The sequence below is a fragment of the Mercenaria mercenaria genome, chromosome 15, assembly GCF_021730395.1.
Source record: "Mercenaria mercenaria strain notata chromosome 15, MADL_Memer_1, whole genome shotgun sequence".
NCBI lineage: Eukaryota > Metazoa > Mollusca > Bivalvia > Venerida > Veneridae > Mercenaria > Mercenaria mercenaria.
In genome coordinates this window covers 72640933-72713021 of record NC_069375.1, presented here as the reverse complement: position 1 = coordinate 72713021, position 72089 = coordinate 72640933, and the positions used below count along the sequence as shown (strand labels likewise).

The 72089-nt window shown below is 35.5% G+C and overlaps 1 protein-coding gene and 2 long non-coding RNA genes across 8 annotated transcripts; 2 read left to right on the top strand and 1 right to left on the bottom strand.

Moving 5' to 3' along the window:
* Nucleotides 1-3807: 3807 nt before the first annotated feature.
* LOC128548868 (uncharacterized) lies at nt 3808-5972 on the top strand. The gene is made up of 3 exons (XR_008367267.1): nt 3808-4355; nt 4916-4996; nt 5409-5972. It is a non-coding gene; the product is annotated as an uncharacterized LOC128548868 (long non-coding RNA).
* Nucleotides 5973-6004: 32 nt separating this feature from the next.
* LOC128548825 (guanine nucleotide exchange factor subunit RIC1-like) lies at nt 6005-10082 on the bottom strand. The gene is made up of 3 exons (XM_053524328.1): nt 10079-10082; nt 6742-6782; nt 6005-6601 (listed from the first exon to the last, which is right to left on the bottom strand). Exons 1-3 carry the CDS (start codon nt 10080-10082, stop codon nt 6005-6007), a joined length of 642 nt encoding a protein of 213 aa, XP_053380303.1.
* A 4978-nt stretch (nt 10083-15060) lies between these two features.
* LOC123558353 (uncharacterized) lies at nt 15061-67231 on the top strand. 6 transcript variants are annotated; one of them, XR_008367511.1, is made up of 13 exons: nt 15061-15214; nt 24788-24915; nt 25586-25697; nt 26110-26232; nt 28762-28899; nt 32497-32639; nt 33281-33429; nt 48201-48295; nt 53503-53653; nt 54575-55577; nt 55919-56035; nt 59651-59761; nt 61952-67231. It is a non-coding gene; the product is annotated as an uncharacterized LOC123558353 (long non-coding RNA). The 6 variants fall into 6 exon arrangements; XR_008367512.1 differs by having other exon boundaries at nt 32497-32632; nt 54575-54710; nt 61952-67230; XR_008367507.1 differs by having other exon boundaries at nt 54575-54710; nt 61952-67230.
* Nucleotides 67232-72089: the final 4858 nt, after the last annotated feature.

Below are 72089 nucleotides of genomic sequence, written 5' to 3'. Positions count from 1 at the left end.
TTTACCATTTAAAACAATGTTTCGAATACACTATATCAATTTCTTAGGCCTATGCGACGCATATTTTAATACCCCACCCCCCCCCCCCCCCCACCCCCACCCCATCCACTGGGGAATATACTTATCTATATTGTTCTATTCTAGATTGGGGAAATGCCATCGGTGATAGTGCTACAATATCTCTACTAGACTGAAAAGAATGCAAAGTGCAGATCCAAAAAGCGGTACTTCTCTTGACTGACTGGAAAAATGTCACAGAGCTAGGACCAGTGTCGTTTGACAGAATGGTTACAGAATCCTCGATTGATACCATGGATTGATAGGTAGGTGCTAATTTAAAAACTTAATCGACTATTGTTTTCTAGTGTCAGTTTTAAAGCACATCTTTGAATGATCTTAAAGAGCATTCTTCTAAGAGCATTTGTGGTTAAAACGTGCATTTATAAAACCTTCTGAAATTGTAACAAAACCCGTTTTGTGATCTCCACCTTCTCTCAGTGCGTGTAATCATGCTATAACATACTAGCTATAAGTTGGCAGGAGTGTGGTGGAAGTTCGGTTGGTGTGGAGGGCGTACCTGACCCCAAGTGTGTGTGGCAAAAAGTAAATAATTAAGGAGTACTAATATCTCTGCATTAAATGCCGTGTCGTCGTAAGATAATATTATTATAAACACATAGTAATACCAAACCTTGGTCAAATTCTTTTGGTTACTAATTAATAACATTGTCCAAAAAGTTTTGGAGAACACAATATACGAAATGCACTGGTACCTAGTCCAATTGAAATGCCACTGGTACCTAGTCCAGTTGAAAAAACCCGTAGTGATCGGAATTAAGACCTGCCGTCAATTGTCGTATTTATCACATGACTGGGTCAACAGTACTTATAAAATAGACTGGCCCGTTTTATAGGCTGGTCGGGCTTCAGTTATGTTATAGTACATGCATTTGCCATCAAAATATTTCTATAATATGCTTCTTTCCCTTCAGTTTGGATCATTCCATGTTTACAAATACGTTTATTTATTTTATGGACTGTACACCGTGGTCATATTCTAATTATTCCGAAACAATATTCTTTTTTTTTTCAAATTGACTTTGAGTCTGTGTAGAGTATCGGAGAATATAAAAATAACGTGAAATGTCATATTCAGATTAAAAGAATACACAATGCAAATTTTACAACAACAAAAAAAAAAAGAATGTATCAAAATTATTTGTTTAACATGTTTATAGCGCTGCTGAGTACTGACGTCTCTTCTCTAATGATGCGAGTGTATCCGTTAGGACAACAGATGAGTACCACGAGAAAACGAAGAGTATTAAAGAGTCCAAACACTTTCATCATGTTCCGAAGAATCTTGCAAACTGATTGTAAGAGTCCTTCCAACACATGTGGGCGTACATTTATGGAATTGACATAAACAAGGTACAGTATATACAGACTTTCTATGATTCAAGAGCGTTTAGTCACAAATTTAACTATAGTAATGCATCCGAACTGACAATCAGAAATTTCCGTGAGATACGTTATTCTCCGTGCGTGATTTCGGAATACTTCTGCCATGATTGTACACCCGAACTGACAATCGGGGTCGTTATAGTAGATATGTGTACAAGGTTCAGGTTTTACAATTTTGTTAAAACTGAAGAAAGTAGTCCAACATCGGAAACTGCACATCCGAACAAATTTGTTTTACACACTTGTAAAAAAATCTGTTAGCCAATCAAATTGAAAGAAACGTTCCAAAAAAGAAACAAATACTGATAATACATCACTGAACGTAAATCATCGAATGTCATTATTTGATCATTCAACAAGATTCAGAAGGCATATTATATTTTAATCACTGCTTTTAGCGTACATTTATTTTTTTGCATCAGTATAATCTGTTTTCGTATAAAATATAAATTGTGCCTAAAACTTTTATGAGTGATTTCATAAAAATCATGTCTTCGTTTCTTTTTTCATTGGTCGGACTTCTTAACGATATGTTATGCAAATAGGTAGCAAAAGGAGCAGTATTCGAGAAAAAGGTAGCATTAGAAGTAATATTTGACATAATTGGTAACACTATATTCAGTATTCGACATAAATTGATAGCACTAATAGCAGTGTCTGGTAAGAATGTAAGCAGTATTCTGCATATTTTGCAGTATTTCACATAAATTGGAAACAATTTAAACAGTATTCAACAAAAATAGGTAACACCATTTACAAACTTCGACATAAATGGATAAAACTGTAAGTAGTAATCGATATAAATGGGCGAGGACGACAGAAATGAGGAACAGTATAAGTGATATTCAAAATACTATTATAATAGGGAACACTTTGTCTATATTCTTAAATTATGAGCGTATCAAAAATTGAAGAGGACAAAACATTTATGTTGAATAATACCATGTGCCTGTGGCCGGATTCGAACCACATCGCGCGGATGGAAGGCCAATGCTCAAATCCCCGAGTCAAAGATTCAACACCCCTATCGCAGTTGTCAGAGATGTTTTTTTTTAATTCAAAAGCATGAGCGATTTAAACACTTCCATTCTTCAATGAAGTCATAATCTTTGATGGCGTGTTAGCCATTTTGGCATAAAAAGTGCTATTTTAGGTCCGAGATAAAGTCCGTATCCCGGACAAGTAATAGAAGAGGATAGAATTTTAATGACAAAGAATCGCCTGTGGTGGGATTCAAACCCGGGTCTCATGAGTGGAAGTCCAGTGCTCTCACCACTAAGCTGAAACGTTGACACTCTGATGCAGTTGTCGAAGATTGTATTTTCCTAAATTTAACAAGCTATACATTAGCAGTCGTAACAATAATTCATTGCACTTTAAACTTTCTAACTGTAAATGATACTATCAAATGTTATTATATAATAGCATTTTATAAGGTTTTCATAATTTCACGACTGCCATTTAAAAAGCAGTCGCCGCCTTTATTGTATGATAATGACATAAGTTGAATATAGGACTACTCACTCTCTGAACAGCTTCAAGTGGTTGATTTTGTTTGAACTTGATAATATTCCCTCGATTTGAAGACCGATGGCGGTTCTCCAGAGGAAAACCCCGGGAGTCCCTCCTGACAGATTATGAATAAAACTACTCTCAGAAATACGAGATAAATGGCAATAATTACTTTCAATCTCGAGTTCTGAATACTGCGTTTCCATACCATTTTTATAGTCAACAAAGCAGTTTCCAGTCACTTTGAAATTCTTATTTTCTTTCATTTTGTAGATTTATTTCATTCAGTGGTCCAGGCCTTGACAGATGTGTCAATCTATTCCGCCGTTTATGTTTACACATCACAGAAGTACTAAAAACGAAGAAACAAGCGCAACATGTTTTAACTATGATTATTTCGTTACAATCATTAATTAGCAAACAATGGAGTATTATTTCTTTGTGTTAGATGTAACATCACACCGACAAAATAATAGGTCATGACATTTGACGACTTTCAAGGCAAACCTTTCATAATTGTTACTCGTATACCACTAAAAATAAATAATTTCCTTTTTAGGATACCTCCCAGTTTTTAAACAACGCATGCGCCCCCTCGTGACACATTGATATCTCCGGGCCACTGGCGCCAGATCAGAAAGCGCCAGTGCTCCGGGCGATATACTGACAGCACTCTTGTATTGCACGTGGATCCTTGAAGATTGTGACAGGAAATAACGTAATGGATGTACTAGGTTTAAAGTTTTAATGCTTGATTTAGATTTGAATGTATACCTGCTTTGTTTTATTTTAGGTAAAGATGATATACATGTATTTGGTTGTTATCTCAGAGACTAAAAATGCACGGGAAAATCGTTCTACTTTGTACGTGCCCCTGGTTAATGTGATGTAAACATGATAGCGATATACGTACTGAAAGAAACTGATATATACATACCTAGAATGTTCAAAAGGATTCATGGATGAAATATAAGTGACAGTTACTCAGAAGGGGATAAATATAGAATTTAAGAATTGAATCCGTCCTAAAAGGGTTACTATATAAATAACATATTGCAGTGAGTGTGTTATACGTATATATACATACCTAGAATGTTCAAAAGGATTCATGGATGAAATATAAGTGACAGTTACTCAGAAGAGGGTAAATATAGAATTTAAGAATTGAATCCGTCCTAAAAGCCTTACTATATGAATAACATATTGCAGTGAGTGTGTTATACGTATGTATACGTATTCTTACAATTAGCTAATACTAATCTATTTTAAGCCGACCATTCTGAAGTAGTTCTACAACTTGTGTTAATCACTCTCGACACACAATTCCTAATGGAAGAGAAGCCCCTCTGCATGTTGAACGCCAAGCAAGGAAGCTATTGGTACCATTTTTCATGTATTTTTATGAAGTGTCCGGGGATCTTTCACACGACCTCCGACACTCGAAGCTGAAACTCTACCACTAGGTTATCGAGGCGGTTATTAGGCATTCTTCGGTTATAGATGTAGGTCAACACCCACGTGGTTTTCCATAAACACGGATAATGCTTAAATTACAAACAGAGAATTCATAATTTCCTTTAACGCGAGACTTGATACGCATGGTGTAAGTTTATGTGCGCACTTTGTAAGGTCCTGTGCGCACTGGTGACTGAAATAATTTTCCTGAAGTTATTTAGCCTCTGACTGTACCATGGCGGTGTTGAATTGCGTTACTTTTATTATTTCTTTTGTCTTTGTTATCTATCGTTTTTCTTTGTCCCTGTATATTGTGTAAATGTCAGTCATAAACTATAGAAGGGTTTAGTTTCCTGAAGGCGGCGGCTTTGGATCATTCTTTCTAACTGATGAATCTTGTAACTGTTAAAATATTTTTATGAAATGTTTTATGATATTTAGATATGTGACATTAGATTATGAAATCTAAATTCATTTCATTCAGGTTCAGATGTAAAAAGGCGAATTTGCACCAAAAATTGCAAGCCTTCTCCTGGGCACAGTCGCACAACGTCAGCCGATACAAGTAAGTATATGTCGTCTGCTTGTTGAACGCTTCCGTAAAGCAGTCGTTTAAAAACTGTATATATATTCTTTCATGTTTTTAGAATAGAGACCAGTGTTTTATTCTCTTATCCTATGATATTTGTTAACCAGTCTGTATTCTGGTCCTATGTTTTGTTTTAAAGAGATAACTCTTGAGGTTGTTTAAATTTTGTATAATTATGTCCACTTTCTTCAGAGCTCAGATGATATTTGCTGATATGGTATAAACGAGAAAAATAGAAATTAAGAAAAATATCTTTTCATTTTAAGTAAAAAAAAACACATTTTAAGTAAAAAAAACAACACAATACCTAATCGGTAGCCAGCTTACTAGCTGGCGAACATATGCCGTTTTGAAAACCTAATGTATGAATTCCTCCATCAAATTTCAGATGTAACGTGAATGCCACAGCCCATTTCTGGCGGAACTAACATGTTATCTTGGGAAACATCGGACGGTGTCATCAGCGTTTCAAGATGAACAACAGATGATTATTAAAGAATTAAAGACCTCCTCCCGTCCTACCTTTAACCTTAAATTGTCACTGAAAAAGCATGAAAATCCTGACTATGAACAGTGCCGCCTGTCAAAATAGAGCCTATTTTATATTAAATTCTATATAAAATACCTTTGGTTTTGTGTGCAGAAGTGTGGCACGTGGCCGTTAACTGTTACCTATTGTAATCATGGGTTGCATACACACAATAGAATTTGAATAGCCGCGGAGCAGATCTTTAAAGCAATACCGATTACATTATATTACATTGAACGAAAAATGATTAAGAACCCGTGATAACGGTCATAGAAGTCAGACACCTTACCACAACTCCGCTGTGTAATTGGTTAACTATATAGGTTTTTTAATAATGTAGATATTTTCAGGAAACAAATATTGCGTAAACTAACGAAAACACCCACAAATATTGGCGAATATTAATTAGTGCAAGGCCAATACTTACGGACAATACACAGAGCAATATTATTTGTTTAGTTGATATCTACAGATACTGACGGTGTACTGACGGTGTGCTGACGGTGTACTGACGATGTACCGATGGTGTGTACTGACGGTGTGCTGACGGTGTACTGACTGTGTACTGACGGTGTGCTGACGGTACGGTGTGCTGACGGTACGGTGTGCTGACGGTGCGCTGATGGTGTGTACTGACGGTGTGCTGACGGTGTACTGACGGTGAGCTGATGGTGTACTGATGGTGTGTACTGACGGTGTGCTGACAGTGTGCTGACGGTGTACTGACTGACGATGTACTGACGGTGTGCTGACGGTGTACTGACGATGTACTGACGGTGTGCTGATGGTGTACTGATGGTGTGTACTGACGGTGTGCTGACGGTGTACTGACGATGTACTGACGGTGTGCTGATGGTGTGCTGACTGTGTGCTGACGGTGTGCTGACGGTGTGCTGACGGTGTGCTGACGGTGTGCTGACGGTGTGCTGACGGTGTACTGACTGTGTGTTGACGGTGTGCTGACGGTGTACTGACTGTGGGTTGACGGTGTGCTGACGGTGTACGGTGTACTGACGGTGTACTGACGGTATATCGAACGGGTTTATATTGGGCTGTATGGCATAAAAAAAATTATAAACCGCTCCAAATTACATAAAACGGTTTCATGATGCATTAGACGGCGTCAAGTTGTCATGAATCGTTTCATTTTACAATGCATGTACTCATGTTTCGTTTAACGGTTTCCGAGTACCTTGGACTGCATGACATCAAGTTTTTTACCGTTACGTCGCTCTGAATTACACAAAGCGTTTTATTATATACCTAAATAAATTCTGTAAAAAATCGGCCTGTATTTAACAATTAAATATGAACAGATAGACAAAAATTCCGTATTGTACCTTTAAAATTCCGTATTGTACCTTCCGTATTGTATGCTGCCGGACTATTTTCATAAATATGCACGATCTGACACATTTCTATAAATAACGCACATAAAAACTTCATTTAGTTCCATTTAATATCGATAAACTTTAAGATTTCATTCAAGAATGAAACAAGAATCAAATGGCGCCTCGTGAGATCCGATCTGGCAAAATCCACTCGAGCCGAATACTGCATCCCAGATCAAGCTACTGTTATAATAATAACCCTATTATATGCACTTAACGGCGTCAATAAAATCTGTAAAAGGCGTCAATAAAACCTGTTTTAAAGGTTTCAAATTCTTTACTAATGTTTTAAAAACAGGTAATTTCTCAGTCTGTGCTATACTAGCAGGCAACTTATTCCATAGGGAAATACCGGAAAATATAGGACTTTAACCCAAAACCTTTTATTATTATTATTATATACCACATTTATATAGCACTCTTTTCATATAAAAATACGTTCAAAAGTGCTTTACATAAAAAGATTTATATAATGTTCAATAAAAAAAAAAAAAAAAAAAAAAAAAAAAAAAAACTATTATAGAAGAAATTAAAATTATATTACGGTAATAAGATACCAAGCATTTTAAATTGGAAGGTAGGCAGATCAAAACATGAAACAAAAAAAACAATATCATAAAACATTAACTGACCTATCAAAGACACAGGTCAGAGCAGAATAGAACAGAAGATATCTTACATTTTGAACAGACAGAATTAAACGGTATGATGTCTGCGATAATGCATCACAGCATGCAAACCGTCCCGGATGATTGGGTCAATCCCCACCTAAACGGTCCGGAGAACATCCATGATACATCCCACAGAAAAAAAAAAAAAAAAAAAAAAAAAAAAAAAAAAAAAAAAAAAAAAAAAACACCGCCAACATTATTCTGTCACACTGGAGTTCTTAATTAAAGTAATTAATTGGCCGGCAAAGTACCTACATTATAAATCAAGTAATCATGAGATGTTAGTTGCCAAAGAATTGTATGAAATAATGCGTCTTTAGCGCTTTTTTGAAACTTTGCACGGTCTGCACTCTCTTATGCCAGATGGGAGGGCATTCCATAACCTCGCAGCAGCTGTCTGAAAGCTCCTTTCACCAAATCGTATTGTTCGACATTTGGGCACCACTAGTTTTAATGCATTATTCTGCGATCTCAGATTTCTGGATGGTGTATATATTTCTAGCATGTTCGCTACATAAGCTGGTGATTGATCTTTGAGTGCCTTATATGTATGTGTTATAATTTTGTATTCTACCCTACATTGCACAGGAAGCCAATGGAGTTCACGCAGAACAGACCTTTGACCTTTGGAACAGCAAAAGCACCTTTGTGACTTAACCCTGTCCTATATGAATGCACAGTATCCTGTAGGATGCATTAGACGGCGTCAAGTTGTTATGAATCGTTTCATTTTACAATGCATATACTCATGTTTCGTTTAACGGTTTTACCTTGGACTACATGGCATCAAGTTTTTATACCGTTACGTCGGTCTCAATTACACAAAGCGTTAAATGCACTTAACGGCGTCAATGCAATCTGTAAACAGATCCTTTGGAAGCAGAGAATGCAACCAAGAAAAAAGTTTGAGTTTGTTCATGAGAGGTAATGAAATGTGGAACACCTCTCACGCCCCCTAGCACTGGCTTAAACGCTATTTTATGACACATATGTTGAATGTTGAATGAACCAGAATATATAGCAACACTGTTTTTTTATAAATCATTTCTTTTTACACTGCATGTACTCCTGTTGTGTTACACGGCTTCACCTTGAGCTACATGGTATCATGTTTCGTCGGATGATGTCAAATTTCGGTGCATCGCAACATTTTTGTTTTTTAATGCATCGATCGTTTCATGTTTAAATGAGAGACATGAAAGTTTTGTTTTAAAGGTTTCAAAATCCAAAGCGTTGAATTCAAATTTATTGGACAGGATGGCTTTTAGACAAGACGGCGTTGAAATGCACTGCACTGTCTGACTTGAATGGATGATATATTTACTAAGTAAGCTGCCACCCATATTAAAACCTCTTCAAAAGATTGGTTTTCCCATAGATTTGTCTGTTTCGGGTTTAATGCCGTTTTTTCCCATCAGTATTTCAGTTATGTAACGGCGGGCAGTTAACCTAACCAGTGTTCCTGGATTCTGTACCAGTACAAACCTGTTCTCCGCATGTAACTACCAACTTCCCCACAGGGATCAGAGGTGGCGGACGACTGATTTCAAACACAATGTATTTTACCAAATCGTCACGGAGATCATACGCCCCTCGCGTGTGATCTAACGCACAACCCCGCGATCTGTAAATCTGAGTTAAGCGGGCGGAGCCCAGTTGAATGAAAAAAATAACAGGTAGGCCAATCATTGACTTTCAAACTGGTCTGTCAGAAAATCAAGCAAGATGACCTCAACTTTAATGTGATCATTAATGATGTTTGTAAAAGAAGTAAAAAAATACCCAGCTATTTATTTTTGAAGCTGCAGTTCTATAAATGATGATCTAGTCGTGGTTCTCTGTGTGGTATGATTCAGATTAAGACACTACATAGCTTTCGCAGGTGTGGTGGTTCCAACGCCGCGGCGGTGGATGATTCGTCGCAGGTGCAGTGGTTCCAACGCCGCGGTGGTGGAGGATTCGTTGCAGGTGCAGTGGTTCCAACGCCGCGGCGGTGGAGGATTCGTCGCAGAAGCGGTGAATAAATATGGTCGAGTGAATGTGTTTCCACTGTCATCGGTAAGATTCCTAATGAGTTTATTTTAATTTTTCATGTTTGGCTGGAAACAACAAGTGAGACAGGAGCCCACATATATTATCTTCCAGCCACAAACACTTGTTCATAACAGTTACGTAAATATGACACTATCAAACAACAGCATTTTCCTTGTGAACAGGGAATTTTTAATGAAGATACACAAGATAATCGACCAAAAAAGATTCCAACGCAGTGGGCGGTGGATACAATTGCAACGCATTATGATGTGTCCGATTCCTTTAATATCATGTTCTGGGATTGTAACTCAATTAAAGTGCACTTTTCTCGGGATATGACTTGGTTATGACCATTACATCACTCTGACACTAGATAGTCATACCAACCCGACGTTTAGAAGTAGTATAATTATGTTATTACACGACAACTTACCCATAGTTTGTGCTGTATGACCCGTGCTTACTGGTTGAATATGTTAACAATTTAAATATTATACTGTGCAGTGTAACAGTTAAGTTTTCAGGGTGAGTTCGAATATTACCCCATCATTTTGTTTGAACTGTGTGTTGTCTAAACTGATTTTTGTTCTTTAAATTTTGTATCCATGCAATACTGTGGGAGCTTATTAACATGTTTATGCTTTCGTCATGGATGAAACTGTAGCACAAGAAATAAACAGAATGAAGGACATTCGATCTCTATGTGTATTCAGATGAACAGTTTTTTACAAGATAGTTTATTTAGGCAAAATCTTACAATATGCTTATTGCAGAACATGGAATATAACATTGTAATACGATGGTAAGAAAACAAAGTTTTAAAAAAGTCAATATATTATGACAGTATGAAAATAATGAGTAGCAGGACATTCGCATGAAGTAAATAATGTAAGCATGGCAATAATAATTCAAAATACTTTAAGCATGGGCTAGCACACGGGTTTTACATAGTTTTTGAGCAGCCATGTGTAACGCTGTGCGTGTTTCACGTAAAATTTCTGTGGGGAATATTTTAGCTCAAGTTCAGCTTTTTTATTAAGTGTTTATTATTTGTTTAGCTTAAGTCCGCTTAATTGAGGGAATTAGCAAAATCCAGATTCTGTTTCTTCTTTTATTCAGTTTTCAACAACAATATATGGATGTCCACATAACAACAATAATTTCTAAACACACGACAGCATTAATTAAAACTTTGTAATTATCTAGTCGGATATCTCGACATGAAACACAGAAGTATATGTCCTTCTTATTTCCTAGGTAAAACTCTTCTTATTTCTGTTATCGTTGATATTTTATCAGGTTCATGACAACAATAAAATTAACCAATGATATTGCAGGAAACCTACATGTCCCCTAGCAACAAATCTCGCATACCGCGATACCTAGTGATATTTCACGTGATTTCACGTGGCCAGGGACCTTTGTCCTTGCGTGTCAAAAGATTATTATCTCATAAACAGATATTAAGATTATATAATAAAATGCAATAAGACTATTAACAGACGTATAATAGCAATTAGTTTGACACTGCAAGATCTTATTAATGCTTAGTAAGACATAAAACATTTTTAAAATGACAGCATGTAAATTCTTTTTATTCTTTTAAAATTATTGACAAAGTTCGAGTTTTTACATATACAACCATTTTTAAACATTTTAAAACAAATTATTCGACCGTTGTTAAACACTTATGTCACTGCATGACACATGGATACTTGACAGTCGTTTCGCTTAAACGTCCTTTTTCATTAACACGATTGCCGAAACGCTAAACATTTCTTATCAACATATTCTTATTTACTGTAAATAGGCCTAATACATGAACAACGTTTTATTATAGAATTGAAAATACTTTTCACAACGTGTTCCAAAACCGAGGCCGAATTACTAATATAAAAATGCTTAGTAATAACAGCTTTCTGTTTTAATCTACGTGAAATTTCTTTCCGTCATACGAGAGCTGCTCATATATTTTGGGACATGTGTATAAACATACAATCTACAGCAATATAATACATGCATGTTTTATTATAAAACATGGTGTATAGGTTACTCTTGGTATAGTTTTCAACAGTTAGAAAAGGGAATGCAAATGAACAGAAAATTATGACTAAACATCGAGTTTTTACTGCTGGCATGTGTAAAAATGATGCAATGGTCAAACCAAAGTCAAATTCCCTGGAAAAGTACAGTTTAGGTAAGTAAAAAGGCCAAAATTTTCACTAACGGAATCGAACACACCGTAATTACTTATATTTGCGTTGCAACTGTATCCACCACCTCTGCGTTGGAATCATTTTTGGTAGATTATTTAATATTCCTGCATTGACAATTCGGCGATTACGAGGAAATAGTTGTTGTCTGATAGTATCATACTTACGCTATAATGCAAAGATAATCAGGGGTCGTTTTATGCAGAATACTTCAATATTAATCTGGTACCGGACACGTTAATATTTTCCATACACTGACGCCTGAATTTCATATCGGGTGCGTGACTTAATTCAGAGAGTGATGTTGGACTATTTGTTTTTATTTAGTTCAGTATTGCCAATCTTATTCAAGCTATTGAACATATTTATGATATTTACATAATATTCATACCTGTAGATGCGTATGTTCTTCAGCGAAAGATTATTGCGCTCCTAAAGTCGCGCAATATTTCCGCTGAAGAACTCGTGCATATTTCCTGATACAAAGCTAATAAGTAATAACCTATAAAAATTCTTCAGAAAACGACAGCCCCTCATCAAACTGTACAGAAGTGTTTACATTATTGGCAAGGAAGCTATCAGACCTTAAAAACTACCAAAGTCCTAACAATTTTTAAAGTGTTAATAAGTTTGAAAAATGCTCCAAAAGGCCGGACATGAACATATACTTGAAGATTGGACATTTTAAAATGTTTAAATTGTTAAACGTTACCTACATTTCTGTAAGTTTACGTAATTTTAGGCCTACTAAGTTTTTAGAAGCCAGATAAAATCTCTGCGGGACTTCCGTAGCCGAGTGGTTAAGGTCGCTGATTACAAATCACTTGCCCCTTATCCATGTGCGTTCGAGCCTCAACCGGGGCGTTGAACTCTTTATGTTAGGAAGCCATCCAGCTGGCTTACGGAAAGCCAGTCGTTCTACCAAGGTGCCCGCTCGATCGTGAAATAATGCACGGAGGGGCACCTGGGGTCTTCCTCCACCATAAAGCTGGATAGTCGCCATATGATCTATAATTGTGTCGGTGCGACGTTAGATCCAAACAAATAAATAGATAGATAAAATTTCTTACTTGTATTGCATCAGAATTGACGGAACATATCTTAGTATCAAATATTATGAATTATCTAGACAATAAAACTTGCTTAACCCCTTCCAACATGGTTTCCGATCAAAACATAGTTGTGAATCCCAGCTAATTGCTTTTAGTCAAGAAATCTTTGATAACCTTGAAGCTGGTAAACAAACAGATCTCATTGTAATGGATTTTAGTAAAGCGTTTGATAAAGTGGACCACAATGTTCCAGTATATAAGCTACTTAAATTAGGCATTGACAAAAAAAAACTGTCATGTGGATTAAATCTTTTCTTCAAAAACGTACACAAACTGTAGTTGTAGAAGGCCACCAATCAGATGTTCTACCTGTAATGTCAGGGGTACCCCAAGGGTCTGTCCTTGGGCCTTGCCTTTTCCTAACCTATATCAATGACCTGCCAGAATCACTTAAAAGCAGTGTAAGATTTTTTGCTGATGACACAGTAGTTTACCTTACTATAAATACCATGCATGATTGTGAGACTCTCCAGCAGGACCTACACAAATTAGAACTGTGGGAAAAGACCTGGTCCATGGAGTTTAATCCTGATAAGTGCGAAGTGATTAGAATTTCAAAAAAGAGAAAAACCACCACTTTTCCCTGTAAGTTACATAACCATGAATTAAAAACTACCAAAAATGCTAAGTACTTAGGTGTAACCATCAGTGAGGACTTTAGTTGGAAGCCTCACATACAAAATGTATCAAACAAGGCAAACAATACCCTAAAATACATAAAAAGAAATGTTCAGACTAAAAATGTCAAAATTAAAGAAACTGCGTATAAAACATATGTTCGCCCCCAACTGGAATATTGCTCAACTGTTTGGATCCATGGCAAAAAATCTAACCTATGAAATTGAAAGAGTGCTGAGGGCTGCAGCTAGGTACGTTCTCAACAATTATGACTTTACATCAAGTGTCACTGAAATGTTATCTGTACTAAAATGGCAAACTTTAGAAACAAGGAAAAATTTCACATCACAAATTATGCTGTATAAAATCTATCACTCAATTGTCTGTGTAGATCACAAGTACCTAATAGAATCTAGGAACTTTAACTTTCATGTTCCTTTCTCCCGCACACAGTATCACATGAATTCATTTTTTCCTAGAACAATTAGACTCTGGAACATCCTACCATATAATGTAAAACCCAGTGCTACTCTAAACGAGTTCAGGAGTAGCCTGGAAGTATTGATGTTCTAACCTAAAATCTTTAACCATAACTTATACGTAATATAGTAGTACTGATTTTAATACTGCACACTAATTTTGTGTTTCCAATAGCGGCTCAGTCAACAAAATGTCCCCCAGACAGTCGCCTCCCAGTCATAGTCAGTTATTGACTGTTGGGAGTAACATGTAGATGTAGATGTAGAAATTTCTGCTGATACAAAATACAAGATACAAGAGATACAAGAAGATTTATTTAACGTCGGATAAGTATAAAACATATAACACTAGCTTAAAGCTATTTTCCGACAAACACTTGTAAATAAGCCCAACACAAGTAAAACAGCTGTAATAAAAAGCATACTACATGTTAAAGCACATTAAGACAAATAAAGCAACTGATAAACAATCACAAATTATCACATACATGTTACAGCATATTAAAACAAAAAGCACATAGGTACTAGCAAATAAAAGGAAAAGGAAAGCAATTTACCACATACAGATTAGAACACATTTAAAGCAACATAAAAAAGATTAGCTGACACTACACAAAAATTACTAAGAAGAGTCACATTTTACAACAGGCATTTAAAACTACTTAAAACAGCTGAGGAAAACATTTGCATCACCAGCATGTAGCATTCTGTAACTAAAACTAAAAAAAAAAGAAAACAAAGGGTTACACACACAGAACTAGAAGTTACATTTAAAACCATTGGTATTATACAATACCTATACATGCATTACAGATGACAAAGCAAGCAAACTACAAAAAAAAAACAACAGAAAAACAAACAAAAAAAAAACAACAAAAAAACCTAAGACACACAGGGGAAGCAAATAAAGCAATAACTAAAAACACATGGTCAAAGTGACTGCTAAGGTAAGACATGCCCGTATAATGATACAAAGCCGCACGTTAAACCGACATAAACAATCGACGCATGCGCAGAAATGGAATGTTCGAAATTTGGAAAGGAAAATTTGTATAGGAGAACAAATTAGCGAAAATAAGTCATTCCACGTGATGACAGTCACTATCAGCGGTCTAAATCAAAAGGGAATAATGAAAACTTACTTCAGGTATAACTAATCTCGAGGCCTGACGGTTCGTAGCAAGGTGGTTAAGCCTTAAGTTTGCTGCACTGGCACTTGGAACCGCAAACTTAGCTTTGAGTGGCATGAAGAATTCAATGCCAAGAGCAAGACTTGAACCAACATCACTAAGAGGAAAGTGATTTCAAGTTGAATTAAAATTCAAGTCAAGTCAGCAACCCACTGGCACTATTTTCATAAATATGTGCATTATTTTTCAATTTATAAAGAAGGAAGTGGCTATTCTTACGGTCCCGTACAGTTGGTTCGCCAGTTCCGACGGACATTTTATAACAATGCGCGTAAATTAAAGAGAGCGATTTGCACTGTAAATATTACAATACATATTAATTAGGTGTTAAGTCCTTTATTAAAATCAATATTTATTTATTGTCAAATATATCGGTATTTACAAAAAAACAGACGAAGTTACTTGCAGCCGATTTATCCGGTTCCGTTGTGTGTTCGCCGGTTCCGTCGTATTTTTATACTTCCGTGTAAATTAAGCGAGGGGCACCCGAAGGGAAACTTACAAATTATTTAAGATAGCTCAACACTCTTAAGTGTTCAGAAGTGCAAAATACAAATCAAAAGTACACATCAAAATATATATGAAAGCCTGTTCTGTTATTATCATCTTGGAAAAAACAACCCCACAGAAAGTTGTTTGAGATGACAATAAAAATTGTAAGAATATGCAGTAAGACTATATTATTAGATAAAAGCAACAATGAAACTTTGTGAAAGGTAGGTTTGTAATATATCTAATACAAATATGTATGAAGATAATGCTGCTTTGCTTTAGTATGGATGCCAGCTATTAAAGGGTTCACATCAAGCATGCATGGAAGACCAAGCTCAATAAAGACTGTCAGCTGAATCTTAAAATTTTAAACACTTCAATTCCTGTTTATCAGTTCAAATGTGAATTTTAATATATTAAAAAGGATATGGTGGCTTTGTCAGTAAAAAGAAATCCAATGAGAAGCAACAGTCATGCCAGAGCTTTCATCCATGGTCTATGAAATGCTAATTGAAGTATGTTTCATAATAAACCAGACACTCATGAAAAATGGGGGCTATGAAGATGGCCATGGCTTAGTCTGCTGTTTTTGGAATCTGAGGATGCAATGTTTTATGTATTTCAAGAATAAAAACCACTTGTTTTACATGTGTATGCCTTTATTTCATACATATCATTTACAGCAAAACATGTTTAAAATTCTACCTGTGACAGTGTCATTTACATAAAGCAAAGTTGGTATAAATTATATAGCATGAATAATGTAGTGTGAAACAAACTTTGGCTAGAATGTCATCACAAATGGAAATAACACAATCTAAATGGAAATCCCTATATGGTAATATATAAAATGGAGAAATAACGTGTAACAAATATAATGTCATTTTTTCTTTCTTTCAAGAAAACATTGAAATACAGGTCCTTGACAATTTATATTTTCTACTGATACTTCATCATTTAGACCTAGTCTTCTCAGAAATCTCAAATCATGGAATTCTATATCCTTGGATGCTATAGTTACAAAACTACCATCATGAAATTTATTAATATATAACTTAAAAAACAATACTGATAGCCTCCCAATGTGATTTTCTTTATCACTTTTAATGGCTTCTTTTGTGTAGCTTTAATAATGATACTCTGTGCAGACCAGTGTAGAGGGGGAGGGTTCTGCTGCAATTGGACATGACATCTAAAACAAACTAAAAATATTGCAAATGTGTTACATTATGCCTATAGCAGCATAGCAAATATATGTCAGTTGATAATTACAATTTTAACATTTGTAAATACTGCACAGGCAGACAAACAGACAAGCTTGAAAGCAGACTGGCTCATTAGAATTTAATTCAAGAAGGCAAGTGAATGTTTTTAACATATGCTTTGCAAAGAATAATGGAATCAGCCGTTTTTTGATACCCCCTCTGGATACCTCTTCCATATTGCATTTCATCAACACATCCGTCGGAACTGGAGAAAAGAGATACGTTGTAAAATACACATGTTTAGTAACTTCTGAAGATTTTTTTACAAGATTTTTTTCTGTGTTAAATAGAGACAAAATAAAAGTACAATTTGATAAAAAAAAGAAATGGAATTTGTTTCTTACAAAAAATAACTGCTTCGTATAAAATTTTCTTTCAAAACGCGTCACTTGGACACCGTCAATTTACACACATTTGGCGCAATATAATTCATATTTTGTTTAACTTTAAAACAACTCCGAGAGATGAAATTTCTAGGAATAGTTACTTGTTAATTGAGGATAATAAAGCAATAGTTTGATCATTGATATCTTATTGTTTACTCGATATTAATTCCGAATTCTTCGGAACCGGCGAAACGTCGGAACCGGCGAACCAACTGTAGGAATAGCCTCGCAGGCTATTCTTACGGCTCTCCCGTAAGAATAGTGAAAAGCCCGCAGGTGTCTATTTCTACGGCTTTCCCGTATGAATTATGAAAAGTCTGCAGGTGGTCATTGATTTCCCCTATTATAACACATTTTTGTTACATTTATTGCTTCCATTTGTTACATGGCAGTGGCTAGGTAGCCGGTTCTGGCTACCTAGACCTTTAGTCTAAGTAGCCGGTTCCAGCTACCTAGACCAAAAGTCTAGGTAGCCAGCTCTATATAAACATCGTATATAAAAATGTAAGTAAAGGTAGCCGGCTTTAATATACTGTATCTATAAAGGGTTATAAGGATCATTATATTAGTTAAATTAAGTACATTTCTTGTGATTTATTATTTGTGTTAAATATCTGTTTATTTTGCCGTATTTACGCACTTATCATATCGGCGGACATTTTGTTATATTAAAATGTACTCAATACATATTCGAGATACAGTGATTCAATTTTAAAAGAAAACAAAACAAACAGTTAAGAAAAGATAAAACAAAGAGCATCATCGTACATTAAATGATGCGGCTCTACTAAACATAACAGCATTTGATCATTTCGTATGCCCTTTTAAGTGAAATTTTTAAGTAATCATCACTTTCGCACTTCTATGTGCGTCTTTACTTAATTAACTAATAACTTATTAATTTCTTGCCGATTTGTCTATAAGTCAATGATCTTGATTGGTTCTAATTGTTTGTTTGAACATTTATTCTAAGGTAGCGTGATAAATATGATATGTAAAATTACATATACATATCAAAAGACTAAATTCTATGAGAATCGCCGACAATTGAAATCATCTATCATTTTTTTCCCAATTTATAATAAACTACAAAAATTCAATAAAATTTTCCTTTTAATTTATAAACATTATTAACGATGACGATAATGATACTTTGATATGATTTGACAAATTGTTGATAACATAACATAATATCGGCCAATATGATATGAGTGCGTAAATACGGCGAAATAAACAGGTAAATCACAAATTTTTAGTAAATAGTAAGTCACAAAAATGTAATTTATTTAACATTTATTATGATCCTTTATAACAAAGATTATTAAAGCAGGCTACCTTGACTTCCGTGTTCATATATGATATGTATAACAGTATATGTATAGAACCGGCTACCTAGCCACTGCCTTGTTACATAAACAAACGTTTTTAAAACAACAAATTTATTGTAAGTGTAAATTATTTTTTACTGAAATTTGTCTTCTTAATAAAGGGGAGAACGATTGTTGGTTGTACAGATATAGATGTAAATACATACGTTATTGATATTCATTATTGAAACACTTAAAATATTGACAAAGTGTTTTCAAGTAAACCAGTTAGAGATCTCGAATTATTGATCTATGTTTTGTGTATATACATGCAAAGTTTTCACAACAGTACAAATCTCTTTAATACCACTCTAAACATGTTTATCACACATCAGCTTGACTAGACAAGCTTACTGTCGCTGAGTGGCAGCTTTTTAATTTCTGACTTTTGCAGCCACCGCAGTTTGACCGTCACAATATAAAACAAACTGTATACGTCGGATTAGTTCGACTACAGCTTGACATAACAAGATTCAAGATAATTTATTTAGGCAAAAAGATACAATATGTTCATTGCCTAACATGGAATATAACATTGTAATATGACAATCAGACCTGACATTTTATTTGTAAAACAATGACCAAATGTGGTGTCATTTCTGAAATTGTTTGAAAATATATAACAGTTGAATGACTTCAGTACAATGTACAGTCAGGGGTGTAACTGTCCTATTTCAGTTACATTTTCAAGCATTTTATAACCTGTATTAGTTATACTCTTTTAGTCTGATCATGACCTGATGAGCATAATGGGATGTTAAGAGTTTTATAGCTTTAAAACCATTTGCGTAAGACTTTATCAGCCTTGCGTAAAAAAATTAACTACACAGCTGGAAAGATAAAGGCCAAGAATTCAGGAAATGATTGCATTAGTCACATTCAAAATGAAGAATTGACACAGGAGGGCTTTGTAATATTTTATGATAACTGAAACAAGTTATGAAAGTAAACGCAATAACTTAAATGGGTTATAAACTGTGATAACTTGAAACAGTTACACCCCTGACTGATGTATTGTAATACAAAACTGCCATACATGTAGGAATAGACACCTGCGGGCTCTTCACTATTCTTACAGGAGAGCCGTAAGAATAGCCTGCGAGGCTATTCCTACGGGACCGTAAGAATAGCCACTTCCTTTCTGTTTTGTTAAGTTTTCTTGTTAAGTTATTTCTGTTTTGTTACGTTTCCTTTCCTTAAGTTTTGTTTTTACAAAAAAGTTATTTGTTTTATACAGACGAGTCATTAACTCTTATCCTGCATTACAGCAACAATTTCTAACCAGTGCAAATCATTACTAACCTGCAACAACATGTCCGATACTGTTAAATTTTAGACTCTAAATTTTAAATTAATCTTTCCGGTGAAAACAGTACTGTACATTTTCTGAATGATAGACAAATTTGATAAGCTGAAGTAAGGTAAGGGCTCATGTTGCTTCCAACAATTCCAGAAATAAACTTAAGTATAAAACGTATTTCAATATTGTTTGCTTACTGTTACCATCTTTTAAGCACCAAAGGCTCAAAGTGAGCTTTTGTGATTGTTTTGTCCGTCGTGTGTCCCTCCACAATTTCTAAACACAGTCTTGTTTAGAACTACTGTCCTCATTTATACAAAACTTCACAGAGGCCCCTTTCAACATTGCCAAAAAATTTAAAATACAGATTTCTGCCCATATATTGTAACGATTACTGAATGCATAAAGGGAACCTAGCTTTTCACCAAAGGTGATTTATTGTGCCTATATTACTTCCCTTTATGCATTCAGTAATCGTTACAATATAACTTGTGCTTCAGTTAAATCACGCCGACCATTTTTTTAAGGATATTTCTTGTTTGCTTAGAGTATAATTATAGACTTTTTTTTTTAAATTTCCACCACATTCTTCATTATTCATAGCTCTATCATTGATTTACAGTTATCCTTCGATCATCTGTTTTGACGCTCATGAGTTTTGACGCCCTTATTTATTTTGTTGTCAAATAGGTATATGTGACCTTTTATGATGCCAAATTACACACGTTTGCAAAGCGGACTTCTGGTACGATTCCTGGTTATGTTTCAGTACGGGATTCGTCTGAATTTTTTTAGCTAGTGTATTTTTATGTCTTTTTAATAATGCAAAAATCTCAAATCCTTTAAAAACCTAATTCTTACATGAGCAACTGGTCAGGAATTCAGATCTTGGTTTTCTCTTTCCCTCAGCTATTGTCAAAGTCACAAGACAGTTCTTTGGCTGAAATTTTGAATAAATTTTAGATTTTTCACTCTCCTGTAGGCTATACACCTTGTATCATTTGAAAACATTAAATTAATTGAATTAAATATGGTTTTGCTGCTCTTTGTCAAATCTTGTTGTAAATAAAGAAGGTCATGTTTCTAATAGGTTTTCACTGAAAGTACCGAAGTTAGAGCTGTTAGAAAGGGTTATATATTTTTGTGTCCTCACTGTTTTGATAATGAATGACTGCTATTAACAATATGTAAAGTGAATAAAAAAGATCACATTTTACAAAGAAATAGTAAAAAAAGTCACTTAAAAAGATTAATATTAATTTGTTTGTTGTCCTTTTAACATGTTTAAGTTTCAGGTCTCGACTGCATTCACATAGAATTATACCAGCCAAATATGATTTTGGCCATATAGGCTCCAGAAAAGTGAAGTTTTGGTTACATGTAAGAGAGCCAGCCAATCAAAAGGCTTCATTTCTCATGAGCCTTAAAAATATGGATGCCTCGATGGTCAGTCAGCAATAATACAAATATTGACACCTTTTTGCCCACAAAATTCACAAAACAGGAATAAAATAAAGGGAGACATGCCATAGTTTATAACAACACTATTTATTTGTTTAATTTATCTATATTACTAATGAAATACATGTTAGACTGCTTAAATTATAATCATTAATCCAAATCGTGCACTGCAGTTTTCTTGTCGCTATCAAGCCAGGTACGACGCTTAGGGTTATGATGAAAAATAAAAACGATACTTAGTCTTATTCTATATAACATTTAAACATCAACTAGAACATGCAAAGATGGTAAGAAAGTAATTTATATATATATATATTTTCATAGTCCGCGATCAGCGTCAAGAAACAGAAACACTTTTAGGCGATTCATACTTACTGACAAGAACATTATAGTTTTATATAGTGATGAAATGAGGGAGACCGTATTGTGCACTATAGTTATCCTTGAAAAATGAAGCATCTTACCTTTACATCGTCATTTTTATATCCGTGTTTTTTTACATCTATTTAAATGTACTACATAAAACAGACAAGCAAAATGTGTTATTCTCTTGTCTATAAATAAATCCTCAGAAACGAAATAAAAAGAAGAAAAAAAAAACACACACACAAGCATAATATTAAAATAATATTCTCCTCAATTGCTCAGCATTTGCATTGTCTTCTCTACGTTGTAAGTTACCATGAAATAAATGATAATGCGACAAGAAAACTTTAGTTATTACTGTACTTATAAGGAAACGAAAAGAAAAATATGACATTCCTGACGACAGCGACAAGAAAATGGGCAACAAATCGTCTGCTTTGCTTTTAACAGATTATCAAAGAAAACAGTTCTGTTTTGTTTACTGATTCAACTGATGAACGACAGTAACGAAGAAAATATGACAAGAAAATGTAAATTTACAATGCGAGCCAGTCCCGAGAGCGACAAGAAAAGTATTTTTTAGAAGTTATGAAATCTTAAAAATCATCCTTTATCAATTGAAATATTATTACAAGTGAATAGAAAAGTTTAAATAAAACTAAACCTTGTTGACGCTTCGTATTGCAGTGCAGGTTCGAAAGCGACAAGAAAACTTCCGTGCACATTTTAATTGATTCTAGAGAATAATTCTGTGTTTTAATGTTTTAAACATGTTTTTTTTTTTGTTTTTTTTTTGTTTTTTGTTTCAATGAAAAAAATGTCTTTAATGCCATTCATAAATATCACCATGATTATCATTTATTTTAAAAATCCTTAGAATGAAAATAAATCTCCTTGACGCTTTTTATCGCAAAGCCGATCAGGTAGCGTCAAGATTTGACTATGTATTAGCCATATAACGACAAAATGTTATTTTTTGAAGTCCGATGTCTTAAAGTCATTTATATAAATTATATATATATATTTCAAAGCTATTGAATATAAATTAAGCATAGATATTAGAGATAAATCTTCTTGACGAAAGCGACAAGAAAAACAGCCGAGCACGATCTGATTCGAGAATATAATTAAGTCATTTAAAGATAAAAACGTTTCTTTTAGATATATATACAAGCGACAAGAAAATATGATAATCATAAAAGTGACAAGAAATCTTTACATGTGACAAAGCGACAAGAAAAATCATTCTATTATAAAGAGACACGAAAATCGGAGGTGTGACACAACCTGTGAAATTATGTTACCAGTTTATGTGGCCTACTTTAATAAAATTATGGATACGGGCTCTATACCGAAATTGTGGCTTGAAGGAATAATAAGGCCTATTTATAAAAATAAGGGTAGTCATAACGATCCTACTAATTACCGTCCTGTCACAATTTTGAGTTGTCTTGGAAAGGTATTTAGTGCAGTACTTAAGGTATTAGATCACTAATAGTAATTTTTACAAAATGGCCTTTGCTTGGTATATTCTGAAAGGTAACCATGTTTTGCACTATTTTGCAATTTTTAAACAACTTTTACCGTGCCGTTTTTTATAAATTTTGTATAACTTATTGTATGTCCACAAGCTCAAGTAGAGACAGATTTCAAAGTGATAGCCACTATCCAAAACGTCTGCAGAGAACTCATTTTACCATTAATTTTAATAAAAGAAACATCAAACTATTGGTAAACAATTATAAAACACAAAATAAAAATGTCAATATCATTTTTTCTATGGTGCCTCAAGTAAACGGATTTAATGAGACAGAATTCATACTTCAGCATTGAAAAAGATAAGGTCGAATCTGTGTTTCTGTTTTGAATTTTGCTCACTCCATTTAAAAATAACTTTAGGGCAGATGTAAAACCTACCTAAATTTCTTCCACAATATATAATCCAGAGGTGGAAGCAAAATAGAGAACTTTCACCGCGTGTAACTCAATATTTTTAAAGATGTATAACTCTACCCCTTCTGTTTAAGTAGTAAATTCTATTTGAACACCAAGAAATTGCTTATAAGATTCATCTTTTTCCATTTTTTGTATAATATATCAATAATAAGTCTTGAAAGAAGTAAAAACTTACTAGAAAAAAAGGAAAATAAGGAAAAAAAATTTGGTCCCAGTAGGGCTTGAACCTACGCCCCCCTAAGAATTGCAGTAAAATTAGGCTTATGGTAGGAATTGAATACTCTTCAAAAAGGAGGTTCTCTATTAGTGATCTAATACCTTAATAATAGACTTACCAAATATATATTAACGAAAACGAAATATTAAATGAAAATCAGGCGGGATTTAGGGCAGAGTATTCGACTACAGATCATATGCTTTCCCTATATTATTTAATGGAACTAATGAAAAACAGAAAACATAAGCTTTTTATTTCTTGAGGAAAATTGATATAAATAAGTTCATAAGTTGAACATTTGCTGACCATCAATAGGTAAAGTAGCCTAGAGGAAAATTATATATTAACTAGTAGAAAACTAGTAGTACTTTAGATAATAGCTCGGAGATATGTTACACTATTACGGCCCATATTATGCTCAGCCAAAAAAGTGGTCTGGCCATATCTGGAATGGCAGGACCATCTGCAACAGCCTTTTTTACTGATTGAATAGCTAACAGTGCAGACCAAGATCAGCCTGCACATCCATGTGTTAGAGCCTTGTATCAAGTACATATCATTCGTGACAATTTGATGAAAGACATTATTTATATGTACCTTTAAGGAATTAGCAGTTACTTGTGGAGAACAGGTTTTAGCTGTTAACTGCCTGCCAGTACACAAGTGAAATATTTTTGAAAAACAGCATTCAGCCTAAAACAAACTTAAATTCTTTTGCAGTGCCATGTGTGAAGTGACAGTAAAGCAGAATAGCTACAGACCATGAATTGAGAAATGAAGATATGCAGATGTAAATGTATAACATGGTGTATGTGGGAAACATAGCGGACAGGAGGCAAGTAAGATAAGTAAGAAGATTATTTACATTTAGAACAATATTCCTCCAATTCAGCTGCTGCACTCTGAGTTATAGAAAAGCTGAATACAGTTGAAACGATTTTTTCTTCTAAAAATAAAAAAAAATACAATGGAAGGGAGGTAACTCAATTTAAAGAAAGAACACTTAAAGGTTCCTAGTTTGATATAAAATTCAGCTACTTCAAATCAATTTTGATACAGTTTCTGAATATTCATTCTGTCGTAGACCTGTTTCCCATAAGATATCCATACATTTGCTTCAAGAAAATGAAAAGAAAAAGTGGTGTTGAATAGTATGCAGTGAAATGCAAGTCATCTGGATTCAGATTATGACAGATACCATCATATTGCAGTTTTTCAGAAAACAGTCTACAGAATAAACACCCTACTTTCGTTTTCAAGTAAACAACCTGAAGACATGCAAGTATAAGCATAAAAAATGTCTTACCAGTATTTTATGAAAAGTAAAATAATGCCCATTTGGCTCTCTGTTATGTTCAATTGTGCAAAAAATGGAAATAAATTAGGATCTGTTAATTAGGGATTTTTTTTCTAAAATTACTGCTATTTGACAAAAAAGTGCCTTCACTTGATTTTTTTTGTGGTTTATGTGTATGTAATATGTCTAGATACACTTTACCGGTATATCTCTTTTTGTAGTGTGAAGTAACAGTAATGCAGACTGACTAGAGACCATTAACTTCAGAACTGAAGAGGTGCAGGTCTTTATATGGCGAATGATGGAACCATGGTGGAGTTTTGGATTTATAAGGTAGATTGATATAAAATTTACATGTAGCCATATGTGAAAACAGCATTGGACCAAGGACACTAAGTTTGCCACCTCTCTTGATATTACATGTAGTTTGTCTTCAGACTCCTTTCCACACACTACAAACCTTTTTTACTGTGATGAAAGAATACTGTTTAAATCTACTTTAATGATTTTACCATTGTCATATAACCTTACATTTATTGAAGATACATTTAAAATTAAAGTATATAATGTCAGGTATAGTGCTTATTATAATCTTTTACACACGTTTGCTGATAGAATGTCTGCCAGTCAGTCTAACTGAAGTTGATGATTTTCATTCAATTTGTGCACTAACTTTTTGAATGTGCATCTTTAGAACTTTGATGGATTTACAAAATGCTTTCATAAAATTCCACTTCTTTTGCAGGTGTGAAGTTACAGGAAAGCAGAATAACTACAAACCATGATATTTAGAAATGAAGAGATGCATGTCTTTGTTCAGTAAGGTGTATATGGGAAACATTGTGGATGGCAGACATGAAATGATTTAGTAAATAAACACAATTTGTATCTAGAATTATTTTCCTGTACTTCCAGTTGCGCTTCTAGCGCTTAACACAATCATACATTCAGATTTTCTTTAATTTTATAGTTGAAGGGAGGTAACTCAATTAAAAAAAAGCAACACACAAATGCCATTGCATTACTGTATTTTGGTTAATCACAGGGTTTGTTTTTACACAAATGTTCACTAACACTGTTAAGAAACAAATCAAGGTTTTAAGTTTCTGTTTGGGTATATACTATACCAGTCTGTTTAAAATCTTTGATGGCCAATATTTGGTTCATACCATATATTTTCTGTTCTGTTCTTCCTCTTTCTATCATTGGTCCCTTAACCCTAATAATTTTGGACAAAATTGTTTCTGCCTTTGAAACCAGTGTAAATCAGCAGTCTGATCAAGATCTGCTCTGTTCGCCATTCAATCAGTATCATTTTGGTAAACACCACTTGACTTTTAACAGTTAATGGTACTGTTAGAACAGAAAGATGGAAAAGTGCATTATAGAAATATAGCAGGGTAAAAATTAAAGACTGTCCGTAAACATATTCCTTTTTTCTTCTGGTCAACATATTTGTATTACATGCATTGATTTTGAAATAACTCGGATGTGCATAGTAACAGGGAAATTAATTTCAAGGAAAATCAGTGACATAAATTTTAAAGGCAAATTATGTTAGGTATTTTTTATATGCCCAAAGGGACGTGTTATGTTATGACGCTGGTGTCCATCTCTCCGTCCGTCTGTCCGTTAGCAATTTCTTGTCCGCTCTGTAACTCTTAAATTCCGTGATGGATTTCAAGGAAACTTGACACAAATGTTCACCACACGGAGACGACGTGCAGAGCGCATGTTTTGGATGTCTCACTTCAAGGTCTGTGCTATTGCTCTGTGTTGCAGTGTTCTTGTTTTTATTTGATAGATCTCTTTTTTTTTGTTCACTTACAAATTTGTTTTTGGATTACTTCCCTTTTATGTTACTAAATAGCTTACTTTGAAACTTTTTCGGAAAAAATGAGACCACTTTTCTGTGGTACAACATGGATGGTACCTCTAATTTTTAGGTGTATTTTTACATAAATGTCGTACATGTACCTGATATAAAAAAAAATTGTTGACTTTGAACATTTTTTTTTTTTTTGTGAACTTAGATTTGTTTTTGGATGGATTGTCAAAGATAATTCCGTCCAGTTGAATCACAATAAATACATATATCAACTCTGGCTTAATCAATTTTTTTGATAACCACCATATATTTCACACTTGGCCGAAAGAAAATAGTTCTCACATGGGAGCACATAGAACAACAGCTTCAGTGCTTGCTTTAATTGAATGCAGGCGACAAACAACCAATAAAGTATGCCTGCTTTATATACGAGACAGTGTTCTTATGATTATCGCTGGATGACTGGTTTTTCATTGAAAATTTTACATATAGGGAATTCACAATTAAATTAACTAAAACTAAAAATTCAGAATTTAGAGGAAGTAAAAGCTCAGCTATTTGTTAGTTTCAATCACCACAAAGAAGTGAAATATAATAATAGAACTTTGATAATTGCTTTTGATAATCAAAAGTAGTAAAATACTTTTCCAATGATTTATGATACTTGGAAATTTATTGAGAAAGGAATTTAATATATGCCCGAAAAGAATAGTTAGTTTTTGATAAATTTGTAAAAAGCTATTACTATTTTTAGAGCAAAAACATAATATTTAATGCTCAAATGTTTCGGCTATTACGATCTATATAAATTTGCAACACAGTAACCTGTTATGTGTGTATTCTTTAAAAGTCTGATCATCCCTTCTATAATTAGTGACCTTTAAAATGTGTTTCAGTTCCCTATGTTTTTTTTATAGTTTATTGTATATTGGCCCAATAGTTATTAATGTATGAATGATTGCTTTGTAATTGTGTATATGTGTCTACATGCACATATGTGCAGTCTGATCATGACAGTCTGCATTGTTCATATGTAGTCATTAAATTCACAATGAACATAGAAATTTGGCAAGGAAATGTTTACACTGTTGTAAAAAAACAAAAGGAAAAAGACATTTACTAGTTTAACAGTCCCAACAGAAAAGTGACATTGCTGATCTCGGGGCCAGTGATCTCAATGCATTTCAAGACAATCTGTCCTCCAGTATTTACGATGCTTTGATTTTGAAGTTTCCCTTTTGTTGTTCTAGTCTTTTGGGCTACAAGAGTCATGTTCTTTGATTTTTGCTCCCAGCCTATGATGTGACCCTTCGGGCGTATATTGCCCCGCTTAGTGGAGCTCTTGTTTCTTATTTAGTCTAAACCTTTTCCTTAGAGACATAGATACACTCCCAAATAACATTGCATGAAATTTCATAATAGGAAACCTCGACCCTGGTTTTAAGCTATATGTTGGGAGTTTTAGGTGATTATCATTAAATTGTAAAATTGTTTCTCGTAATTCATTATGTGCATATTATATTTCTGTGTATTTTCCAAACACTTTGAAAACTGTATCTTCTTTTGTAGTGCGAAGTAATAGAAAAGCAGAATGGCTACAGACTTTCAATTCAGAATTGAAGAGATGCAGGTCTTTGTTCTATATGGTGTATGAGGGAACCATGGCGAAAATTTGGATTTCATGATAGTTATAGAAATATCTAATAAGTAACCAGATAATTTTTATTAAGAATAATTCATCACCTACAAACTGCATTTAAAGTTACACAAGAGCAAAAACAGTTACCATTACTTTAAAAAAGCAACAAAAATGTCTTATCTTCTATAAAACAAATTTTACAACTGAAGGGAGCTAACTCAATTTAATAAATAAATACTAAATGCTCTTAATTTCATAGAAATTGTCACTTTCAGAATCTCATCAGTTTTCTAGTTCTAGATTGAGTATGAACTACATTGGTATTTTTAGCTCAACTATACGAAGTATAAGGAGAGCTATCCTACTCGACCTGGCGTCGGCGTCTTTCCGCGTCCCCACCTTTGTTAAAGTTTTATAACACTTCCTCTTTTTTCATCATGTCTCTGTAATTACTTGATAGATTTGATTCAAACTTAAAGGTGCAAAATAAAGACAAATAAATAGACATAAATCTTTAAAAAAGACTACACATTTTGTAATAAAGTACTAAACATTATGATAGCCGTGCAATATTCCCTTGAAATCAACACAAGAACAGAGAAACAAATGATTGTTTCTGTATTTTCTTAGACTGACATGGGTGGTCATTTTGTCCTACTTTCATGTTAATCGTTTTTCTTAATCGGTCGGAAATTCTTCAGGATCACGTGATTTTAAAATTGTTTCAAACGAATATCCGTTTAATGACGCGTGACAAAATAACTGTATTTCCATAATGGTAATTATACACGACTTGCACGAAAAATATGAAATGTACAAAATTTATGTTTAAAATTGACAGTGACATATATTAGGCCAAGACAATGTGTTTAATGTAGCCATTTGTACATAAATCAGTGTATTAAGGTAAATTTCAATCACATTTTGTTCGGCAGTGTAAGACAGTTATTCATTTATATTCTTAAAACTATACTGAAAAGAGATTAACTGAAAAAGTTTGCAGACGAAGTTGTAAAAACACTTTTATTCGGGAAGGGCCTGAATTGTCCTCCCGCAAACTTGTAGTATAGCTGTTTATTACCTGTATTATAAGAATGATTTTCATGAAGGTTTTGTGAGTTACAAAATTGTTGAATTCCATGTGCTAAGTTTGTAAAAATCACATTATCGTTTGGGCATATAATATATTTTGCATCTATTTATAAATTATAGCCTTGTTTCGGAGGATTCTTCCGAAAAAATCCGAAGATGCTCGACGGGTTCGTAAGCAGTCTGAAAACATACTTTCGGTTTGACATAGGCAACATTTTTTGTTTATTTGTTAGTTATTCTTGAACATATTCATGACTATTTGGTCAGACCCGATGCAGTGGGCCATATTTTCAGTAAATAATAAGTCTCAGCTACAAACTCTGGTTTTCATATAATACTCGTTGGGGTTTTAGTAATGGACCTTTAAAATAGTTATTCCTCATCATCACCCACATCATCTGACATAAGGGCCATAACTCTTGCACCAATATTTCATGATTTATCCCCCATTTCACTTAGATTTTCAGGTTAAAGTTTTGATGCACTTTCACTCTATCTCTGTTATTACTGAATGGAGTTGATTCAGACTTAAAATAGTTGTTCATTCTAACACGATCTGACTCATTTTCCTATTAAACAAAGAAGGCTGGAAACAGTGAATTATTATACAACAATTCGCTGTTCTTACGTCAGAATTACTACGTCTTAGCGTTAAACGGCCTAACGGCGGTCTGGAAAAGAAACCGATTGAAAATGGGCAACTATTTAATAAATGCCGTCATGGATGTACTTTAAAGTCCTTGTTAACGTGTTACAATTGAAATGATATATCTCATTTAAGCCCTCTACAGACGGTAGGTTTTTGTTGTACAACACCAATTAAATTCAAGATGTACAGCCAAATATTATCGTGTGTATGATGCTATTCCTTGATTTCGTAAATCTTAAGTCTTGACTTACAGATTAGGACATGTTCTATTTCGTAAGTTTTGCCTTACGTACCACCCACGTTGACAAGCAACAAATTGGTAAATAATTAGTTGATAAGAGGCAAGTGAATGAAATTCCAGAAATAATTGCCCAAAAAATAAACACAAATCTGAATATAAAATGGCTTCTGAAGCATAATGGAAAAAGGATGACACTGAAACGTTAAATGATTTGAGCTGCGCCATGAGAAAACCAACATAGTGCGTTTCCGACCAGCATCCGTGCAGTCTGGTCCATGCTGTTCGCTAACGCTTTCTCTAATTGCAATAGACTTTGAAAGCAAACATCATTGATCCTGACCAGACTGCGCGGATGCACAGGCTGGTCTGCATCCATGCTGGTCGCAAAGCCACTATGTTGGTTTTCTCATGGCGTGGCTCATTTGTGTCATGCGTAATCAAATTCATGGGACATAAAAAGGTGAATATTATTTTTTATTATAAATAGTTACATTCTTTTCAGTACCTGATGCACTATGTTTACTAGGTAAATCTCTGTGATTTATATGGGAATGGAATACTGTCTGTATGTGAAAAATGTACAATTTCAAAATTGTACATCTTTGAGATAATTAGTGTTGTACAACAAAAACCTACCGTCTGTAGAGGGCTTTAGTGATTTGCTCTTGAATAAATCATTGTTTGTCGTTCAAATGCATATTATTATATCACTCGGGATGCGCCCTCATGAAATAATTCCTTCGCATCTGAACTCCAATTATTTATTCAGCGACAAATCACTAATGACATATATTATTTCTTAAACATCATCACCCACATCATATGACACAAGGTGCATAACTGGCACAACATTTTCATGAATTGTTCACCCATTTAACTTAGAATTTCAGGTTAAAGTTTTGATGCACTTTCACTCTATTTTTGTTATTATTGAATGAATTTGATTGCAACTTTAAATAATTGTTCAACATCATCACCCACATCATATAACACAAGATGCATAACTCTGGCACAAATTTATAATGAATTATTCCCCCTTTTTACTTAGAATTTCAGGTTAAAGTTTTGATGCACTTTTACTCTATCTCTGTTATTACTGAATGGATTTGATTCATGCTTGATGTTGTTGTTCAACATCATCACCCATATCATATGACATAAGGTGCATAACTCTTGCACCAATGTTTTATGAATTATGTCCCCTTTTACTTAGAATTTAAGGTTAATTTTGACGCATTTTCATTATATCTCATTTATTACGAAATGCATTTGATTCAAACATGAAGTGGTTGTTCCACATCATCACCCTCATCATATGACACAAGGTGCATAACTCCTGCACCAATATTTTATGAATTATGCCCCCTTTTTGCCTAGAATTAGAGTTATGTAGTGTTTTGATACACTTTATATTTACCTCTCTTATTACTTGATATTTTTTACACAGACTCAAGCTGTTGTGCAATATCTTCCTCAGCCATTGGAATCATTAAACTCTGCAGTGACAGCTCCAGTTTCCTCAGAATTGTGCCAGTTTCACTATCAAGCATCGAAATAGTCGAGCGCGCTGTCTCCTGTGACAGCTCTTGTTAGAATTGATGGATGCTTCAATCATTTCAGTAAATGTAGCATTATATTTTCATACCAGTTTACCACTACTGTACCTACCATATATTTTTACAGGTCTATAGGACAGTGACGTGTGTACCAGTTTGTCAGGCTATCACATGTCTGTGCAGGTGACAAATTCGCTATGGACGCGTAGGTTCTCAAATGATTTGGCCGAACTTTTCACAGTCATAAAGACAGATATGAAAAGGTTTTAGGTAACTTTTCTTCTTTGGTTTAAAGTATTTCTTAGTTCAGCTGAGCGCAAAGTGTTCATAGTTCCTCCATCTCCTCCTAAACCACTTTGCCAATTTCTGATGTCTAACTTTCTTGGCAGAATTCTAGTTGCCATGGCAACCCAAAGGAAAAACGTTTATATCTTCTTTGAAATACTTTCCCAGAAATGTTCCTAAGGTATCCTAAAAAAACAGGGCTAGGCTAGTGATTCTAATATGGAAAATCTTTTCTGAAACAGTCATAGAAATATCTAATAAGTAACCAGATAATTTTTATTAAGAATAATTTACCATTTACAAACTGCATTTAGAACTACAAAAAAGCTGAAAAGATACTATAACTGAGTTAAAAAAGCAGCAAAAAAATTCTTCTTATAAAACAAATTTTACAATTAAAGGGAGCTAACTCGTTTAAAAAAAAGGACACACTAAAATGCCCGTGCTTTCACAGAAATTGTCTCTTTCATAATCTTGTTATATAGTTTTAACTTTTATAGCTTTGGATTGAGTATGAACTACATTTGTATTTATTCAATTGATGGATGCTTCAATAATAACAGTAACAGCAGCATTGTATTTCTATACTGGTTTACCACCACCATTGGTACCATATATTTTTACAGGTCTATAGGACAGTTATGTGACAGTGTGTATAATTCTGTAAGGCTATCACATGTTTGTCCAGTCAACAAAATTGCAGTGGGTGCATAGAATCTCAAATAACAGGGGAGAACTTTTCACAGTCTCAAAGACAGACATCAAAAGATTACAGGTAATTTTTCTTCTTTGGTTTAAAGTCTTTTCTAGTTCAGCTGAGCACAAGGTGAGCTTTAAGGATCATTGGTTGTGTGTCATCCAAAGGGGGGGGGTCCCAGTTAGGTGTCTGCGCAAAATGTTTTTTGATTTTATCTATACTTTGTGGTAATATACCTACATGTATTAAGTTTCATTAACAAGTGTTACTGTTACCAGTTTTGACTTACTTTTATAGATATTCACATTTAAAGTGGGTGGGGTAATCTGACATGTGACCAGCCAGGAACACAATTTCTGTAATATTTTTAAAAATGGTTCAAACTTTTTACCTGAAACTTTCATGATAAAATAACTAAGCAATGGCCATTCACACAACATGTTGCATTTTAAATTGTACTGAATACTTTTTTCATCACAGAGCCACAAAGTGGTCTAATCAAATTTACTGATTTTCAATGGACGAACTTTACCAAAAAGCTAAAACATTTTTCATTAGTTGATATATTAAGGTGTTATTTTCAGTAGATATTGTAAACTAAATAAACATTAAAATGACAGTATATCAGTGCACTCTGATTAATATTGGAAGAGTGGTACACTCTCAAACTGGGAAAAAGTGGGTGGGGTAAATAAATATTCGAAGCAACACTACAAAAATTGTGCAGTTGTTAAGAAATGGCCTCAGATTGTCTATTACTATCTTAATTTTATTAAATACAGCATTGATTGATAAATTAACAAAGAATGTCCCACTTTATACATGTGTGTCATGGAAAAAGCATGAACCTTGAACATGACATGTAGACAAACCAAATTAACCCTGAAAGCTCAAAGTATTTAACAAAAGGTTTTGCCTGAGGCAGTATATTTAAAGGAAAGCTATTGTTCAAATTAACATTAAATTTTCTGCATTGATTTTTCCATGGCACACATGTATAAAGTCTTATTAAAGAGAAACATTTTTGTTAGAATTTATCAACCAAGTCTGTATTTAATAAAGCTAGAATGTGTCTGTAGGACGCATGGTGTGTCCCCCCACCCCACCCGCCCCCACCTCCGACTGGTACATTTGTCACAAATAAGGGGAAATAATTCAAATGTTTGCAGTCTTAATGGGGTACAGTCTCAAAAAAAAATGAAAATGATTCATTATTCTATACCTTATACTTTTTGAGCTATGAGCATCACAAACAAAAAATCCACTATTTTGGCTATTTCAAGGGCCATAACTCTGTAATGAATGGTAAAATTCTCAAGAAGAATGCCATGTGTGCAAAGGTCACATTATGATAAAGACTCAAGCAAGGTTTCATGAATTTACATTTAAATACTTCTGAGTTAGGCACCGAGAATACTTCTGAGTAAGGCACATAATTAGGTAAAACTGTGTATTTTTTTTACTATTTCAGGGGCCATAACTCTGGAAATAGGGGGCAGACCCAGATAAAAAATAGTAGGTGCGCAAGTTCATATCATAATAAACACTCATCAATTTATATCAAATACTTTTTGAGCTAGGCGTGCCACAAGGCGAAAATGTGCATTTTTGTCTATTTCAGGGGCCATAACTCTAGGAATAGGGCGCGGACCCAGATTAAATATAGGAGATGCGCAAGTTCATATCATGATTAAGACTAATGCAAGGTTTCATGAATCTATATCAAATACTTTTTGAGCTAGGCGTGTCACAATGTGAAAATGTGTATTTTTTACTATTTCAGGGGCCATAACTCTAGAAATAGGGGCGGAGCCAGACAAAAAAAATAGGTGTGAAAGTTCATATCATTATAAAGACTCATGCAAGATTTCATCAATTTATATCAAATACTTTTTGAGCTAGGCGTGTCACAAGGTGAAAATGTGCATTTTTTACTATTTCAGGGTCCGTAACTCTAAAATTAGGGGGCGGAGCCAGACGAAAAATAGAAGGTGCTCAAGTCCATATCATGATAAAGACTCTTGCAAGGTTTCGTCAATTTATATCAAATACTTTTTGAGCTAGGCGCGTCACGAACTTCGGACGGACGCACGGACGGATGGACGGACGGACGCACGGACAAGAGCAAATCTATATGCCCCCACCACTCATGGGGGCACAATTAAGATAGTAATAGACAATCTGAGGCCATTTTGTAACAACTGCACAATTTTTGTAGTGTTGATTCGAATATTTATTTACCCCACCCACTTTTACCCAGTTTGAGAGTGTACCACTATTCCAATATTAATCAGAATATACTGATATACTGTCATTTTTATGTTTATTTAGTTTACAATATCTGCTGAAAATAACATCTTAATATCTCAACTAATGAAAAATGTTTTAGCTTTTTGGTAAAGTTCGTCCATTGAAAATCAGTAAATTTGATTAGACCACTTTGTGGCTCTGTGATGAAAAAAGTATTCAGTACAATTTAAAATGCAACATGTTGTGTGAATGGCCATTGCTTAGTTATTTTATCATGAAAGTTTCAGGTAAAAAGTTTGAACAATTTTTAAAAAAAATAACAGAAATTGTGTTCCTGGCTGGTCACATGTCAGATTACCCCACCCACTTTAAATGTGAATATCTATAAAAGTAAGTCAAAACTGGTAACAGTAACACTTGTTAATGAAACTTAATACATGTAGGTATATTACAACAAAGTACAAATAAAATCAAAAAACATTTTGCGCAGACACCTAACTGGGACCCCCCCTTTCTTCCTAAACCACTATGCCAATTTCAGCCAGACTTCACAAGATCTTATTTCAGATATTTAGACTGTTCTAGTTTCCATGGCAACCAAAAGGAAAAACATTTTAATCTTCTCCTCATAAACTGCTGACTCAACTTTGAAATGCTGTCCCAGAAATATTCCTTGGGTACCCTGTACAAAACAGGGCTAGGCTAGTGTTTCTAATATGGAAAACTTTTGAAAATCTTTTCTGAAACGCTTGTCCAGATTTAAAGTAATTTTAGAGCAGTTTTCCTTACTTAACATTTCCCTAATTTCTTCAAACATTCTTTTTAGCTCACCTGTCACATAGTGACAAGGTGAGCTTTTGTGATCACCCTTCGTCCGTTCACAATTTCTTGTGAATACAATCGAGACCACAGTTTGCAATCAATCTTAATCAAACTTGCACACAACTTGTATTGGCATAATATCTCGTTTCCTTTCGAAGACTGGCCAGATGCCGTCATGGGTTCCAGAGTTATGGCCCCTTAAAGGGCCAAAATATGCCATTTTTAGCTCATCTGAGCAATGCTCAGGTGAGTTTTTGTGATCACTCGATGTCCGGCATCTGTCTGTCTGTCGTCAACATTTAGCTTGTGAATGCGATATAGGCTGTATTTTTCAACTGATCTTCATGAAATATGGTCAGAATGATAACCTTGTTGAAATCTAGGCCGAGTTTGAAAATGGGTCATCTGGGGTCAAAAACTAGGTCACTAGGTCAAATCAAAGAAAAACCTTGTGTATGCGATAGAGGCTGTATTTTTCAGTTAATCTTCATGAATTTTGGTCAGGATGATTACCTTGATGAAATCTAGGCCGAGTTTGATAATGGGTCATCTGGGGTCAAAAACTAGGTCACTAGGTCAAATCAAAGAAAAACCTTGTGTATGCAATAGAGGCTGTATTTTTCAATTAATCTTAATGAATTTTGGTCAGAATAATTACCTTGATGAAATCTAGGCCGAGTTTGAAAATGGGTTATCTGGGTCAAAAACTAGGTCACTAGGTCAAATCAAAGAAAAACCTTGTGTATGCGATAGAGGCTGTATTTTTCAAGTAATCTTCATGAATTTTGGTCAGAATGATTGCCTTGATAAAATCTAGGTCAAGTTGGAATATGGGTCAGCTGGAATCAAAAATTAGGTCACTAGGTCAAATCAAAGAAAAACCTTGTGTATGCGATAGAGGCTGTATTTTTCAATTGATCTTCATGAATTTAAGTCAGAATGATTGCCTTGATGAAGTCTAGGTCAAGTTTGAATATGGGTCATCTTGGGTCAAAAATTAGGTCACTAGGTCAAATCAAAGAAAAACCTTATGTATGCGATAGAGGCTTTATTTTTCAATTGATCTTTATAAAATTTGGTCAGAATAATTGTCTTGATAAAATCTAGGTTGAATTTGATTATTGGTTATCTGGGATCAAAAAGTAGGTCACTAGGTCAAATCAAATAAAAACCTTGTGTATGCAATAGAGGCTGTATTTTTCAATTGATCTTCATGAAATTTGGTCAGAATGATTGCCTTGATGAAATCTAGGTCGAGTTTGAATATGGGTCATCTGGGATCAAAAAGTAGGTCACTAGGTCAAATCAAAGGAAAACCTTGTGTATGCGATAGAGGCTGTTTTTTTTTTCCAGTTGATCTTCCTGAAAGTGTCAGAATGATTGCCTTGATGAAATCTAGGTAGAATTTGAATATGGGTCATCTGTAGTCAAAAAGTAGGTCTCTAGGTTAAATCAAAGAAAAACCTCGTGTATGTGATAGAGGCTGTATTTTTCAACTGATCTTCATGAAATTTTGTCAGAATGATAGCCTTGATAAAATCTAGGTCAAGTTCGAATATGGGTCATCTGGGTTTAAAAACTAGGTCACTAGGTCAAATCAAAGAAAAATCTTGTGTATGCGATAGAGGCTGTATTTTTCAATTGATCTTCATGAAATTTGGTCAGAATGATAGCCTTGATGAAATCTAGGTCAAGTTCAGATATGGGTCATCTGGGGTCAAAAACTAGGTCACTAGGTCAAATCAAAGAAAATATTTGTTTTTGCTCCAATTTTAATGATAATTGGTCAGAATATTTTTTCCCATAAAATCACTAGGTCAAACATGTTTACACTGTTATGGTGTATTGTGGTGTGTTTCTCAGGTGAGCGACCTAGGGCCATCTTGGCCCTCTTGTTTGGCTTGTGACAACATTTTGCAATCAACTCTAATAAAACTTGCACACAACTTATGTCAGGTGAGCGATATAGGGTCATCATGGCCCTCTTTGTTTGTCTCTATATGACTTTGTGGGGAAATTTAAAAATCTAATCTTCTGAAACTGCTGATTGAAATTCAAATAAAAGCAAGGACAACAACGACTTTATTTCAAGAAGCTACACAGTTTGGTTTGCCGGGTTCAGCCATTTGAGCCTCTGTATTAACATGTATACAGTTTCAAAGTTAAAAATTTTCAAGATTGTATACAATTAGAGATTAGATAAACAGAAAATGACATAAGTGTACAATAACATTGCACAGGAATGACACAACATGTTAAACAATTTCTGAAATTGAATGTAAGTAATGAATGCTAAAGACTTTACGGACTGTAGCTATTACTTTTAACCAAGTTTTATTAGAATAATGTCTCCAGTATGTAATGCCAGAAACATATTCATCTACTGCTGTCTGTCACAAAATTTTTCCACGCAACTCCTCTGATACCAACAGGCGGACAAACTGATTTACACCAGACTTCACAAGAATCATCACCTCCATTCCTAGTCGTGCATATCATTAGCGTCTTCTTGTGCTGTTATTTTCATCAGAGTTATGGTCCTTGATTTCCCAAATTTATGATATTTTGCAGTTTCTTTTATATCATTGGGCAGATTTCCGCCAAACCTTATATGAGTCCACCTTGCCAAGCCTTGCATATTGTCGACATGTTCTGGTTCTGTGAATTCTTTGGGTTTAACATTGAAAAGAGGATAAAAAGTACATTGTCTTTATCCAAGGCATCATGCTTTGACGTTAACTGATTTGAAATGGATTGTTTCTTTGCTCTCTCCATCTCTGGTGTATTTAAGCAAGGGTCATTTGCAAATTGTTTGTACCACTTTAGACCAGGCCCTTTGTTCACAAAACATTTTCAGTGTCAGCTGTGATTGATAATTATGTCTCCCCCAGGAGACATATTGTTTTTGCCCTGTCCGTCCGTCCGTCCGTACGTCACACTTCATATCCGAGCAATAACTGGAGAACCATTTGACCTAGAACCTTCAAACTTCATAGGGTTGTAGGGCTGCTAGAGTAGACGACCCCTATTGTTTTTGGGGTCACTCCATCAAAGGTCAAGGTCACAGGGGCCTGAACATTGAAAACCATTTCCGATCAATAACTAGAGAACCACTTGACCCAGACTGTTGAAACTTCATAGGATGATTGGTCATGAAGAGTAGATGACCCCTATTGATTTTGGGGTCACTCCGTCAAAGGTCAAGGTCACAGGGGCCTGAACATTGAAAACCATTTCCGATCAATATCTAGAGAACCACTTGACCCAGAATGTTGAAACTTCATAGGATGATTGGTCATGAAGAGTAGATGACCCCTATTGATTTTGGGGTCACTCCGTCAAAGGTCAAGGTCACAGGGGCCTGAACATTGAAAACCATTTCTGATCAATAACTAGAGAACCACTTGACCCAGAATGTTGAAACTTCATAGGATGATTGTACATGCAAAGTAGATGACCCCTATCGATTTTGGGGTCACTCCATTAAAGGTCAAGGTCACAGGGGCCTGAACATTGAAAACCATTTCCGGTCAGTAACTTGAGAACCACTTGACCCAGAATGTTGAAACTTAATAGGATGATTGGTCATAAAGAGTAGATGACCCCTAACGATTATGGGGTCACTCTGTGAAAGGTCAAGGTCACAGGGGCCCGAACATTGAAAACCATTTCCGGTCAGTAACTTGAGAACCACTTGACCCAGAATGATGAAACTTCGTAGGATGATTGGTCATGCAGAGTAGATGAACCCTAACGATTTTAGGGTCACTCTGTTAAAGGTCAAGGCCACAGGGGCCTGAACATGGAAAACCATTTCCAATCAATAACTTGAGAACCTCTCGACCCAGAATGTTGAACTTTCATGCAGAGTAAATGACCCTTATTGTTTTTGGGGTCACTCCGTTAAAGGTCAAGGTCACAGGGGCCTGAACATTGATAACAAGTTCCGATCAATAACTTGAGAACCACTTGACCCAGAATGTTGAAACTTCATAGGATGATTGAACATGCAGAGTAGATGACCCCTATTGATTTTGGTGTCAGTCTATTAAAGGTCAAGGTCACAGTGGCCTGTTAATGTAAAATCATTTTTTGGAAATAACTTGAGAACCACTTGACCTACAATGTTGAAACTTAATAGGATGATTGGACATGCAGAGTAGATGACCCCTATTTATTTTGAGGTCACTTGATCAAATGTCAAGGTCACAGGAGCCTGAACAGTGACTTGAGAACCACTAGGCCACGAGTGTTGAAATTTAGCAGGATGACTGGACATGCCAAGTAGATGATCCCTATTGCAGCCAACCATCAGTGTCTCCTTGACTTTTGCTCCTGACCCCTATTGACTTCTTGCCTATAGGACTTTGCATTGGGGGAGACATGCGCTTTTTTACAAAAGCATTTTCTAGTTAAACTTTATTTGTCATTTATATCTAAACAGCATGTTTAAAACTAAATTTTACAGTAATATCTATTTTCAAGTGACAATTCATGTTGATGGTTAGTCTTAGTTGGAATTAACCTTGAAGTTAAAAAAAATGATATTATATAATGTTATTTCCAAAAAGGGGGCTAGGCTATTGTTTTAAAAGACTAAATTATTCAATGTCTTGGATAGTATATATTCATTCAAAATTAGTTAAAGGCTTTCACTGGAAACTTTTGACCTTTTAAAATTGTTGAAATATAAAACTGACAAGTTAGCGTAGCTCTGGGCAGGTAAAGACACAACACAAGGAAAACTACATCTTAATTTGGTAATCAACAGTCTGGCCGATGCATATAAAAGGTCTATGTACTAGACATTCAGGGAGGCGAGGCGGCAGAGCCACCAACCATTGTTCTTTAACATAAGTCAAAAATACCATAATTTATGCCTCGTTAGGTTGATTTCCAAATATGTTATGTAGATTTCATGAAAAACAACTTCAGGATAAACATAATTAGTTTTTAACAATTTAGTAGCTAAATATTATTTGAAAGATGGACACTGAGACAGTGAAATTACTTGTACTAAAAGACTTTCTTTAAATACCTGAAATTAAATAAACATCAGAAATGAACTATTGTGTCTTCAATCTTATATATATGTGTGTGAAAGTTCTATCACAGGTTTTACAAGTCTGGAAACACTGGTGCCATGTGGCTTTTAGAGGCCATTACGCTGCATAAATTTTAAACTCAAACTCAGTTTAGACCGAAAAATGTTTTGTGAACATGGGGCCAGGACACAGATGACCGAACATTATTGTGGCGTCTGCTTTTTAAGTTGATGAATTTCAGTTGCTAAATAACTGCCTAATTATCTATGCAAGTTGATGATGGCATAACATGTTTTATAAACAATAATACTTGATTAGTTTAAACGTTGTTTACTTCTGCCTGTCACATCCGAATGATGCCTCATTCTCGGGGCATGTCGCCCTGACATGTTGATACACTTTTACGTATTATCTGGCAGACATGTCTTCGTTCATTGCGGACGGTAGAGATTAAAATAAAATCATGACTGATGAAAAAGGAGACAGTGCCAGTAATGTGTAACTATGGTAATTGTAATGTTCTACGCGCTTCACTTATCCGAATTTCTTTTTTTTACAAAAATGTATAACTAAACAAAAGAAAGATCGCGAATTACAATGGTATACATGTATTTCTCATTGCTCTTTAAACAATATGTGCTTTTTGAGAGCAAAAGTCTATGTAATTTTTGAAAAGCCCTCATAAAAATTGTTAACAATAGACCTTTTAGTACCATATAAATGTCATGTATTTCGTTTGTTTATTGATTACCTCGCTTTAATATGATAAGATATTTCATTACATTTTTTTTAGCTCACCTGTCACATAGTGACAAGGTGAGCTTTTGTGATCACCCTTAGTCCGTCCGTCTGTCCATGCGTCCGTCAACAATTTCAGAATTAGCTATTTTGACCTTGTCTGCACAATAGCAGCTTCATTTATGATTTTATTTTAACCAAACTTGCAAACAACTTGTATCACCATAAGATCTCGGTTCCTTTCTTGAACTGGCGAGATTCCGTTATGGGTTCCAGAGTGATGGCCCCTGAAAGGGCCAGAATTAGCTATTTTGACCTTGTCTGCACAATAGCAGCTTCATTTATGATTTGAATTTAATCAAACTTGCACAAAACTTGTGTCACCATAAGATCTCGTTTCCTTTCTTGAACGGGCCAGATCCCTTAATGGGTTCCAGAGTTATGGCTCCTGAAAGGGCCAAAATTAGCTATTTTGACCTTGTCTGCACAATAGCAGCTTCATTTATGATTTGATTTTAACCAAACTTGCACACAACTTGTATCACCACAAGATCTTGCTTCCTTTCTTCAACTGGCCAAATTCCATCATGGGTTCCAGAGTTATGGCCCCTTAAAGGTCCAAAATTGGCTATTTTGGCTTTTGCAGCCATATAGAGACTTCATTTATGGTTTTATTTGATACAAACTTCTAAAATATCTTCAACAACAATAAATCTTGGATTCCATGACAAATCAGATCCAATCATAGGTTCCAGAGTTATTTTATATCTGAGTACCTCCCCTGATTACCTCCCCTGTCCGTCCGTCCGCAATTTCGTGTCCGGTCCATAACTCTGTCATCCATGAAGGGATTTTAATATTACTTGGCACAAATGTTCCCCATGATGAGATGACGTGTCATGCGCAAAACCCGGACCCCTAGCTCAAAGGTCAAGGTCACAATTGGAGGTCAAAGGTCAACAGGGCTTTTTTCCTGTCCGGTCCACAACTCTCCCATCCTTGAAGGGATTTTAGTATTACTTGGCACAAATGTTCCCCATGATGAGATGATGAGTCATGCGCAAAACCCGGACCCCTAGCTCAAAGGTCAAGGTCACAATTGGAGGTCAATGGTCAACAGGGCTTTTTTCCTGTCCGGTCCATAACTCTCCCATCCATGAAGAGATTTTAATATTACTTGGCACAAATGTTCCCCATGAGGAGACGACGTGTCATGCGCAAAACCTGGACCCCTAGCTTAAAGGTCAAGGTCACAATTGAAGGTCAAAGGTCAACAAGGCTTTTTTCCTGTCCGGTCCATAACTCTCCCATCTATGAAGGGATTTTAATATTACTTGGCACAAATGTACCTCATAATAAGGTGATGTGTCATGCACAACTTTCAGACCCCTAGCTCAAAGGTCAAGGTCACACTTAGCAGTCAAATGTTAACATAGCATGAACAGGGTCTGTTTTGTGTCCGGTCCATAACTCTGACATTCATTAAGGGATTTTATTATCACTTAGCACAAGTGTTCCCCATGATGAGACGACGTGTCATGCGCAAATCCCGGACCCCTAGCTCAAAGGTCAAGGTCACAATTGGGGGTCAAAGGTCAACAGAGTTTTTTTCCTGTCCCGTCCATAACTCTGCCATCCATGAAGGGATTTTAATATTACTTGGCACAAATGTTCCCCATGATGAGACAACATGTCATAGGCAAAGCCCAGACCCTTAGCTCAAAGGTCAAGGTCACAATTGGAGGTCAAAGGTCAAAAAGGTTTTTTCCCTGTCCGATCCAGAACTCTGTCATCCATCAAGGGATTACAATATTACTTGGCATAAATGTTTCCCATGATGAGACGACATGTCATGCGCAACACCCAGTACCCTAGCTTAAAGGTCAAGGTCACACTTTGAGATCAAAGGTCAAGAGGATTTTTTTCCTGTCCGGTCTATAACTTTGTCATGCAAAGCAGGATTTAGATATCAGTTGGCACAAATATTCCCCTGGATGAGACAACATGTCATGCGCAAGAACCAGGTCCCTAGGTCTAAGGTCAAGGTCATATTTAGAGGTCAAAGGTGAAATTCAAGAATGACTTTGTACGGAACATTTCTTCTTCATGCATGGAGGGATTTTGATGTAACTTGGACCAAATGTTCACCACCATGAGGCACCCTTGTTTTTAGAATTACGTCCCTTTGTTTTACTATAAATAGATTTTATTGTAACTTTTTTATTACTGGCGGTAGAGAAAAATCGAGACCACTTTTCTGTGGTACAGCATGCATGTTACATCCAATTTTTAGGTGTATTTTGACCTATCTCTACCTGGTAAAGAGTTTCTTGTGGACTTATATTATACAGATTTTTTTTTTTTTTTTTTTTTTTTTTTTTTTAAAGATTAATTTCCCTTTGTTGTTACTATAAATAACTTACATGATAACATTTTTATAATCAGCCAAAAAAATTCAATATGAAAACAACTGTGGGTTTTTATATATGCACATTTTAATCCAAGTGTGTTGTTATAAGATATTGTATATGTAGTACAATATTGTTTATACATCATTGACAGATATCAGTTCATTATGTTATACTGCAGTAGAGAAAATTAGGTGCCTTCCAGTAGGGGACTTTTTATTGCATGGCAATACTTCATTCACTTGTTTCAAATTAAAATTGTTATATCTCCATAACTACTGAAGATACTGATCTGAAATTTCATTTATGTCAACAGATTTATTTGGCAGATCCTTCTTTTGTCCACTTACAATATTTTTTTTTATTACTTCCTTTTTACGTTACTATATATAATTAGCTTATTTTTAGTAACTTTTTTATTATTGGCCATAGGGAAAACAAGAGACCAGTTTTCTGTGGTACAGCATGGATGGTACCTCCAATTTTTAGGTGTATTTTAACATATCTATACCTTGTAAGATTTTTTTTTCTTTTTGGTTGAATTTCTTCCCATTGTTCCTGTCTTTTGGACTTAGATATTTTTTCTGAGGACCTTCTTGTCCTCAAGTGCAATGATATCAGGTGAGCGATATAGGGCCATCATGGCCCTCTTGTTTTATTACCAATTTAAAAATAAAATAACAGTAAAAATTTACAATACCAATATTAGCATTTGAAAGCATTCACCAGTTATAAAGTTCCAGAGATTTCAGACCATGTAGTGTCATGTGTGAATTATCTGATATGTAGTTTTGATTGACATACGTTTTAGTGTGATGCACTATTACTTATAAGATACCGTGTTGGCATGCAGTATGTTTAGTGAAAAATGTCCCTAGGTTTGGGACCTTTGTAACTCTGCTACAAAGTTTTCAACAGGTAACTGATAACTTCTTCACATAAACTAGGGAGTAAACTTCACCTTGATGTTTTGCCTTACAGATAGCCAAACTAACACCTTCCCCGGGATTCGAACCAACAACCTGATAGAAAGATTTACCTGTTGTGCAAACAAGATGAGCTGGCTTGGTGAAAGGTATATTTAGTATATATAAAACAATGAGGAAATTACGCAAACCGTATATGCAAGTATAGTGTGTTTAGTTCGACTATTCGAAGATTTGTCCTAGATATTCTACTCACCCTGGCGTCGGTATCTGCATATAGTTGAAGTTTTGCATCCAAGTACATATAGCGATCGTTTAAACATGTTAAAGGCATTTAGCTTTGCAACTTATTTTTAGCTCACCTGTCACAAAGTGACAAGGTGAGCTTTTGTGATCGCGCGGCGTCCGTTCGTCCGTCCGTAAACTTTTGCTTGTGACCACTCTAGAGGTCACATTTTTCATGGGATCTTTATGAAAGTTGGTCAGAATGTTCACCTTGATAATATCTAGGCCAAGTTCGAAACTGGGTCACGTGCCGTCAAAAACTAGGTCAGTAGGTCTAAAAATAGAAAAACCTTGTGACCTCTCTAGAGGCCATATATTTCATGAGATCTTCATGAAAATTGCTCAGAATGTTCACCTTGATGATATCTAGGTCAAATTCGAAACTGGGTCACGTGCCATCAAAAACTAGGTCAGTAGGTCTAAAAATAGAAAAACCTTGTGACCTCTCTAGAGGCCATATATTTCATGGGATCTTCATGAAAATTGGTCAGAACGTTCACCTTGATGATATCTAGTTCAAGTTCGAAACTGGGTCAGGTGCCATGAAAAACTAGGTCAGTAGGTCAAATAATAGAAAAACCTTGTGACCTCTCTAAAGGCCATATTTTTCATGGGATCTGTATGAAAGTTGGTCTGAATGTTTATCTTGATGATATCTAGGTCAAGTTCGAAACTGGATCATGTACGGTCAAAAACTAGGTCAGTAGTTCTAAAAATAGAAAAACTTTGTGACCTCTCTAGATGCCATATATTTCATGAGATCTTCATGAAAATTGGTCAGAATATTCACCTTGATGATATCTAGGTCAAGTGCGAAAGTGGGTCACGTGCTGTCAAAAACTAGGTCAGTAGGTCAAATAATAGAAAAACCTTGTGACCTCTCTAGAGGCCATATTTTTCATGGGATCTGTATGAAAGTTGGTCTGAATGTTCATCTTGATGATATCTAGGTCAAGTTTGAAAGTGGGTCACGTGCCATCAAAACTAGGTCAGTAGGTCAAATAATAGAAAAACCTTGTGACCTCCCTAAAGGCCATATTTTTCATGGGATCTGTATGAATGTTGGTCTGAGTGTTCATGTTGATGATATCTAGGTCAAGTTCGAAACAGGGTCCTGTGCGGTCAAAAACTAGGTCAGTAGGTCTAAAAATAGAAAAACCTTGTGACCTCTCTAGAGGCCATACTTGTGAATGGATCTCCATAAAAATTGGTCAGAATGTTCATCTTGATGATATCTAGGACAAGTTCGAAAGTGGGTCACGTGCCATCTAAAAGTAGGTCAGTAGGTCAAATAATGAAAAAACGTTGTGACCTCTCTAGAGGCCATATTTTTCATGGGATCTGTATGAAAGTTGGTCTGAATGTATATCTTGATGATATATAGGTCAAGTTTGAAACTGGGTCAACTACGATAAAAAACTAGGTCAGTAGGTCTTGAAATAGAAAAACCTTGTGACCTCTCTAGAGGCCATACCCTTGAATGGATCTTCATGAAAATTGGTCAGAATGTTCACCTTGATGATATCTAGGTCAAGTTTGAAACTGGGTCACGTGCCATAAAAAACTAGGTCAGTAGGTCAAATAATAAAAAAACCTTGTGACCTCTCTAGAGGCCATACTTTTCATGAGATCTGTATGAAAGTTGGTCTGAATGTTCATCTTGATGATATCTAAGTCAAGTTTGAAACTGGGTCGACTGCGGTCAAAAATTAGGTCAGTTGGGCTAAAATTAGAAAAATCTTTTGACCTCTCTAGAGGCCATATTTTTCAATGGATCTTCATGAAAATTGATCTGAATGTTCACCTTGATGATATCTAGGTCAGTTTCGAAACTGGGTTATGTGCGGTCAAAAACTAGGCCTGTAGGTATAAAAATAGAAAAACCTTGTGACCTCTCTAGAGGCCATATTTTTCATGAGATCTTCATGAAAATTAGTGAGAATGTTCACCTTGATGATATCTAGGTAAAGTTCAAAACAGGGTAACGTACCTTCGAAAACTAGGTCAATAGGTCAAATAATAGAAAAACGTTGTGACCTCTCTAGAGACCGTATTTTTCAATTGATCTTCATGAAATTGGTCAGAACTTTTATCTTGATAATACCTAGGTCAAGTTCAAAACTGGGTCACATGAGCTCAAAAACTAGGTCACTATGTCAAATAATAGAAAAAACGACGTCATACTCAAAACTGGGTCATGTGGGAAGAGGTGAGCGATTCAGGACCATCATGGTCCTCTTGTTTTCTTTTTTTCTAGGTCATTTACCAACCTTACTGGGTCAGTCCCATGTCACACTTAATAAAATGTGAAATATATTTGATATAATTCTCACAGTTAAAATCTTTTTTGTTATATCTTATAGACTGTCTTACAGGAAAGAGAAAAAGGAAAATGACCTCAGGAAGTTCCTAAGGACAAGAATGTCTGTGATTCATGGAAACTTCAGAGTTCAGCAGCTTCTTGAAACAGGTAATTTGATGCACAGTCTATTAAGGTAGTTCTGCACGTTTGATAAACCGGAAGTGATGGCGTAACGTCATTTATCCGGAAAACATAGAATAAAACCTGGATTCGGTGTACGTAAATGAAAATCAGTCTATGAATTAATGGCAACCTGTGAGTAAATTTATCAAAACAATACTATGACTATCTTTGTAAAGTTAAAATATCATATGAAAACATGTGACAAGTTAGATAATTGAAAAAGTCCTAAATATAGCTTGAAATGGATGGTTCACTTTAATCATGGCCAGATATCTCTAAAGTAAGCACACGGACCTATACATTTTATTTCACCATATTAAAGGCCATATGTTGATTTACAAATGTGAGATCTACATTTTAGAAAAAAAAACTTATTCACGAAAATGTTATGAATGTTGCAATTTTCCCATAGACTCCCATTATGAAAAATTGCGTGAGGTCCAATTTTTTCAAATCTGTCCAGCAAACAATCAAGCACACGACCCAGTCCTTTTTTGAAGTATTTTAAAGAAACTTGGTACAAAATTAATGTTCATCACACCAATATGAAGTGCAGAGCACATGTTCTGGATGAGTAGCTTCAAGGTAAAGGTCACACTTGGGGCTCAAAGGTCATATGACTTTGTTTTTTGTGTATATTGTTCTGCAATGCAGTGCTCTTGTTTTAATTTGGCAGGTCCCTTTTTTGTTCACTAACAATAATTGTTTTACTGAATTACTACCCTTTTATGTTATTTCAAATAACTTATTTTGTAACTTTTTTATTGATCGTAGTGAAAAACCAAGACCACTTATCTGTGGTACAACATACTAGCTCCAAGTTTTAGGTGTATTTTGACACATATGTACCAGGTAAGAAATTTTTGGGAGGATTTATTTTCTTCCCTTTGTTGTTTCTGTCCTTTGGGGTTCAGCATTGACGATCTCTAAATATTTAGCTCGACTTTTCGAAGAAAAAGTAGAGCTATTGCGCACTTACCGGCATCGGCATCAGCGACGTCGTTCAGGTTAAAGTTTTTTATAAAGTCAGATATCTCTGTTACTATCTAAGCTATTGACTTGAAACTTAAAATACTTATTTACTATCAAAGGCTACACCAGGAGAAACAATCCACATAACTCTGATTGAATTTTGACAGAATAATGCCCCTTTCTAACTTAGAATTTTTGGTTAAAGTTTTTGTTAATGTCAAATATCTCTGTTACTATCAAAGCTATTGACTCGAAACTTAAAATACTTATTTACTATCAAAGTCTACACCAGGAGAAACAATCCTCATAAATTTGATTAGAATTTTGACAGAATTATGCCACTTTTTAACTTATAATTTTTTGTTAAAATTTCGGATAAAGTCAAATATCTATGTTACTGTTAAAGCTTTTGACTAGCAACTCAAAATAGTTATTTACTATCAAAGTCTTCACCAGGAGACACAATTCCCAACTCTGATTTGAATTTTGACAGAATTATGCCCCTTTTTAACTTAGAATCTTTGGTTAAAGTTTTAGATAAAATCAAATATCTCTGTTATTATTAAAGCTTTTGACTTGAAACTTTAGATACTTATTTACTGTCAAAGTCTACACCAGGAGAAACAATTCCCAACTCTGATTTAAATTCTGACAGAATTATGCCACTTTTTAACATAGAATTATTTGTCAAATAGCTCTATTACTATTATAAGCTTTTGACTTTAAACTCTAAAGAGTTATTTACTATAAAAGTCTACACCAAGAGACATAATTCCCATTTTGACTGAGTTATGTCCCTTTTTATCTTGGAATTGTTTTTGCTGGCAAAGCTCCAATTCAGGGTCAAGCACTGAGAAAAGTCCACAGAGAGTTCTTGTTTAGATTATATCCCATCCTCTGATATAATCCTTCGGGTGCATTTTACCCCGCATGGTGTAGCTCTTGTTGTTAAGTTAACTATTTTCTATGTTATACCTGCTCGTTATTGTGACAAGTTGTTTAATGGTAAGTGCTGTATTTCCAGAAATATTCCCCTCTGTTACTTAGAAAAGTTCCATAACTCTTACATAAATTTCAACAAATTTTTCCCTTTATAGGATTGAAGTTTTGCATATTTATTGTTATTTTCACAGACAAAGCAAATATTGAACTGAAACACAACACAAGTTATTGTTTTGGACAAAACATAGTGAAAGATGCATGACCATAACTCTTGATTGTATTTGGCTAAGCTATGTCTAGTTTTGGAATTGCAAAATATAGGTTAAAGTTTTGTTTGGAAGTTACTATCTCCAACATTAATTCAGGTATTTGGTTGAAACTTCAAGCCGGTGTTGGGTGCAATTTAACAAGATAATAGCAACAAATCCCATAACTCTTACATGAATTGGGACAATATGTTTTCATAGATAGAACATCCATTTTACTAACAAGCTTTAGGTAGTCAAGAGTGCTCTCATTTGACAGGTCTCATTAAGACTCTTTGATTGGTTGATTCTGGGGTCTTTTTACTTGAATATCTATGGTCATAAGATGATTCCTACTGTTAGAGTGGTTAATAAGTCAAGGTCAAAGTAAATGAAAGCTAAATATTATAACTAATCAATTACTAGAGAACACATGGGCTTACAGTAGTCAAAATGTTGCAGGTGAAGTCACAGAATAACCTTAACTTGGTTGGCATGACTCAAATCACAACCAAGAAAGTAAGAACTGAAATAGATACAAGTAAATAAGTCTGTAAAATGATTTATTGCAGTAAATGTCTTGTTATGTTTACTGTATTTTTTATTTTCTAGCTGCTAACACTCACTCTAGCAGTTACATTGAGAGATAATAATGGTCTGTCATTACATCTGAATATTAAAATACTGGCAATGTCATGATTTGACATTGTGCAGGCCTTCCAGTGGAGCCTTTAAACCTTTTATAAGCCGTTAATTTTGTAAAAGTCCTTTAGAACATTTTATTTTGCTGTAGAACCTTTAAAAGCTTTTAATTTACACATTGAACCTTTATTTGCATAATGAGCAGTTGTAGTGATTAAAGTAGTTTGGAAAATTGACAGAAAATGGACTGGATGGGTAAGGAAAATATAACAGTAACTGGTGTCTGGTGCAAGCATGAGATTTGGTCTGAACAGGTGCAACCATGAGATTTGATCAGGACTGGTGCATGAGATTTGGTCTGACAGTCTTTCCTATACAACTGTGTCCATGGTGTCTGGTGTAAGCATGGGATTTGGTTGGACAGTCTTAACAATACCACTGTGTCCATGGTGTTTGGTACAAACATGAGATTTGGTCTGACAGTCTTTCCTATACCATTGTGTCAATGTCTGGTGCAAGCATGAGAATTTGTTGGACAGTCTTTCCTATACCATGGTGTCTGGTGCAAGCATGAGAATTTGTTGGACAGTCTTTCCTATACCATGGTGTCTGGTGCAAGCATGAGATTTGGTTGGACTGTCTTTCCTATACCATGGTGTCTGTTGCAAGCATGAGATTTGGTTGGACAGTCTTTCCTATACCATGGTGTCTGGTGCAAGCATGAGATTTGGTTGGACAGTCTTTCCTATACCATGGTGCCTGGTGCAAGCATGAGACTTGGTTGGACAGTCTTTTCTATACCATGGTGTCTGGTGTAAGCATGAGATTTGGTTGGACAGTCTTTCCTATACCATTATGTCCATGGTGTCTGGTGCAAGCTTGAGATTTGGTTGGACAGTCTTTCCTATACTACTGTGACCAAGATGTCTGGTGCAAACATGAGTGTTGGTCTGACAGTCTTTCCTATACCATTATGTCCATGGTGTCTGGTGCAAGCATGAGATTTGGTTGGACAGTTTTTCCTATACCACTGTGTCCATGGTGTCTGGTGCAAGCATGAGATTTGGTTGGACAGTCTTTCTTATACCATTGTCTCCATAGTGTCTGGTGCAAGCATGAGATTTGGTCTGACAATCTTTCCTATACCACTGTGTCTATGTTTGCTGGTGCAAGCATAAGATTTGGTTGAACAGCAAAAGGGATCAACAAAGGTGTAGGAGATGTTTTAAGTGCAGATATCTTGTGTCCATGGCAACCAAAATAGATAAAATGGACCAAAATGGATAAATAATATTAAAAATAATTTCACAAAATGAATGTTCCTTTGGTGACCCACTGCAAATGTTATTCAGAGTCATAAACATGGCAATCAGGGGATGTGGTGACTTTTTCCTCCATTTATTTAGCCTGATTCCAAAAATAATTTCTCACAAATATACCTTAGTTATTGTTCAAGCTATTCCAAACCTTCAAAAAGCATGACCACCAGGGTGGATTGGTTATTTATATCAGTGTATGTAGGAAAAAAATCTTCTTGTCTAAAAGTTTATGTCCTAAGCCTTTGGTATGTGTGTCATTTCCTAGTTTATTTCTAACAAGATTGTTTCATTTATGCTCCTGGGGGGGCATATGCCCCGACCTACTTTCTTTCTTTCTTTTTTTTTGAAGATACATCCTTGAAATTTGGATGATATATATATGTATATAGTGGAAACTTTAAACATGGAAACTTTAAACATCTTTTTCATGTGAAACTGCTAGCCTGACTTTAAAATAATTTTGCACAAATGGTTCTTGTGTGACCCTCTACCACTATTGTTCAAAATATTCCAATTCCTCAAAAGACATGGCTGCCAGGGGGTGTAGTCACTTTTCTTCTCTGAATCAATAACAGCTAGAGCCTTGGTCTTTGGTGGGTAATATCAGATTTTTTTCAAATTATTGCCCTAGGTTCAAAAGTGTGCGTGAAATATATATAATATAGGCTAACTTAGAAGAAACTTAACTTTGTACTTACACAATCACACTTGAAGCCTTGTACACAGGTGAGCGCTTTAGGGTCAATGACCCTCTTTAATTTAGTATACGCATAAACAAATTCAGGGACCATAAATAAGGGTGTATAATTTTGTACAGGTCTTTCTATAGGAAAATGACTCCCTAGTGAATTATACTAATTTTACAATGCTGCTAGGCAACATTTTTTCTCCTTAGATATCAGACCTTATGTGTTACCGTGTCTAACAAATGAGTCACTGTCATTTGAACAGAACTGTTTATAAAAGGATCTGTAAAATACTGCTGAGTTTGAAGATATTAAAAGATGATCTTCTAATACACAGAACATGCAATATTTATGACTAACATATTTCCATGTTTGCACATTTGCAGTCCATAGACAGATAGTAGGAGGACTTTGGTTGAGTGTTGAGGGAGGTTCTGAGCACAAGCCTCTGGCACAAGCCATGCTATCTAGATATATTTCCGGCCAGGCAGCTGCGAAAACCAGACAACTCTTTATATCAGAGAATCTGTACAAAAGGTAATAATTTCTTATCATGTAAAGCATTTATAACTATGGTTATTTTTATGTTTCCCGGAGGGGAAGCAAATAGGACGGGCGACAATATAGGTGCTTCTTCATCTGCCCATTAGCATTTCTTGTACGAAATATTTCTTAGCAATCACTGGTTCGAATTTAATGAAACTTCATAGGAAGCTTCATTATCAAGAAGGGCCTCCATGGCTGAGCAGTTAAGTTTGCTGACTTCAGATCACTTGCCTGGCATCGATGTGGGCTCGAGCCTCACTGGAGGCACTGAATTCTTCATACGAGGAAGACATTCAACTGGGTTATAGATTATCGTTGGTTCTACCCAGGCGCCCTTTCTTGATGAAATAATGCACGGAGGGGCAACTGGGGTCTTCATCCACCATCACATCAGAAAAGTCGCCATATGACTTACAATTGTGCCTGTGCAATGATGAACCAAACAAAAGAAATAAATTCACTGTCAAGAGAGCACATATTGTCTTCATGTTCCAGTCAGATGATTTTTCACAGGGCATTTTCTGATTATGACTTGCTTGTCAATTTTGCCATGAGCTATTTTCTACTAGTCAGTATAATGAATATAATAAATAAAATGAAACTTTGACAATTGATTTTGAAACTCCAGCAGATAAACTAAACAATATAATGAGAATTGTAAGTTTGATACATTGGAGGAGAAAATGTAAAGGAGTGTGGTAGTCTAGTTGCTAAGCTTAGTGTGTTCAGCTGGAAGGTCATTGGTTTGAACAGACGTGGCTTTTCAGAAGAACTGGATTTAGTAATGATAAAGTTATTCTGCAATCGCTTTTTCACAAGCTGTACAATAACCTTAAACTAACTGAAATATTTCGATTTATATTTTGACTAAATGTTTCCATCCCTCTTCTCATACTGTTTCCTTACTTTAAGTTGAATGATGTAAACTTAGAGACCTACACAAATGATCAGGTGACGGAAGCATTGAAAACAGCGGGAGGTGTCGTTACATTGACTATCCAGTATTTCAAAGCAGCTGGTTTGTTCCTTAACAAATCTTCCGACCATTGTAAGTATACTGCTTTAAACTTGAAATTGTTATTTATAAAAGCTTCACTAGAAGAAACAATCTCCATAACTCTTGTTTTGAATTTTGACAGAGTAATAGTCCTTTATAACTTAGAATTATTTTGTTAGAGTTTTAATATAATGACCAATATCTGTTACTGTCAAAACTTAAATTTAGAATATTTATTTACTATCAAAGTCTACATCAGAAGAAAGAATCATCATAACTCTGATTATATATTTGAGTTAAGCACTTTTTACTGGCAAAGCTCTTATTCAGAGTCAAGCACTGAGAAAAGTCCAATGTGCTGTATTACGGACAGTTCTGTTACATGTGATGTGATAGTTAATTCAGGAAAAAAATTGCACACTCTTCAGTTTTATTTTTAGAATATTTTGTAATACTATATTTTTGTTATGCCCCCAAAGGGAGGCATATTAGTTATCAACTGTCGGTCCGTTCATTAGTTTGTTCCTTCGTTCGTCACAACGTTAACTTTTTGCATGAAGGCACTTTACTCGCGAACCACTGCACCCAGGACCTTCAAACTTCACATGCTGATAGTGCTTATTAAGTACATGACCCCTACTGACTTTAGGGTCACCAGGTTAAAGTTCAAGGTCACAAGGGCCAATGTTAACTTTTTGCATGAAGGCACTTCACTCACGAACCACTGCACCCAGGACCTTCAAACTTCACTTGATGATAGTACTTATGGAGTACACAACCTCTATTGACTTTGGGGTCACCAGGTCAAAAGTCAAGGTCACCAGGTCGAAGGTCAAGGTGCTGCGGGGAAATTTGTTACCATTAGTGACAGCTCTTGTTATGTTTTACTTTTCAGCATCCTTAAATGCAAATGAAAGAGTAAGTATATGATATACATGATTATTATAATATGTTTTATAGGTAATGGTAAATTCATTTACATAACTTCTTTTTTTTTGGCCAGTTACTAGTTTGTGCTATTGACTGGCTCATTGTTCAATTATAGGTTTACTTTTCTAAAATCATAACTTGAGGAAAAACCTTGATATCATGTAATTAAACACTTTTTGAACGGCTCACTAGGTAGAAGTTGAAACTATTTGTTGGAGATTAGTGGATGTGTAAGCTCTCCTCTATCTATAAAGGTGATGTTTTTTAGGAAACTTTAAGAATTTGCACTCTGCAGATCTTGTTTTATTTTATTATTTTAAATATTTCAGATGACTTCACCTCCTGGCGTGATTTTACCAAGACTTGAGACAGTGTGTTGTCTACTCATCAATACCACTGTTATATGCATACATTACACGATATGTCGATCAGACAGATCAACTCAAGTAAAAATTTACACACTCAGTACGAGGCATGTCTTTGCAAAACTAATAGATTTTCATGTAAATACACACTTCTGTAAGTCATCATAATTTGACTGAATAAATACTCTACACAAGTCAGATCACTTGGTTCAAAGTCAACGTCACACTTGAAATGTCAAAGTTGAGATAATTGTATGTCCACTCCATACCATTAAAACAGCAGAATGGATTTTGATATAAGCACCCTGTATTGTCCAAGTCATAATGATGACATGTAGAGGGCATGACCCATGCAGATGTGTCCAAGGTCAAGGTAACACCGTATAACTATGTCCAAGGTTAAGGTCACATTTGAAGATCAAACTTTATATGTCATGATCACAAATCCGTGCCTTTCATATGTTTGTATACTGGTATAAACCACCTTGTGTGATGTGATACCTCAAATATATTGTAAGCTGCTGTGATTTTTGTCTACAGACCTGTTTGATGTGTCTTTGATAGCATGTTTTATTCACGGTCTTCTGTAAAGTTTTAAAGTACATGTAAATGCATATATATGTATAACCTATGTTATGTCCACATACTTTGTCCGGAGCATATCTTCTTCATGCATGCAGGGATTTTGATGAAACTTGGCACAGTTGTTCACCGTCATGAGACGGAGTGTCATGTACAAGAACCAGGTCCCTAGGTCTAAGGTCAAGGTCACACTTAGAGGTCAAAGGATACAAGAATGAAAACTTTGTCCGGAGACTTTCTTCTTCCTGCATGGAGGGATTTTGATATAACTTGGCACAAATGTTCACCACCAGGAGGCGGAGTGTCATGCGCCAAAACCAGGTCCCTAGATCTAAGTTCAAGGTCACACTTAGAGGCTAAAGGTCAGGTACAAGAATTACTTTGTCCGAAGCATTTTTTCTTCATGCATGGAGTGATTTTGACGTAACTTGGCACAATTGTACTCCAGACGAAGGGTCATGCGCAGGTCCCTTGTTTAGAATTACGTCCCTTTGTTGTTACTATAAATAGCTTATATTGTAGCTTTTTCATTACAAGTCGTACTAATCCCCAATGATAACGTGATTCCCGCCGAAACGCGAGGACGAGTCTAATTCATGATAACTGATGTAATAACAATTCATAATGCTCGCACATTACTTGACAAGCATATATTAGTATTTCTTTCATTTTAGATATCCACTGTGTATATGGCAACATAGCTCAGTTGGGTAAAATGCAGACAAACAACTGCATATAAGCGATTCGTTTCATGAGTTCGAATCCTCACTCATGAGCTTTTTTATACGCCCGTTTGAAAAACGGGACGTATTATGGGAACGCCCCTGGCGGGCGGGCGGGCGGCGTCCACAGACTTTGTCCGGAGCATATCTTCTACATGCATGAAGGGATTTTGATGAAACTTGGCACAGTTGTTCACCATCATGAGACGGAGTGTCATGCACAAAAACCAGGTCCCTAGGTCTAAGGTCAAGGTCACACTTAGAGGTCAAAGGTCAAATTCAAGAATGACTTTGTCCGGAGCATATCTTCTTCATGCATGGAGGGATTTTGATGAAAGTTGGCACAATTGTTCATCATCATGAGACGGAGTGTCATGCGCAAGAACCAGGTCCCTAGGTGTAAGATCAAGGTCACACTTAGAGGTCAAAGGATACAAGAAAGAAAACTTTGTCCGGAGCATATCTTCTTCATGCATGGAGGGATTTTGATATAACTTGGCACAAATGTTCACCACCACGAGGCGGAGTGTCATGCGCAAGAACCAGGTCCCTATGTCTAAGGTCAAGGTCACACTTAGAGGTCAACGGATACAAGAATGAAAACCTTGTCCGGAGCATTTCTTCTTCATGCATAGAGGGATTTTGATATAACTTTGCACAAATGTTCACCACCACGAGGCGGAGTGTCATGCGCAAGAACCAGGTCCCTAGGTCAAAGGTCAAGGTCACACTTAGAGGCCAAAGGTCAGATACAAGAATAACTTTGTCCGAAGCATTTCTTCTTCATGCATGGAGGGATTTTGATGTAACTTGGCACAATTATACACCATCATGAGACGAAGTGTCTTGCGCAGTTCCCTTCTTTAGAATTACTTCCCTTTGTTGTTACTATAAATAGCTTACATTGTAACTTTTTCATTACTAGTCGTAGGGAAAAATCGAGACCACTTTTCTGTAGTACAACATGCATGCTACATCCAATTATGAGGTGTATTTTGACCAATCTCTACCTGGTAAAGATTTTTGTGTGGACTTACAATTTTTTTTTGGATTTTTTTTTTTTTTTTTTTTTTTTAAGATTATCTTCCCTTAGTTGTTACTATAAATAACTTATATTGTAACTTTTTTATAATTGACCGTAGGGAAAAAACAAGACCACTTTTCTGTGGTACAACATAGATGTTACTTTCAAATTTTAGGTATATTTTAATGTATCTCTACCTGGTAAGGAGTTTTTTTTGTGGACTTGATTACTAAACAACCACAAAATTAAAATTCCATTTGCAAATACAGGTGCTAGAGTAAAGAAATTTGCTGTGACGGGCGTATATTGTGACATTCTGGCACTCTTGTTTTTCAGATGTTTTATTTTTCCTATTCGTTTTCATTTTTGCTTCTGTATTTTTGTTTGTTTGTTTCTTTGATGGTTTGTATTTGTATATATGTATGTCTTTATATAACACAATAGTATGTTCATTATTTGCATGGCGTAAGTCATGCATTTAATCAATATCATCTTTGATATATATTATAAACTGCCATGCTGCAGTATATACCTCTCTGTCGTGTTGTCACAGAGCTCATGAAGGAATCTTATTTTGTATGCAACGAACCCACACGGCAAAAGGTCTGTTGAACATGGACAGTATACTTTACCACTGAGCTAATTCGTAATTGGTACAAAATCTAGAAATATTTAGATTGTAACATGTTAGAAGAATGTTGAATTCTCTATGTTCCATTTTAATCTATTTATAGTCATGTTTGTAAATATCAAGTTATCGTTGGGGCATAGTAGGGGAAAATCGAGACCACTTTTCTGTAGTACAACATGCATGTTACATCCAATTTTTAAGTGTATTTTGACATATCTCTGCCTGGTAAGGATTTTTGTGTGGACTTGCAATTTTTTTTTTTTTTTAGGATTTTTTGTTTGTTTTGTTTGTTTTTTTTTGTTTTTTTTTAAACATTAACATCCCTTAGTTGTTACTATAAAAAACTTATAATGTAACTTTTTATACTTGTTTGTAGGGAAAAACCAAAACCACTTTTCTGTGGTACAACGTAGATGTTACTTTCAAATTTTAGATGTATTTTAAGATATCTCTACCTGGTAAAGAGTTTTTATGAGGGTTTAGAAAAACAAAAGAATTACAATAATTACTAAACAACCATAAAATTTAAATTCCATTTGCAAATACAGGTGCTAGTGTAAAGAAATTTGCTGTGACGGGAGTATATTGTGACATTCTGGCACTCTTGTTTCTTTTCAGAAAAAAATGTATGAGTTTCGTCAAGAACAAGTTTTTGGCAAAATAAAAACGTTAAAATAGCAAAAATAAATTCTCTGCAAACATTTATGATTTTACAACATGCTGTTTTTATTTAAAAGTTGAGCTTGTGGGAGTTAATGGGAAGTGTGTTACATTTTGATGATAGCCACTCACTGGCAGAATGGGTCGCAACAATCACCAATAATATCCTTAGTCTTCTCAATCAGATGGTACGTACTGGCAGAATGGGTCGCAACAATCACCAATAATATCCTTAGTCTTCTCAATCAAATGGTACACACTGGCAGAATGGGTCGCAGCAATAACCTATAATAACCTTAGCCTTCTCAATCAAATGGTACGTACTGGCAGAATGGGTCACAGCAATAACCAATAATATCCTTAGCCTTCTCAATCAAATGGTACGTACTGGCAGAATGGGTCGCAGCAATCACCAATAATATCCTTAGGCTTCTCAATCAAATGGTACGTACTGGCAGAATGGGTCGCAGCAATAACCAATAATATCCTTAGCCTTCTCAATCAAATGGTACGTACTGGCCGAATGGGTCGCAGCAATAACCAATAATATCCTTAGCCTTCTCAATCAAATGGTACGTACTGGCAGAATGGGTCGCAGCAATTACCAATAATATCCTTAGCCTTCTCAATCAAATGGTACGTACTGGCAGAATGGGTCGCAGCAATTACCAATAATATCCTTAGTCTTCTCAATCAAATGGTACCTACCTTAAAGCTACGCTGTCATCGAGACACAGTGGTGAAAGGGCTCCTTTTCCTTCTGGAGGTTGAAGTGTCAGTGACCATGTGGTCTCCACAATCACTTCAAAGGGACGGGTACTGGTATTAAATCCTAGAAGTGTTTGTTTGGTATTTAGGTAACTTCATGATAATCTTGCTCTGAATGTGATGTAAAATAAGTTTTCATAGAGAAAATGAATATTAGATATTTGAAAAAATAAGCATAATATTAATTTTGTGATTATTTGGGATGGATTGTTACATGGTATAACTGACATTAATTTTTATGTCACACCAACATAGTTATGCTAAAATAGTTACTGAATTTTAGCTGTTATCTGTGTTATTAATGCCTTGACTGCTTTAATGGGGATATGCCAGTAAGCCAAAGCTGCTGGACAAAACTCCTTCTGCTTCTTTGCATTGATTGAATAAAAGCCCTGCCATGCATTTAACAGAATTCTCATTATTTTGCAAATATTGATAAATAAATTGTGTAAAATGATCCCTTGGTAGCATAGAATGCAACTGAAAAGGAATAATAACAGACTCAGTTTGATTGAGTCTGTTCATGAGAGGTAAAGGAAAGTGCAACACCTCTCTCACCCCCTAGCACCAGCTTAAGCGGAACTCTATTGCACATCAGATTCTATTGGATGGACTCGGTGATCACAAAGGACCAGAAAAAATAACAACCCGGAATCCAGTTACATTATATATCAGAGCATGAACAACTGCTTATAGACCTTACTGTACAATTACATTCCATGAAAATATCTTGAAATGAAAACTTTAAGGTAGTTTATGGAAGGGGATTTGTTCAAGAGTAGTTTTGTCCTATACTTGTTTGTCATCCTTACGTTTGTTCGAATGTCAGTCAGAAGGTAAAGTGATTTCAGGTCATTGCCTTTGAATTTACTGATCCTTAACCTTTTTTGTACAGGGTCCTGCTCTAGTGATTATCAATATCTGGACAAGTATTTCTTGAAACTTTATAGGAACATTGGTCTTGATGTGTACATGACCTCAAGTGATTTTGGGGTCATTGGGTCAAAGGTTAAGGTCACAGGGACCTGAACATTGAAAATTGTTTCCGCTCAATATCTGGACAAGTATTTCATCTAGGACCTTGAAACGTATGTTGGTTTGATGTGTGCATGACCCTCTTGATTTCGGGTCAAAGGTCAAGGTCACATGGATGTAAACATTGAAAATGATGTTTTTCTTACTTTTATTTTTTTACAACAATTTCATTCTTTAATTTCATTTTCAACTTGTCCATTCCTTTTTCCTTCAATAGTACTTATTAATTTAGGGGTTGTATGCCGTTATTAGAACTTTAACTCATTATCACCTAAATCGGAAAACCCGGTCAAAACACTGTCAGGCGTTAGCTGCTTGTTTGTTTTAGGCCTTACAAATATACTTCATTTGGATTTTACAGACAGTTCTTTCCTACTTCCTGGATTTCAATATATTTGCACACAAGCTTAAAAGGGGTTGCAAGCGGTGGTGTGGAGGGGGTGGGCACAGGGACTGTATACTCAAATTTAGCTTGCTAAAACGTTCCAGCTTGTAACTTAGAAATTTGAATCTACCAAGGGTGTAACACCGTATATAGACTGAAATGTTCTGTTTTAGTTATCATTTGTTTTTAGATTCAGTATATGTGTTGGACATAAGAGAGGGGGAGTCCTTGCAACAGCACAGATGGTTGGAGACCCAAGTTCGTTGCCACGAAAGGTCAAGATACAGACTTGTTTGATGTACCTCCTGTAAGTTTATACAGTTGAACCTTGTTTTCTCAAACTGGGAAAAATTCAGTCACTATCATTCACCTGAACTTATTGCCAGGTTCTTGCAAATTACCTATATATTGTATATTGTTCCAGTGCTCGGAATTAACTTGAACTAGAACTAATTCTGCTTGTCCCGTCAAGTCGGGGCAAGACATTAGTTTTTCATCAAATTCAAGATAATATATACTTGTTAATTATGCCCTGTTTAAGAATAGTTTCAAATTTTAAACATCATGGTTGTTTTTTTTCCCCTTTAAATAAAAAACAATGTATCTGAGTTTAAGTGTAAAAACTGTTCTCATATGCAAAAATATCAAGACGATATTTATTCAAAAAGTTTATTATTATGATATACCTGTATAAATTCTGTCAAACATCCAGCTTGTGTTTTGCAATTAAATAAGAACAGGCAGAAAAAAAAACTTATTGTACCTTTTGTATTTCATGTTGCCAGACTATCATTTATTATGTATGACCTGCAACATTTCTGTAGATAGTGCATACACAGTTCTATTTTAACATTATGGATAAACTGTTAAAACACTGAAGATTTAGTTCGATAACAAGACAACAAACAGGACTTTAAACCCAACAAAATAAAATAAAAGAAAGGTGGAGGTTCGTATATAATAAAAGCTTCATTATAACAATAGCTAGATCTGGCATTTGTATTCTACTCTCGTGGATTTTGCTAGGTCAGAAAACACTCGACGCTTGCACGTGCCTTGTTTCATATTCAACCTTGCTTTTAAATTCACTTATGCCAAATACTCTATCCCAGATCAAGCTACTATTTTAATAACCCTGTTATATAAATTGTTGGTCCATAGTTTGTGCTGTTGGCCAGTCTATATATAGTTCAACAATAAAGTTTGCTTGGCTAAAGTCAAAATTAGTTGTATAATACTAGTATCAGTGGTTCATAATCACACACATTTTAACTGACAAATAAGTCAAGCATTTAAAAATGGAAGTGTGACAATTTCTTGTTGTATTAGGCGTAAAAAAAAATTGTTTGTTTCCGGTATCCCTACCTACCCAAAATTTTTGGCCCGACCCAAAATGTTTTTATGGCCTTGGAAAATAATTTTTTCAACTTTTTGACAAAAAGTTGCCAAACTGCACTTTTTATGCTTTAAACATGGTCATTGATGTTAAAAATCAACTTCCTGATGCTCTAAAGGCATAACCCCCTTATTTATATAAATTTTTTGACATAAAAATAATTTCCGAAAAGTCTCCCTTAATAAAAAAAAAATTCAAAAAAAAAAAAAAAAAAATTCCGACCTACCTACCCAAATTTTTTTGAGCATGTTACCGGAAACAAAGAATTTTTTTAGGCCTTATAGAACACTTTATGAATGGCTTGCCAATCTGTAGTCAAAATTATTGACCTTTTGACCTCAGACTATTGACTATTAAGTAATTCAGTAGGTATGTACTATTGACCTTTTCACCTCAGACAATAGTTTTAACTGTTGACTAGCAAGTAATTCAGTAGGTATGTACTATTGACCTTTGGACCTCAGACAATAGTTTTGACTATTGACTAGCAAGTAATTCAGTAGGTATGTACTATTGACCTTTGGTCCTCAGACAATAGTATTGACTAGCAAGTAATTCAGTAGATATGTACTATTGACCTTTTGACCTCAGATAATAGTTTTGACTATTGACTAGCAAATAATTCAGTAGGTAGGTACTATTGACATTTTGACCTCAGACAATAGTTTTGACTGTTGACTAGCAAGTAATTCAGTAGGTATGTACTATTGACCTTTGGACCTCAGACAATAGTTTTGACTATTGACTAGGAAGTTATTCTGTAGGTATGTACTATTGACCTTTTCACCTCAGACAATAGTATTGACTAGCAAGTAATTCAGTAGGTATGTACTATTGACCTTTGGACCTCAGACAATAGTTTTGACTATTGACTAGCAAGTAATTCAGTAGGTATGTACTATTGACCTTTGGATCTCAGACATTAGTTTTGACTATTGACTAGCAAGTAATTCAGTAGGTATGTACTGTTGACCTTTGGACCTCAGACAATAGTTTTGACTATTGACTAGCAAGTAATTCTGTAGGTATGTACTATTGACCTTTTGACCTCAGACAATAGTTTTGACTATTGACTAGCAAGTAATTCAGTAGGTATGTGCTATTGACCTTTGGACCTCAGACAATAGTTTTGACTATTGACTAGGAAGTTATTCTGTAGGTATGTACTATTGACCTTTTCACCTCAGACAATAGTATTGACTAGCAAGTAATTCAGTAGGTATGTACTATTGACCTTTGGACCTCAGACAATAGTTTTGACTATTGACTAGCAAGTAATTCAGTAGGTATGTACTATTGACCTTTGGATCTCAGACATTAGTTTTGACTATTGACTAGCAAGTAATTCAGTAGGTATGTACTGTTGACCTTTGGACCTCAGACAATAGTTTTGACTATTGACTAGCAAGTAATTCTGTAGGTATGTACTATTGACCTTTTGACCTCAGACAATAGTTTTGACTATTGACTAGCAAGTAATTCAGTAGGTATGTACTATTGACCTTTGGTCCTCAGACAATAGTTTTGACTATTGACTAGCAAGTAACTCAGTAAGTATGTACTATTGACCTTTGGACCTCAGACAATAATTTTGACTATTGACTAGCAAGTAATTCTGTAGGTATGTACTATTGACCTTTTGACCTGAGACAATAGTTTTGACTATTGACTAGTAGTAATTCAGTAGGTATGTACTTTTGACCTCAGACAATAATTTTGACTATTGACTAGCAAGTAATTCAGTAGGTATGTACTAATGACCTTTGGTCCGCAGACAATAGTTTTGACTATTGACTAGCAAGTAATTCAGTAGATATGTACTTTTGACCTCAGACAATAGTTTTTTGACTATTGACTATCAAGTAATTCAGTAGGTATGTACTATTGACCTTTGGACCTCAGACAATAGTTTTGATTATTGACTAGCAAGTAATTCAATAGGTATGTACTATTGACTTTTCACCTCAGACAATAGTATTGACTAGCAAGTAATTCAGTGGGTATGTACTATTGACCTTTGGACCTCAGACAATAGTTTTGACTATTGACTAGCAAGTAATTCAGTAGGTATGTACTATTGACCTTTGGATCTCAGACATTAGTTTTGACTATTGACTAGCAAGTAATTTAGTAGGTATTTACTGTTGACCTTTGGACCTCAGACAATAGTTTTGACTATTGACTAGCAAGTAATTCTGTAGGTATGTACTATTGACCTTTTGACCTCAGACAATAGTTTTGACTATTGACTAGCAAGTAATTCAGTAGGTATGTACTATTGACCTTTGGTCCTCAGACAATAGTTTTGACTATTGACTAGCAAGTAACTCAGTAAGTATGTACTATTGACCTTTGGACCTCAGACAATAATTTTGACTATTGACTAGCAAGTAATTCTGTAGGTATGTACTATTGACCTTTTGACCTGAGACAATAGTTTTGACTATTGACTAGCAAGTAATTCAGTAGGTATGTACTTTTGACCTCAGACAATAATTTTGACTATTGACTAGCAAGTAATTCAGTAGGTATGTACTAATGACCTTTGGTCCGAAGACAATAGTTTTGACTATTGACTAGCAAGTAATTCAGTAGATATGTACTTTTGACCTCAGACAATAGTTTTGACTATTGACTAGCAAGTGATTCAGTAGGTATGTACTTTTGACCTTTGGTCCTCTGGCAATACTGTACAACTATCAACCCTAAGTGGTCAAAGATTTAAATCATACAGCCATATGAATTACTGTAGAGCCACATCAGAAAACTATTCACTGAGACAAAGGCAAGGGATACTGATGATAATTAGTAGTCATTTTCCAAGGTCACCACTTTAAAGGTCAAAAGTTGTTTTATTATATTGAACAACAGGAGAAAGAATTACAAAGGAAGAACATTTTATGTTTTTAGTGCCACCTTGATATTTTGAATGTTGAAGTTACGTCATTTCCATTATTGTTTTGGTTTCCAGGCAGTATGTTGGTAAAATTAATGGTACTAAAATTATTATTGTTACGGATAAACCTCCACAACGGAGTGCTGTGTATGCACATAACATAACCCTGAGAATACAGCACCTACACCTAAGCTAACCATGCCTGTAACCTACACAATACGATGCATAGTGCGACATCTAAGGAATTCGAAATTTCTCGTGGTGACATAGATACAGCGTTCAAACACAGAACAGTGAAAGTATTGTTGGGCACGTCAGGGAAAATACTTCGGGTGTTTATATAACAGAAATGACAATACGTTTAAGTTGAAGTTACTGCTATATCTATTTTTAGCTCACAAAGGTGAGCTTTTGTGATCGCCCTGTGTCCGTTGTCCGTTGTCAACAGTTTGACTGTTAACACTCTAGAGGTCACATTTTTGGCCCAATCTTAATGAAACTTGGTCAGAATTTTACCCTCAATAAAATCTTACATGAGTTTGATATTGGGTCATCTGAGGTCAAAAACTAGGTCACCAGGTCAAATCAAAGGAAAAGCTTGTTAACACTCTAGAGGCCATATTTATGACTGATTCTTTATGAAACTTAGTCAGAATGTTAACCTTGATGATTTACAGGACAAGTTTAAATCTGGGTCATGTCGGGTCAAAAACTAGGTCACCGGGTCAAATCGAAGGAAAAGCTAGTTAACAATTCGGAGGCCACATTTATGACCATATCTTGATAAAACTTGGTCGGAATTTTAATCTTGATGATCCTTAGGTCAATAGGTAGGTGAGCGATACAGGGCCTTCATGACTCTCTTGTTATAATATAGGTCAGGTTTAAATCTGGGTTAGGTGGGGTCAAAAACTAGATCATTAGGTCAAATCAAATGAAAAGCTTGTTAACAATCTGGAGGCCACATTTATGACCATATGTTAATGAAACTATCTTGATCTTTAGGTCAATAGGTCAGGTGAACGATACAGGGCCTTCATGGCCCTCTTGTTATAACAAAAGGATTCAACGGAATTGACGGACTATATAGGTGAACTACAGTTAACATTCAAAGATTGCTATATATGGTTGTACGTATTTGGTAATACTGAAAATCCGTTAGAAGTTATAATAAAATGTTCTTGAGAGTAAAATACTTTGAGTTATGTTTATGTGTCTGAGATTTCTTCGGTTTTAATGGATTTCTGGGTTCCGTGTCTTTAGATTTATGAAACGTTTGGGTCTAAATTTATAGATCCCCGGTAAGAAATCTTTGAAAGAAGGCGTGTTGCCAATAGCCAATGATTCTGCAGTTTTTCTCCCGTTAACCAATCGCTTGATGCCGTCAGATCAGTTACTTGGTAGTATCATGATGGTTAAAGTGGACGCATTGGTCGAGAGGGCTAAGACGCTTTCCTAAGGAGGTGAAGGCCCCTTGTTCGAAACCTGGCTACTCCCATTGCGATGTGTCCTTGGGCAAGGCACTTTATCACGATCGCCTCAGTCGACCCAGCTGTAAATGGGTACCAGCAAATTGCTGGGGGTGAGGTATAACTAGTTTTAACTGTTCTTAATATAGGGTCGCAGAAAAGCTCTATAGAGCTTATGTTAATTATTTCGCCAAGCGACGGTAAATAAAACTTACCTTTACCTTTTACCTTTACGAACATTGTGCATTTGAGTCTGGCATGCATCAGTGCAGTCTGGTCAGGATCCAGGCTGTTCGCTTTACTGTTTCTCTTAATTCATTAAGCTTTGAAAGTGAACAACATGGATCCTGACAAAACTGCGTGCGCAGGTTGGTGCTGGTCGCGAACGCACTATGTTTGTTTTCTGATGGTGCGGCTCAACTTTTCAAGAATAATATGTCCGAGTTGATACAAATATATATTTATAGATTAAAACAGTTTTGTATTTTTCGACTTTTTTTGTCTCGGTCTGACGTAAGTTGTAAGTTTGTATGACTGAATGTCTAGCATTTTTGCGAAACCTGCTGTGATGTATAGCTAATTTTGAGTATAAGAGATGGATTAATAATTAATGCACCTCTAAAATACACTGGCTGCAGGACTAACATTCTGGGTTACATTTGTGGTGCATGTTTGTGGTGTTTTCTTTACAAAAATTTCTTGAAAACAACAGATATCTGATAAGGACTAAATCAGTGTGTATATAATTATTAATGGCAGGCACTGTCCCAAAGGTTTACAAAGAATTCTTATATGCATGTCTCTATAAAAAACACTCTTACGCTAGAATGACATCACGTTAACGTGCTGTGACGTCAAAGTTTTTGTTGCGACCAAGAAGGAGCTACTGTTTTAGATTAAGGGCACTGGTATATTAGAATCGAAAGAAAGAGCTACTGTTTTAGATTAAGGGCACTGGTATATTAGAATCGAAATAATTTATAGAACAAACGTATTTTAACACTATACATTCTGGTAGTATTACGTAAAGTATCAAAAGTTCCGTGAGACATGGCGAGATTCTTAATAAATTATACTAGAGTCATTTAACCCTTCTTTATAAACACTTTTCCACAGGAGTCCATCATACCTAGTTTGTTTTGAGCTTTGAGGCTCGTGTTCCCTGGGCTCCGAGGTACTAGGCACGTAAAAATGCGCTACAAGGTAGTTTTTACGGACTTACAGCGTGTACTTGGGGGCTGGTGCGCTCTTCCCGAGTCCCGAGGTTTGGTGTTCACTTCCCGAGTCCCGAGGTTTCGTGCGCACTTCCCGAGGTTTGGTGCGCACTTACCGAGACCCGAGGTTTGGTGCCCACTTCCCAAGTCCCGAGGTTTGGTGTTCACTTCCCGAGTTCCGAGGTTTGGTGCGCACTTACCGAGTCCCGAGGTTTTGTGCGCACTTCCCGAGTCCCGAGGTTTTGTGCGCACTTCACGAGTCCCGAGGTTTGGTGTGCACTTACCGAGTCCCGAGGTTTTGTGCGCACTTCCCGAATCCCGCGGTTTGGTGTACACTTCCCGAGTCTCGAGGTCTTGTGCGCACAAACCGAGTCCCGAGGTTTGGGAATATATTGCAATATTTTGAACATCAACTCTGTGATACTGTGTACAATAGCATGTTGCTGCTTGGACAGATACATACCATGCCTAGTGAGAAAGTGCCGGAGCCAGTTCACCCTTCTACAACGCATGCCATAAGACGAAGTCCTTGACTTGTCAAATCTTCAAATGATCTCGAGACACTTCTCGATAAAATGTGATAGAACTGCACATGTAAGGGTGCAATGTTTGTTCATTGACTGCTGAACACTTATTTTGAAATTGCACAACGTTCCAGTTCATAAGAGATTAATAGTCAAATCTCAAAATTATCTCGCGAGACTTCACGAGACATTGGAACGCTTTGAATGAGCAAAATGAATTTTTATTGACTGTTTATCTTTCCAGCATTTATTGCCCTGAACTAGAAAGAAGAACGTTTTACAAGACTTCTCATGTATAAACCCGTGTCTTCTGTCATTTTACTAAGTTGCATCTGATTTTCTTATAGTTCTATACGTAAATTATAAAATGTCTTCGAAAAGCTCTCAGTGTTTAATAAGCGTGTGCCTAGTCTGACAGAGTAAAAACCGAGACATTAAGGTTTAAGAAGAGGTAGTACCATGCTATCAAAAGGACGGAAAACTGATACAGAGGTCCGTTCAATTGTGCACCATTAAATTTCAAGTTGTTTGCATGCCTTACCGTGCATTTCCATCTGCCATGAGAAAGTAAGGCGGATTTGTGTTTTCTCTACGAATGAAGTTTTTTTTTTTCATCTAGTATATTGGTTGTCTCTCGTTAGTACTATTTATGAGGCTCCATTCAGTGTATTAAACGCGTGTTATTTCGTGTTCTCACACGAAAATAAACACTAAAGCTAATCTAGCATAAAAGTTGCAAAACGAATAAATGCTTATATTTTTAAAAAAAATGCCACTATATTCTTAAGAAATGCGGGGAAATTTGAACACAGTCAATTAACAATGTTTCTATTTCAATTTATTTATTATTTCGCACCGACACATTTATAGGTCATATGACGACTTTCCCGCTTTGATAGTGGAGGAAGACCCCAGGTGTCACTCCGTGCATTGTTTCACCACGAGCAGGCACCGAGGTAGAACCAATGACCGTCTGTAAGCCAGCTGGATGGCTTCCTCGCATGAAGAATTGAACGCCCCGAGTGAGGCTCGAACCTACATCAAGGGGCAAGTAATTTGAAGTCAGCGACCTTAACCACTCGGCCACGGTGGTCCCTATTTTGTCTCAAGTCGGAGACAGGTTTCTGTAATGTATTGTGCCATACATGCCGTCGTTAATTATCATATTCTTCTACTGGTGAGACATGTTATTGTATACATGTACTTGAGCAATAATATATCCCAGCCAGTGGTTTGTCGTTAAATACAATCATTAGTTATATTCAAGAGGAAATCAATTTTTAGATAAATTGTCATTTTAGAAATGAAATACATGTATGTATTTTAGGCGAAATGGAAGACAGAATAGGATCGACAGATCTATGAATCATTCATGTTTAAATTACCTATCTGTCTTTCGTGACGCATGAACTCCGATTTAAAAAAAAAATAAATATTCATTTCTTATATCTATGGTATATTTCCTTCCCGTTTATTTACACAAGGTTATGAAATAAATTTCGCACATTTTGTTGCATTTGATATTCAAATCAGCTTCCCGACCATTCTGTTTACAAAACGGAACAACTGTAACGTCATCTGAAGTACGTTCTCTGGCTATACGTGGACGTCGTCAAACCAGCGACCCGTTATCAATGTGCTACGCTGCCTTGTAGATACTTCGGCGCGTTTCCATTTGCTGTTAATTAATACAGGATGTAGTGTTCTTTTCCAATGCGCCGATATGACGTTATGACGTAATACTTTCGTCATCAAACCAGGGCATGTTTTGCAAAATAACACACCGTTTCAGTATTCTTCGTTAAATATGATAAAATCTGATCGTGTTTGAATACTTCCCCAAATCGACAAAGACGTTATTTCGATACCTCTATGGACAAGTTGGCCGTACTTAGTTACGATTTGATGATATAATGAATGCCTGTTGTCATTGGTCCCTCACCTTTTTCATACGAGGAAATGAATGTTCAGCTTGGTTTGTTTCGGAACCAAAAAACACTTTGCATATCATTTGAATCCTGAAAAACAAACACAACTTTACAAACAATAAACAACATAGAAAAGATTTGTGCACACAGAAAATAGGCCTGGTAAAAAAAAAAAAAAATAAACAACGTTTTCGCCGTCCTTGCTTTAAAGACAGAACAATATCATTTGTACCAGGGCTTTTTTCGGGCAGCGTTTGCTCATAGAAAATATCAATGTTTAAAACATGTTTATTTATTTATTTATTTATTTATTTATTTTGTTGCATTTAACTTTATAGTTTATACTAATTTATTTATTGTCGATTGCCAAACAAGTTCTTACAACTTATATTAATGGCTCTCGAGACTCATTCCAGATAGAACCAACCTTCTAAGAGCAGAGAGATAGAGAGAGGCAATGTGGAATTAAAGTGTCTTGCCTAAGGACACTACCACCAAGGCAGTGGTCGGGATCGAACCCGGGACCCTTCGATCTCAAGGCGGACGCGCTACTACTGCGCTACGGCGGCTCCGCATTTAACTTTAGGTCACACAGACAGAGTTATAGGTCACATGGCGATATCCCAGCTTTTTATGTTTGAGGAAGTCCTCAGGTGCCTAAACCATGTTTAATTCTAGAAAGTTTTCGACCTAGTTGAACCCATATATCAATGAAATATAGACATACCCTAAATGAAAGTGTAGTTATGAGTCTGATCACCATGAATGGGTACCTGGACAAATCTAAATTTTGAAGAGAGGTCATAGACGATGACCGGGAAGTATTCAAACTTACAATATTTCACTACAATGTATTTGATCATATCTGGAAAATGAACCTCTTCTCAGACACACGTACCAT

Excerpts from the sequence above, each read along its gene's own strand:
- LOC128548825 (XM_053524328.1), bottom strand. Across the intron at positions 6,602-6,741 it reads TTGATGTCATGCAGTCCAAG|CCCAATATAAACCCGTTCGA; the intron begins GTACTCGGAAAC and ends TATGCCATACAG.